General features: G+C 49.9%; 1 protein-coding gene across 1 annotated transcript; it reads right to left on the reverse strand.

Moving 5' to 3' along the window:
* Positions 1 to 15445: 15445 nt before the first annotated feature.
* LOC128729145 (segmentation protein paired-like) lies at positions 15446 to 53858 on the reverse strand. Its single transcript, XM_053822801.1, has 7 exons — positions 53758 to 53858; positions 52475 to 52835; positions 36813 to 37043; positions 27922 to 28062; positions 16910 to 17200; positions 16643 to 16827; positions 15446 to 16378 (listed from the first exon to the last, which is right to left on the reverse strand). The coding sequence occupies exons 2-7, from the start codon at positions 52605 to 52607 to the stop codon at positions 15446 to 15448; spliced, it is 1914 nt and encodes a 637-aa protein (XP_053678776.1). The 5' UTR covers positions 52608 to 52835; positions 53758 to 53858.
* Between the last annotated feature and the right edge of the window lie 18231 nt (positions 53859 to 72089).

The following is a 72089-nucleotide window of genomic DNA, read 5'->3' on the forward strand; positions in this document are numbered from 1 at the left end:
CATTGCGCCATCTCTCATCTCGCGCCCTAACGGAGGGCTTGAACAGAGGCTGGACGGGGATCGTTTGTTTGAGTTATTGTTGCCGTTCTTCCAACCATTCACACCGGGTCCTCCAGGGTTTAGGTGTGAAGTGGATGGTGTTTGCAACAAGTTGGCACCTTTTCGCGGTGCCCGCTGATCTAGCCCTTAGTGCCTTGCGGCCTGCTGGGGTGCGATCTATTAAGGGTTAATTTATTTCGCCACGTACGGACACGGCTTTCATGCCCGGCGTGTCACACCCGAGTGCATATAGCTCGGATAGCTCTGTACGCAGCAACGGTTCCGATCCGACAACCGACAACTATCTGACTGGCGATAAAATCCAATTAATTATCCTTCTTGATGGGTACGTAATGAGTTCGCCCTGTCATCGGGTGGAAACCGCGCGGCATGGGAACCGCCTGCGAGCGATCCGATCACGAGCCTGATCGGTGGCCTGATTCGATGCCTGAGTCAGCCTCTCGGGCGTTGTTATCTGCGTTCAGCGCATCTCGTTTGGTTTGATGTTTGTTGTTATTAGTTTTCGATTTATTCGGTCCCATCCCCGCCGGGGCACCAGGGATATCACTCTCACAAAGGGGGCGCGATTGATCGGTGAAAAATAACAACCGACCGTTCGGGGGGGAAGCTCGCTCGAGTGAGAATAGAACTACACCCCATTAATGGCTCGTCAACCGGTGGTAAATTGCTACCAGGCTCGTGGGTGATGGGCCCATTCGAACGTCCCGGCTCCGGGGACCGTTGGCTCGAAGGTGTCCGAATTCAATTCTGTAAACTCATCGTGCTCGTTCATCTGATTTTCAGCAATTTTCGTGCATCGGAAACAAGACGCAACGAATCGGTATCGTCTCTCACTCGCACCGAAGGCCTGAACTGGAGGGTGGATTCGTCTCGAATGATCCGCTCACTCGAAACGCCTGCCCCGACCCAGGCTGGAGGTTCGTTGCTTAATCACGCATTGAAATCTATTGTTTCTTTCCGTATCGCGCTTTCTCCGTTCGCTTTTGCCCCGTTCGTCGGGGGCGTTCCCTCATCATCATTCATTCTGTTAAATAGGTAATTTTTCTAAATAAAAATTTCACACTATTTAGAACGTAAATTGGGTGCCGTTGTTCTGTTTTGTTTCACGGTTCTTGCTGCTATCGATTTAGGGCTTTTTTTTCTCGTCTATTGCCTTCCCTTGTGTGGTTCAGCAGTAGTGAAACGTGTCGATCGAAAGGCGTTCGTCATCGTTCGCACCGTTAATCGTGTCATCGCCAGCTGTATTCGCTGGTGGTGCTTCACGGCGTGGCCGGTGTGAGTTAATCCATTAACCGCCCAGTACTTACCCTCAGGCGCATGCGATTCGATTGCAACGCAATTGCAGGCTTGGGTTTTGTATTTAATTGGCTTATTCGTTTGCTTCCCGGTGCATACAATGTCGCGCTCGGTTACTCAGTGCAAGAAAATTTAAACTTCATCGGCAGATTGTCTCCACCGTTCCGCGTGGCTTGAACGCCCATCATCCGGGCGGTAATAATCAACGGCCGTCGCACGGACGTCGTCGGTGCATAAACAGGAAAAATAAAGATGTCGATGATTGGCGCAATCGCGAACGGTGGCTGGAGATGGTTCGCCTTTGATATCGATACTCTCGGATCCCTGTTCGCTACCAGCTCTGTTGCACCTGTGCACGAGCCCTGTGGCCGAGCCCCCAAAGGAGTCCCAGCCTCCTCCCGTGAGCAAGAAGGGCCGGCAAATCCAATGAGCATTGAATTAAGTGGATGGCTTTAATCGTACAATTTACGCCGCGGAAGTGTCGGTGACGGCGCGATGACGTTTTACGCACCGGTTAGCACTAATTGGCGACAGATTGGTCGTGAACTCGCACACTTTACGGCACACGGCAACCGGGAGGTGAGAAATAGAGTGTGCTTGGTGCCATAATTTTCGCTTATTAGCTTCCTTCGGCTCGTTGCAGGGTGCCAGCGAGCCGGTTAATGTGGCGTGTTAATACACGGTTTCTCGTCATCAAACCGGGCGTTTCGCAAAGCCCGCAATAGGATTTTTTTTATCGTCTTCACTACGAGCTGGCTGCGGTTCAAGGACGAGAAGTTTGGTGATTACGATTGTGCCAAGCCAGGGCAACTTTCAAATCAACCCGCTCTAATGTACCGCTATCAAGATGGGGCTGATCGTTCGACATCACACGTTTGGCTTGTTTGCGGTGCGTATCGATCGGTTGACGAGGATGAAGCGGATGGAGGGCGATCGGAGGGATAACACGGACCCTACGGAGGCCCTAACATTCACACACACACACACACACGCGCACTCACACCGCGCTGATCAATGCGATACGATATTTATCGATTTACACCGATGAATTATGATTAATCAATGATTCGGCAGCTTTCTTCGGTTAGCGGTGCGAGCTTTCCCGACGGCATTGGTTCGGTTCGTAAAATGGGAGGGGGGTCTCGTGGAGACGGTGGGAGGCGGTGCCGTGAGGTAGCAGCAATATTTCATGATATTATTGTTACCGATTCGCTACCAAAGCGCAAGCCCGGGCGCAGACCGCCAGCTTTTGGGAGTGGGAGATGAACCGCAATATCGAGACTCATGGTCCATGGTCTGTGGGCCAAGAGAAGTGGCACGCTGGGTGAGGCAGACTGGATGGATTTTGATAATTCCCAACTCCGGGCTCGAACATTTCTGCTCGATCATCGCCCGGCCCACTCGTTCGCGTGTATGTATTTATGCTGTGAAACGATTATAAGCATTCATTTGTTAAATGCTCTGGCTCGAGCGGCCTGATCGGGGTGTTTGAGGGGGCTTGAAGTCGTGAAAGGGGGAGTAGATGAGTGCGGGTGATGATTCGGTGCTGACAGTAGGCCGGCCCCGGGCCCTTGGGCCTCTGGCCGTGGCAACAAAACGATTATTAAGGAAGTCGATTAACTCTCCGAAACGCGCCAACGGTTGTGTATCATCGCGCAAAAGTAACTTGGACCATTGTCGGAGGATTGCTGGGGGGGTGAGGGATGGCAGGAAGAGTGCGAAAACAATCGGGATTCCTACGGCTGGCCGTGGGGATGACAATGAAGGTGATGATGGTCGGCGATCGTACGCGACCGATAAGCTAATGACGGCCTGCGTGCATGGGATGTGAAATCGATCGGCTTTTGGAATGATTCAATTTCAACCCCCAAAGTACCCTCCAGGACCTTTGTGCCTGGGAGGAGGGCTCTATTCCACGATACAGCGCACTCCTCCCGCGAGGTTGCATTGCAATAAAATTCAACAAAATAAAAACGACAGTTAAATAGCCGCCATCCAAGGTTCTCCAGCGGAGAAAGTAACGTTTCTAAATTTTGCGCTAAAATCATGCACTCGGTTCATCCGACGGTGGCTGTGTGGAAAAGGTGGGTGAATAAAAAAAACCGCACACCACTCGCGTTTCCCGGTGGAAAACGCAGCCCAACCGAAGCGGGAGAAACCAACCGGGTTCGGGAGGAACGTGATTAATTTTGGACCCTGTAGCTGCCACTTTACGACGATCGCCGGGCCATTTACGAGCGGCTTTTATAACTTAATATGGCCAAATTATAATGTTGCTGGTTTCGAGTGTTTGATAATCATCGTCGTATAAAGTTTAATTTGTTTACTCTACGTCCGTACGTGTGCGCTTTGCGTGTTGGTGTGTGCCGTTGCCGGGCGACATTTTTCAGGCTGTGGGATGAACTCGTCGGGCGATTTGGGCGCGTCTCGGATCCGGAGAGGTGTAGAACGGCCGCACGGACTCCGATCGACATGGCCGTTGTTGGCTGAATGGTTTTTATGGTGCAAGTGTCGTAAAAGTGAGGCAACATGAGCGGGCCAATGTAACCGGATCGGTCGTTCGATGCAGGCGATCAAAATTTGGACGATTTCGTCTGCTCGCGACCGGTGAAGGCGAACTGGACTGGAAGGCGTTTCTGTTTGGGTTTCAATTTCAGGGGTTTATCGAGCTGCGGGCGAACGGCGGTGCATTTTAACAGCGTCGCAAGCATGTTGATTAACTTGTTGGCTGAAGTGCATTTGCAAATTAAGCAATTTATAGGCCAATTTTAAAGCGATTCGTCGCCCGTTTGACATGAGGGATGAGTTTGTGAGATAAATACGCATTTTTAAAATCGCACCAATGAAACTGTATTTCATGAATATAAAGCGTTATTTTAACGTCTATAATATTCTCTTAAAGCGTTAGAAAATGTAATATCTATCATATACTTTTAGATTATGCTCAGATTCTCTAAGCCTCAAAAGTTACGCATTCGAAAAGGGATAAATATCCTTCATTGAAATGTCATCCTTTTTTACTTTCAACTCGTTTACTGGGAATTTATTATCTTGCACATCGAATAAAATCCGATCACCCCGGGAGAATGCACCTTTACCCCATTTGCCGGAGGCGCAAATGCAATCGCGCCTGGAAGCTACCAAAAATCAGTGACCCAAACCTTTCGGGGAATAAAATACCTCCTCACCAGCCAGGGACAGTAATATGGTGCAATCGGCGGTCACCGAAAGCCCGCCCCCGGACCAAACCGAGAGTGAGTTGGTTTTTCGGGGGGAGATTTTTATTTCTTCTCACCCAACGCGAGACACGCACGGGCCTGGAAAGGCTGCCCGAAGAAAGAGGCAAAAGAAACCGAGTGAGTGGTGAAAAAATGATGAGAAAAATCAAAACAAAGCAGAGAAAAAATGATTTCTCCAAACCCCCAAACGCTGGATGTGTGTAAACGATTGTCATACACATTACGGCCACTCGCAGAGCGATTATTAAAGGAGAATAAAACACTAATGGATTAATTTGTTTTACTTTGTCCGGCTCGCTGGTGGCGTGAAGGGCAGCGCAACGTTAACACAAGCGCTGGAGGCTGCAGGCGCTAGTGGCACTGAAAGTGACAAAAATGTGTGAGTCGGGACGAGAGCGTCAGAGAAAGACATCAACGATGGTGAACGCGAGGAACCCAGTTTTAGTTATGCTTTTTTCGGTTCAACTTCAACTCGTTTTTTCTTTTTCTCTCTCGTCTTGTGAGCTCACTAAACTCGCGTAAAGATGGTCCCTGATGGGATTTTATACGCATTTTTTTAACGGTGACAGATTTTTTTTTGGGTCTTTGCTGGCCCTCTCGTTTCAAGAGCCGCACGTGGACTTAATGCTTGTAGTGTACCGCGACCGGAGGGATGAAATGACCATCGTTGGGCAAGCTGAGCGTTGATGTCTTAATTTGGGTGCCCTAAAACGATGCGTTCTTCGCGTTGCATGGATGGTTTGGTTTCTTTTTTCGTTCTCCTTCAAATCTAGCCACCAGTAGGATGATTTACGCCCTCCTACGCTCAGTCGAACGAACGTCCATTACGTGCACTTCCATTGCTGACCCACATATGTGCGTGTGCGCAGGGATTCCCTCTTCGGTGCGGCTTCCATGTCGGTTCACTCGGCTTAATCTCTGCTCGCCAATCGCCAGCAATCCTTCACGCCATGAGGACCTTTTTCAAGCACCCGCAGCAATCGCAGCGCGAAAGGACGTACCGTGGTGCCGCGGATAATCGAATTAACACCTCCAAGAGGTCGGGTTCGTCGCCTACTGCGTTGCTCGCCTCGTTGTTCGATCGCAGCTTGGGACGAAGGAAAAATTGTTTAACATTTTAATAAGATTGTTCGACAGCGAATAAATTTGAATAAGTTGCGATTCTTCTGCTTCGCCTTCCCGCGCATTCCAGCGTCATTCACTCCGTCTCGCTTTCTCGCCCGTGCACGCGTGAAGGTGACGAAAGCGCTGCATGCAATGTTGCAATCTTTTACCCGCACACCGATTAGTAGCCGTCGCCCGCTGGCTTTGGCTTGGCGAACCTCCTTTAACCGATGACGTTACGGCTCCGGTATGTCCGAGGCGATCGGTTTTCCATTCGCAGCACCCGCACGGTTCCCGAAAGCCCGTTTATTCTCGCTCTCGATTTTATCACTCCCCGCCCAAAAAAAAAACAGAGCCCCGCGAGACGGTGAGGCTCACGCTGTTTGCGCGATCACGCCGCTTATCTTGTTCGCTGGCAGCCAGAACTAATAAGAGCCGTACCGCTTCGAGCTGTCACCGCAGAAGCCTAATAGCCTTCACCCCAAACGGTGCATTAGCTTCTGGTCAGGGTTTTCGCCCGTTGGGGCTGCTTTTTTGTCGCACCTTTTCCACTCAAAAAAAAACACAAAACAACCGCTTCGCCTGCACCGATTGGATTCGTGGGTAATTGGTTTGATTTTTATATTTCACCTCGCTGCGCTGCGGTACCAACGCGTCTGGCACTGGAATGCCGTTTTCGGCGAGCAAATGGGATACTCCGTTTGGTGTATTTGGTGAGCGTGTTTCTGTTCCTTTTTTTCACCTCCCAATCGTCCCAGTATTCGGTGGTAGTTTTTAACAGCTTGAGAAAGAGCAAAGCAAACGAAACATTGCCTCATGCCGCTGGTCGGCGACACATTCGCCGAACGCTGGATCCGGTCGAGATCCTCTCCTCGTGCGCTCCTTGATGGGAATAAAATCAGAAATTAATTCAACGCGTCCATCGATCGTACGCCAGCGGTTCCTATCGCCGAAGTAGTTAAATGCTGTTTTAATTTTCCATTTTCGTATCACCGTGAGCGGGGAAACATGATTGGAAATGTTACAACCGAGCGATGGTGCTGATGTGAAGCGGGACTTTTGTTTTGTTTGAAAATTGGATTTATTTTATGTTCAGTGTTTTTTGTGTGTTTGTCACTAAAAGTCCTGACCACAAGAAAAAATCCATTTCGAATACTCAAAAAGCTCCCGACCGATCATAAACCGTGAACCGTGAGTGGCTTATTTATCCGAGCGAAAATTCTAAAACATCGCTTCGGAGCCATCAAGCGTGCGGAGAGAGAGAGAGAGAGAGTGACAAGAAGGAAAAAGGCACCTATGTCGCTAGACAATTTTTGTGTTTTATGGCCGAACATAAACAAAAGCTTAATCAAATAATCAACAAGCACGGCTCAGCGCAGCCAGGATGGGCCCTGGGACGACCCATCCGTTAATATGTCACGAGCGGGAAGAATGTTTTCTGCCATAAATTACCAGGTCCCCTTTCGACGTCGCTCGTCCTCGCGCGGCTTGAGCAGGTTGGAAAATGCCGTCGGAACGTTTTTGGTGGCGCGACCCATTAGAGCGTCCCGGGTCTACCTGGCCCGATCACCTTAATAGATTCCGCGGCGAGAAGCTAGAAGCCACCGGCCACCGATGCCCTTGCGATCGTGAAGGCTTGGCCACTTTGCCGCTTTCTTCGGGACTCCGCGCACGTGATGTTGTTCCCGGGGCATAAGCATAAGCATAAAATCGCTGCTCTGATTGAGAGATTTATCCACCCCGCTCCGGTGTCGCTGGCCCAAAAACGGAACCGAGCCCCGATCCGGCGGATTTTACAGCACCACACTAAAAGGAAACCGCGATCGCATTCCCTCCGCTCGGAGTCCCCTTTTTTCGGGACGCTATTTAATTCAAAATTTATTAACAAATTAGGTGCCCTCGGACGGGGCACCGCCACCTTCTCTTCTTTCCTCCCCACTAAGCCTCATGCGTCTTATCGGTCGCTCTAACAACATAATCGAGCTGGTTCGTTTTTATCACCCCGTAAGATGTCTTTTTGGGTGTTTGTTTTTTCTCGATCTCTCTCTCGCTCTCTCTCTTCCCGCTTCTCCCCCATTGCCATGCCGCTATTTGGGTTATGCTGGCTTTCGGGAAGCCGCCATCCGATCGGCATCGCAGGCTATCGCATTCCAAAACGATCGCGAACGATCGATAATGCACCCATCCCCGGCACGCCCGTGCCACTTCGCGGGTGCTCCCGAAGCGCACGATGGAGACATTACCAGCAGCCTGGGCCAGAAACGGGTGGACCGGGTGGGAGGTGAAATTTAAATAAATTAGAATAATCGACCGGGCAGATATCGACCGGTCGCGAGGGTTCGTCGCTTGCCGCGATCGCCATTTTACGACGCGTTCTGCACCGCTAATAACCGCACCGTGTCGATGGCCGCCCGTTTGTTTCTGCTCGTTCGCATATCGCTCGCATTCTCGGGAGGATGCGTGTTTGGTTGAAATTCTACATTCATGTATTTTTACGATCCGCTCGAGCTGATAAGCCCGATCTCAGGCTCGGATGCAGCGACGCGGAAGCCGCACCGGGTGGGGAGGAATTGATTTTAATTTTTAGTACGACCAAATGCGATCCTTTTATGGGCTGGAAAAGTGGAGCTTATGGGGCAGTAAAAATGTGAAATGCGAAACGATGGTCACAAACTGTCCAAATCACCCAGCACGGGATGGTCTCGCGAGCGGGGTTTAAATGGGCGAATCAAACGCCGAGTTGAAATGAAATAAAGGAAGCAACAAAAAAAAACACGCGAGAAGTCACTTTACGGAGCTCGGGTTGAGGCATCACTCATGCCACGGACGGTCGACCCCGGGTCGAATCGATTTCCTCTCGATCGGGAGTAGCGCTGCTTAGCTGCTTGCAATTACACGTGCCTTCGTCGGTGGGTCCGTCGATTCCACCTTTCGCCGATTCGACGCACCCTTTTGCCGCGGGTGCACGTAAATTGAATTCTTTCTCCCCAATTTTCAACCCACCATCAAAACCACACCGTTCGTGAGAAATTCGTTCGATCGGACACCCACCGAAGCCGCGAAGCCGAACGTGGTTTGTCCGCGTTTTTATATTTTATTGCTCGTTTTTTTTCTTTCTCACTGTACCGGCCAGAATCTCCCAACGCTCGGCTAGCTAATCCGAGCCGGGGCGTGCTAATTAAAATTGAAAGAACGGCACGAAATTGATTTGCACACGATTGTGGTGCTTGGGTGGAGCTTGATTTCACGCCCAACCAGCCACCCCATCGGTCACAGCTCTCCTGCAGCGGGTGTCGCGAGTGTCACTGATGCCACCCGGTTTGTGGAAGCACGAGACGATCCACGAACCCTTTCGGGCTAGATGGCAGGGCGTAAAAAACGGCCCATTTCGTCCGGTGCCGTCCGGTGCTGGCATGCGGGCCCTTATGGGTTCGCCCGGTTGATGGGTCGATCAATATTAATTAGCCGCTAGTTCAACCGGCTGTCTTGAGCGGCGCATTATCACCCGCTGCTAAACGGTGCGACGAATGGCGCAATTTTTCAGCCCTAATCAAGCGTGATTCTGTTGAACGATAAGCTGGCTCGAGATGGCCCCCACTCCCGTGGGGCTGGTGATTGATTCGGGATGAAAATTGCATTTATTGCGGTTAACTATTCGTGTGGCTGGAACTATAGCATCGGGTAGGATTTGGGAGCTTCGTTGATTCCTTTCTGGTTTTTTTATTCGAGTTCAACAACGCTAGATGCATGGTGTAACTGTTGTTTTTTGGGAAGGAAATCGACCGATGTGTTTGTGTAGGAGAAAGCCTCACCAAATGTAAGAAAAACCTGTCACAAATGACACCCATTTCGAAGGGATGCTGGGTGTTGACACAATATCGTTAACCGGTGTGCATTGGTTGGAGAAATCGATGAGAAATTTGTCTAACGAGTGCATTATGCAACTCTGCGCTTGTCCTTTGGTTGTAATTTTTTTTACTTTTTGATGATGTTGTATTTATTTTGCTGTGGAAAACAGCCTTATTTAGGCTCATTCCTTTTTGAATAAATTTACACAACGTACATATCTTTTTAAATGAGCATCCCAAAGATGACGAATTAATGCTCTTTGCAATCAAGTTAAGTATATAAAACCAACAAAATAAACAAATCATCACAAAAATCAGCAATCTCCGAATATCTAATCTAATCATACACTTGCACTCAAGCACGCTTTATTATGCTCAACAGTAGAAGAAAGCTCGCGAATCAACGTTGGCAAGAACAAGTTGCACAAATTGGCCACTCGACGGGGTTGCGAACACATAAAGAAGCACCACTCGATTCGCGATTGCTTTCTAGACCTCGATTGTAAAATTACCCTTCAACAGGCTCGTTCAGCATTGTCTTAACCGGCTGTTCGCCGAATCTAGCCACCAATTGCACGAGCCACAAGTTCCCGCTATGATTACCCGAATGAGGCAATCGAGGACGAACCCGCCACGGGGTGGTTATTTTCGATGGAATAATGAACCCTCGCGAGTTCTCCGCCCCAAAACGGGTGTCCGATTTCGATGCCTTTCGACGGGCGTTGTCGAGTTGATCGATTTCGGCTTACCGGCTTGCGCGTCCTCGAAGGCCATCGACCGAAGTCGTTCGATCGATTGGGCGGCCACCGCCAACAAAATGAACCGATAATCGCCCACTTCGGCCCATCGAGGTGTCAGCTTTATTGGGCAGCAGCGAACGGTGCGCGAACTGTGCCGCAACTGAACCGATTTAGCACCATCACTTACCCACCGGCCACTCATTTGTTTGTTTTTATTTTAGCGGCACTAAAACGGGCTGCCGAAAATTGTTTGCTCAACAGCAAGTTCCACACGCTCCCGGCCAGGGAGGGCCTTTTTCGGTAGGCTTAACAGAAGTCCACTCCGAGGGCGTTGTTTGTCGTCCAAATTAGGCCCGGCAGCGTCACCTGAGCCGCTTGCATTTTGCGCCACTTTGCCACTAAATAACACCGGGGAGAGCTACGAATGAAAGCAACAAAAAAAACCACCCCGAGTGCGCTACAGGCGTAATCCTAATTTAATTACGAGAAGGTGGAAAAATACATCGTAAATTATCCGGTTTCACATCCCGCGAGCTCCTGCCTCGGCGCATTCCGTCACGCGTTTTGTTATCCTTCGAGCCGTTTTTTTTGTTGTTGTAGCTGCAGTCAACCATTTCGGAACCACTCAGGTCCGCTTGCTTCCTTCTCGGCCTTCCCAGCCCGAGGAGCCAGGATAGATGCGCGCACATTAATTTTGCATTCTCTACATGAGCTCACAAAGGCATTATGGGTTTGTTCGCGCCTTAAGCGCGCAGTTTCGGACGGTTGCAATGTCCCGTCCGTCGCCTGGACGGCATGCTCGAGCATGCGAGGGAAACAATCGAAAGTGAAGCCAAATTTACAACCGAGCAAACCCGCTGGCAAACTTCCGACCAGCGGCTCGGCCAGCGAAAGTCTGGCCCCGTGGGCCCGGCTTGGTGCTGTCAGATTTTGGCCTAATTTATGGTTATTTTATTCTTTTCTGGGGCGATTTTCGGGTGCCTCTCATACATACGTCCTGGTGTGTGCGTCTCGGTCGCGCCTCGAGCCCCCGATGGCGCGATGGCTCAAATTGTATTTATGGCATATTTTGTTATCAGGCTCGTTGCCCGATCCGGTCTGGCTGGTCGGCAGGTTGCATGGAAGCATCCGAATGGGTTAAATTTGTGAGCGCGAGCGAGCATGAGCCGGTTGACGGTTCGCTATCGAAGCGATATTGGATTCGGCCGGTTGTTTTTTTTTGTCTTCTCGCCATCAGCTCTCGTTTGCTTAGCTTCAAGCAGTTCGCTGTCTAATGCTTGCCTAAATGATCGACCAAGCAGCGCACGGCGTCGATCAAGGATGGGCTTGTAGAAAACATGGGACAAAAAAATGAGCTAAAGAACCGACCGATGACATTATGATCACGGGCCGAATGATTATGACGATGTTTATGTGTGACCGCAGCGATTCGAGCCTTCGAAGCGACTCACCTGTCGGTTTTTCTGGCAGCTTTCGATCGAGTTTACGAAGACCTTGTTCGAGGGGTTGCTGCCTGTTTTTTTATCTGTTCCCGCTTCGTTCATCAACTCATCACATGCGGAGCATTTACAAGGAATAAAGGAACAGTAAACGTTTCGAACCGCACAGCTGAATGTAGAGGGATATTGATTTTTAATAACGCGTCAGCAAAACTGCCACCAAGACAGCAGCTGAACCGAGACACATGGGAGTACATTTTTTCGCGGACAAACGCTGGGCGAATAAAATATTGTTTCGCTTTCTTTATAGCTCGATACTCAGCTGCTCCTTGTCCAGCGGCTTATCGGTTTAGATCGAGTCCTCCGTCCCTTCGGCTGGCTATTGCGGGAGCCAAGATTCTCGAGCACGATCTCTAAGCGGAATGGCCTCCGGCAATCGTGAGCATTAGCATAATCTGCACGAGTTTAGCTCGCGGCATACGAGAGGGCTGTTCGATTGATCGGAAGGCTCGATTTTGGCTCGAGCGCGGGTTAGTTTGCTCGAACGGGAATGTTCTGCCTCGAGCGACGATGTAATCGTAAAGTGTAATGGTTGAACGATCGAGACGATCATCATTAGGGTTCATTACTTTTTGAACGGAGGCTTAGATAGGACGTGGTCGTGGTGTTTTACCAGGCTTTTTGTTCCTTATTACCTTAGAAACAGGTGCGTCCATATTGATAGAGGAAACATTATTTGAGATAGGTTTTACATGTTTTAAAGATAATCTTCAATAAAATTTAAATCATAGCTCCTTCTTATTTTTAGACCATAATAATGCTCAACAGAAATTTTATGTTTCTTAGTATATTTAAGCAAAAAATTAATTGAAGAAAAATACGTTTTTTACTGACGTAATATAAATTTCTTTTCCAAATATTCCCATCACGATCAACGGTGGATTGGAACATTTTAATTACTACTCGCTAATCCAATTAATAAAATCGAAATCTTTATTCCAAATCTGCGCCCATTGACACCAGCAAAGCCTAGAAGGCGCCGACCGCCCGTTTGATCCATTAATTAATGGCACCATTTCTCAGACTTTGCTCCTTGAACGGTCGACCAGGGTTTTGTTTCGGTGTGGAAATAATTTTCGCAGCTTTCAATTTTCCAAAAGGCTCGGCGGATGTCACATTTTTCTTTATGTCCCCCTTACTTTGTCTTCTCCTTTCTGTTGACCGGGACTGTGTACCGAAGATCAAAAGGGATTTTGATTTGATGATTTTTTCACACTTTTGTGCACGGTCACTTAGCACTTCCTGTCGCTCCTCGAGACCTGCAGACCAGCGTTAGCGTCCGCTACCGTGTGTGCGAGCAGCGAAACAAACACAAAATAAAAAAAGCAACAGAACAAAAACGAAGAAGAACAGAGCAGTCGCCGAAAAAGCAACGATCTCGTTCGGGAGCAATTTCCTCGGATTTAGTCCGGCGTTTGTCACCTCGTTTCGGACACCGTCTAATTGATGTCATAAATTGGCTGAAATTACGAGCACTTAACCACAGCGGGGTGAGGATAAATGCCCACCGAAAAAAAAAACACTTCCACACACGCACGCAATAATCATCTATTAACAACCCCAAGCCGGCTCTGGAGGGTTTGCAAAAAAATAATTCGAAAAAAGCTGACGACTTCATGAGTGCGGGCAATAAAATGTGCTTCGTCAGGGGATCGGATTTTATTTTTATCCCAGCCGTGGTTGAAGATTCCATAAGGCCATTTTCCGATACGGCACCGAGCTGTAAGTGCTTCTTTTGTCCACCCGGCGAGGTGTTGATAGGTGACATGATCGTTAGTTCGCCTTTCGGCGATGCTGGAAGCGGTGAAAATTGTCCGCCCGAACGCCCGAAGTGAAATGCAACTAAAAGAAACGAAAAACGAGCCCCCGATCAGCCGCAATCGATTCCCCAGAGCCCGGTAATGCAATCATGCGAATATTATGCAAATTTTCGAACGAAAGCGCACCAAAATTCCGCACCGAGAAGGCTTTGGTGCTGCTTGGGAGCCCCGCTTGTGCTGGCTGCCGGATTTTTGCACAGCTCACAGGAACACATTTGATACGTTCGACAGCCAAAAAACGGTGGCCCATTTAAGTAGGCTCGGCCCCGTTTTCATTTCAGTTTGTTGCAAATTTTTGCCACCGGTCAAACTAGTTCCCTGCGTGTCCCGTTCCTTCTCGAGCCGGCCCAAATTTGAGCTCATTTGTTACGGCGTTTTATTGTACGGTTGATCGTTGCGATTACCATCGGTGTGATGACCAGCGGCGATTCGGCGATGTTCTGAGCACGTCTAACCAGCGCTTTTCAACCGATTTTGACCTAATATATTCCTCGGAAAGCAACCTTCCGAAATTATTTTTTCTGCCCAAATAAAGCCACATTATAATCTCTCCCGTTATGTTCCACAATCTGTTCGATCTGTCATCATTACTTCATAAATCTAGTAGCCATTGGTTTTCATAGTTTTCGATACAGTTTTCCAATGTATTTCATTCAAAATAAATTGCCGTTCCTGGGAACACATTTGCTAGCGTTTAGTTTAAACTATAGTCATAAATTAGCACGTGCCTTAAAATCGCTATCATTGCTCGCTGCAATTCTGCTTCTGCATCGCGATCCTACACCTAAAACACGTGGCCCTCGGAAGCGCCCACGTGTGCACTGGGGATTGGAATTACATTTACACAAGGACTGCACTGGTGCAGGGAGAGCTAGAATTGATTTATATGCCGTAGTTGACGGCTTGCGCCATCTGCAAATCTACTTAAATTCACCCACACACTATTTCACTCTCGAATCACATGTACAACAGGTAGCTTATCTTTCGTGTCGTGCATGCACTTGCCTAGCCTTAAAACGCGCGTGTGTATGTGTGTATGAACGTGTGCTAAAGCTCTCCTGGCGCCTTTTGTCGGGATAATTTACAAGTCTCTCGCGCTGCTTGTTGGTGCTTTCACGTTTCCTACTTGTTTTTCCACTAGTTAGCATTATCGAATATCGAGCTGGTTCGAGTGAATCGAATCGTAATACGTGCAAAAGTGAGAAAGGAATTGCCTTAGCCTATCTGATAATTCCGCTAGCCGCCCGAGCTCGGGTTCTGTTCACTGTGCTCCCCATTTTTTTTCTGCCACGCGATCGTAAACCCTCCCGAAAAGGGTGGCGCACCCTCTCCCGCTTACGCAACAAGCGTGCGTGGATTTAATGCAACAACACCCCCATCGGAGGGACACGCGGGGAGAGAAATTGATTATCGTCTTACGCTTTGTGTCGCACTGTCATTCGCCATTCGTCAGGTCAAACCCATCGGATCCATCGATTAATTTGCATTCGCGCAAGCGAGACGACGACCGGTGGCCGATGGCGCGTTAATGGCTGCCGCAGGCGACCACCTCGCACCCTTACCACAAGGGTGGCTCGGGTTTCGACCGCACGTACGCACGTGTTGGTGCGCTCTCTTTCACTCGCCGGAATTACGCGCCCCCGGGGGTGTTTACGTGGGGCTTCCTGAAGGCCGCCCGGATCCCTCGTTTAGCGCCATTTTCCTTGCGCATACAGCCACACCCCGGGGCGAAAGGGAGGCTGCCTTGGGTGGTTGGCGAAATGGCCGCCTGTTGGGTGGTAGTTGGGTGCGCGCGTGTGTGTGTGTGTGTGTGTATGTGCCATCATGGCCGCCTCGCTACTAAGCCGCTCGTTCGTGTTTCGTCAGTTGTAGCGGACTTGTAGGGCCGTTGGGTGAGCTGGAACGAAGACGCCGTCGTCGGCGACCGTTTCCGTTAGGAGGGCGACTAAGGGCCGCCTCCGAAGGCTCGTCCCCAGAGTCATCCTCGTGTACGTTGATCTCCTCGTCGGAATCGTCACTGGGCACAGGACTGGCCGAATCCGGGTTCGAAGACCCAGTGGTGGCGGCGTAGGAGCGTGAAAGCCCAGCGAAAAGGGCGGCCGCCGAGGAGGGCACAAGCGACCGGAAGGCGCTATGCTCACCGCCCATTAATAATGGAGTTGATGCTGTGACTAATGATGCCGCTTGGGCCGCCGCCACCGCCGCCGCCGCCTGGGCTCCCAGGGCGGCCGCCGCTGCCGCTTGAGCTGCCGGTGACGTGGACGGATTGGGGTGCAGATGGCCCGGATGCGCATGCGGATGCGGGTGATGGTGGTGGTGGGAGTGGTGCGGCAGGGTGCCGGAGGATGCCCCCGGTGGGGGAGCCGCCGGTTGGTGAAAGTGGTGCGCATGTAACGCCGGATGGTGCAGATGCTGGTGATGGTGCAGATGGTGGTGGTGCGCCGCTGACGCGTGATGGTGGGGAAGATGGGGGTGACCAGAGGGGAGAGGAGGGCCGACCGGTGGGGCCACCCCCGGGGGGGAACCCGCGGAGGAAGGCGGCTGGGAAGGGCCCAGGGCCAGGGACGCCGGCGGCTGCGATCCGGTTGGCGGCGGCGGCTGCGGCTGCTGCAGCGGCGGCGGCGGCGGGGAGCCAGGGGTGAAAGCGGAACTTGCCGTTCCCGCCGCCCCCGCTACCGCCGCCGCTGCCCGCGTGCTCGGCGAGCTGGACCTTTTTAAGAGATTCATTCTTTGATGACGTCGCCATTTCGCCCGTCTGTTGGAAAACCAAACCTAGTAGTTCAAGTTATAAGTATATTAGCTCAAACACTTATAGCTAAGCGCGAAAAATTTCCTCCCCATCCCGCTCGCGGAAAAACCCTACCCCCTCCCCCCGCCCAAACGCTGGGGTGGGCTTACTGTTTTGGTCGATTTGAGGTTAGCATAGGACAAGGTCTTCGTTTTTTTCTTCTTTTTCTTCTTCTTTTTCGATGGGGGCCAACTCGCCCGCCCGGGACGTTCGAAGGAAATTTTTCCACCCCATCGCACGATAGTTACCTGGACGCGGGCTTCGCTGAGGGCGGTACGGGACGCGAGCCGTTCGCGCGTGCTAACGCAGGGATAATGCGACTTGTCGAACTCCTTCTCGAGCTCCTCGAGCTGTTCCGGGCTGAAGGTGGTCCGGTTGCGTCTAAACTTTGGTTGATCGCCATCCAAGCTGTTCGAGTCCTCACCCTCAATGTCTGGTTGAAGATTGGGGATGGAAAGTGTAAGCGTTGCCTTAAGGACGTTATTGTCAGGTGTTGTTGGTGTTATTCTACCTACCTATCAGCCGATTTCCGTCCGGAGATCCGAGCGTTTCGTGTGATCCTGAACCGGGCGATCCTATCGTGCCAGGAGTAGTACTTCCTCCGGGTTGTGACATGTTAGGTAGACCCTGACCAGGTGACCATAAGTGGGTGGGAGTCGGCCAGGGAAAGCCTCCGTATGGTGGTGGTGGGTATAATCCATATCCAGCCGCCCGAGCAAACTCAGCCGCTGCCCGTTCGGCGGCTCGATTACGCAGGATTCGGTTGATGGAGGACACGGATGGCGCGGTCGCATTTGTACAGACACCTGTGAGTGAGCGAGAGGGAGAGAGAAAGAGAGAGAAACAAAACCACAACGGGTTAGAGATTAGACGCGCTCGTACATTGACGTCTTCATTATGATAGGCTTGTCTCTAATCCCGCGCGAGGACCTTCTCGACGGAAGTCAAAACCACTTGTCAAAGTCCTCTGGGAGACGGTTTTATTTTTTATTTTTTTTTCCCGGGAGCGAACTGTCAGAGCGTGTCCGCGTTTCGATGGAAAACGTCATCTCGCGGTCACGGTTTGCCAGTGCGTTAACATTCCTGGCCTGGCGTTGGTTGGCTGGAATTTTCGGTACATCCTCCAAACGCTCAGGGAACGCGCCTGTCAAGTGGTCGTTGAGATTTCAATTTCAAACCCGCGAGTTACCGAGAAATGGAGCTTAAGAATTTATCTCCCGCCGAGCTGGCCGCGGTCGACGATCGATTTCACAGCCTGCCAGCCGTTTTTTTTTTCGTGCTCTTTTCTTTTCTTCAGCCCCAATTCGGCAACCGTCCTCACGGTGAGGACTTCATCCCGAAGCCAGTGACAGTTCCGTATCATAACGAACGGGATGCGTGCCTGCACCGGCGGTATCCAATTGGTGGTCCCGTTGGACCCGCAGCCTGACGGCGATTATCGAAACGGACAGGCAGGAAAAACGAAATCCGCCCAGCTGTGCACGGCCAGGGTGGTATGACGAGCGCGCCGGTCCCGCTGAAGACAGCTTCCCGGGCTACTGCACCGCGGGAAGCCGTGTCGATGCTTGACTCACCAGGAACCGCCCGGGAGGATCAGCTTAAATGCCCCTTTCGATCAAAAAACCGTCAACAATTTAACCGTGCGTGGCCGCGTTTGCGAGCAAACTTCTGGCGAGAAAGAACTCCGAACGAAGCCGCTCGAAGTGGAAGAAGGGAATGAAAATGCCCGGAATCGGACGATCGCGCGTTCGAGTCGACGACGGCATTCGAGTCGAGTATATCCGAATGTAAACAAGAAATTTTACACACCAAATTAGGGATTCCGGGGGCGTCCGATCGAGCATCTTCGGTGCGAGGTTTCGTAGAAATCTCGTGTCCGCGTGTCGATCGGACGTCGAGAAGCGCGTTTTCGAAATTCGGGCAAAAAAGGGGTCAGATCCGCGCCGTACCTGATGCAACGGGACGATCCTTTTTGTGCGATCGAACGGACAAAGATATAACCCAGAAGCCTGGACAGGCCGATACGCGCCGTCATGAGGTTCGTAACGTGGCACGCTGGCATGAAAGATATTTTTCTAAGTATTATCCGAACCACTGGGCACGTGATTATAATATGACACTTTTAACACATTCTTTTCGGTTTTGCTTTTTGGGTTGCGCATTTTCGCTACGCGAGGGGTTTTATCTTAACGTAGTGAACGTGATAGTTTCGTAACTTAACGAGCCTGACCGACCTTGACTGAAGCAGAGAATTGAGACATTTTTTTAGTTACAAAAACTCCTCGAATCATTACAGTTATTTGCAGCTTTCAACAGTAGAATTGAGTTAATTAGCGAATGAATTTGCACCACATTAAAAGAACTGTATAATTGTGTCTGTGTGTAATACAACAGATTTTTTTTTTAATTTTGCACTAAACAACTCGTTTTGAGACCACTGTAAGGACTCTAGAGGTCTGTTTACCGGCTTCACGAGTGGTGAAATTCGGTAGATCTCCCTATCTCACAGTTTCACTCACGTCAGGCCTACTTGGAGGATCATTACGGCCCTCCAGTCCGGCCGCTCGATGGCACGATGATCGCTTTTATCAGCCCATTTTCATCGTCCAATTAATACCCGGGATCGTGCACGGTACCCGCTAGGCATCCGGGCGTGCCTAGCCGCGGATCGCTTACGCCGCAACCTGGGAGATGATTTGCGATTGTTGCTAAGCATATCTCTACACCGTTTAGCCCGCTGATCCACAACATGCAACCCACCGAAGGTTCCAAGTGTTGCTGCTGTTGCTGCTGCTGAGTCACGGTAGGCCCTTCACGCGCGAGGATCGAACGAAACGAGGCGAAGAGAATAGGTAGCAAGCGCACGCAGCAGCCTCCGACCGATCGGGGTGAGCAATTGACGCCTTCCATGGGTGCCGGCGATGTTCGATGAATTTTCGGGAACACCAACACCCGGGAAACCCGCCATCCTTCAGCCCCCCGGCTGGGGGCATTTCAACCATCAATCATTGCTCGTGCTCGAGCCGCGAGCCAACTCGGCCGGACGCGCCGTAATAATAGTTTATCGCACCGAAGTGGAAGTATTATCATCAAAATATTGTTATTGCTGTGTTATTGATTAAGTTTTCTCCGCTCCTTGGCCTCCCGGCTCCATCGGAGTCGGTTGCACACACACACGCACAGCAAAAGGGCACCCGGTGGGCACGAACCCGTTTTGATTCTACGTCCTTTATGGGATGCTTGACGTTTCGGCTTTTTTTTTACCCCTTTTTTCATGAAGAGAACTCTCCGTTTTTCATTCCATTGTAACCGTTTGAGAACGGGGCCTGCCGAAAAGAGTGGGCCCATTTTTGTTCCTCTCTATTTGAACCTTTTTTTCCCCGCAAGTCGGTACATAATTCGTCCTCGCGATTTGGGCTCGCGCGCGCACGCAGCGCTTACCGGCGTCGGAAATGTGTAATTAATCCATTTCGGGAAGAATCCCATAAAGGCGCTCGGGATGAGGGTTCAAAATCATGAAAATTCTCTCGCGGCGGCGCGATCGAAGGGTTGAATCGTAACTGACAGCTAAACTTCACCGACTTTGCCGATCGGCAGGACAGCGATCGTGTTGGGTGCTTTTTTTTTCATTGTCCGGTGGCTCTTGCCAGCTCCTGCAGGAAGTGGATAATTATGCGTCATGAGCAGGAAAAATAACGCGGTGGCAATGACGACGCGCATTATACGCTGCTTTGTGCGTATGTATGTGCATGAGTTTATCCTCTTTGCCCCCAAAGAATCAAATTAGGATGCATTCATACGGGAGCGTTATTTAAATTGAAACTCTTTCTCCACTCGAATGCAATCGGATTCTGTAAGCAATTTATTGCCACCTTTTCGAGGCGTATTTGGAAACAAACACGCTTCTCTTGCACGCGCAAGTGCACGCTACTCATGTCCAATCGTCGTTATAAAGCCGTACGTTAGAGAGTTTATTCGCTGCACCGTGCTCGGATTATTTACAGCAACACGCTGCAGAAAAAAGTGTGCAAAACGTCCCATCCCGTGCGATGGCCCTCTGGCGGTGAAGTGTTAATCAATTTTCCGGTTGCTCCGTGCCCGGTTCTCAGGTTGGAGCCGATGGCCGGACTTCCTCGGTCGGGCGCCTTTTCTGGGTACCCTTCAACTGGCGTGCTCCATCGAGCCTCTCGAGCCGTAATTAATTCAGTGCTTTATTAGAGATTTTATGGAGCGAGTGGTCGTAAAAATTGAAACTTTTACGATCGGACCGCGATCGATTTTGGCTCGGCGGGCATTCCGATCCTGGACGGACCGGTCGACCGGATTGGCCTTGGCGAAACATCGCAGCTGTTTTGGGATCACTTTGGAGTCTCAGCGTGGTTAGAGCAAGTGGAGCACTAAAGAGAGATGTTTGGGGAACGAATTTGCGGTCGGCTAGATGATCAAAGTGGAACTCTAAAGGTACAGATGGGATTAGGAAACCCACCTTTAACGGCGGCATTTTAACAGAAATTTGTTTAGGAAACTATATTTGAATCCTAAAAAAAAAGTGGAATCGGAACGAGTTTTTAATGCTCTAGCACCGTTTTGGAAGAACAACACGATTTCATAACATTCTTCTAGCTCGTACGCGATCATGTTCCCAAATTTAATCAAATCTCGACCTGCTGCCTGCTCTCAGGGTCCGGTAAACACCGAATATTTTTACGACCCATATAGGCCCGTGCGAAGGCTTTCCCGCCTTTAAGCGGACAGTTGCTTACCGTCGTTCGATTTCTAACACGCGCATTTTTACGACCACTAAATCCCATCATTCGGGCAATGATTCTATGAAATAGTTTCGGGACTGCAGACATGATGTCTTTTTTTATCTTACGATTTCTAAATTCGACCTCTCCAACATTGTTGCTGGCGCTTTTCCTTCGATTTACCCACGAAGCCGTGTGTCGTTCTCATCGTGCGGAAAGTATCGCACAATTGCAATCTCGTTCTCTAGAGGCTTTCGTCTGGCCGCTAGCGTAACCTTCTGGAACCGATCGAAGGCTTCCCGTCGAGGACACGCTGAAGCAATAAATCTTGGTCAGGTTCCAACCGATAGCCATCTCGCTAGGTCCCGCCAAACGACGCTAGACTGGGCTTGTGTTTTTCATTTCGTGCGGATTTTTTTTTGCCTGCTGCACATTTCACTCGAACGTCTCTATCGATCGGTGAAACTCTAAATCGATAAACCGGCCAAACGACCGGTCGGTTCCCGGGGCGGATAATGAGTTTCCTGGACTGGCCCGCTCCTCGGTCCACTAATTAGAGAGCCGATTCGACCTGCCGCCTTTCCTTATGAATATTGTCACCTCACCGGTGACGTGGGAGCGCGTCCTCGACCGTGTGGTTCCGGGATTGATAGGGGCTTGGGTTGAGATTTTAATGACTCGATCACTCGCCAAGAGCTATCGCGCATGAGCCACCATTCGGTGCGGCTCCTTCAGCAGCAGGCAGGCGAGTTAATTTGATGATCAATTTGGGATTGATCGATCGATCGCCGCGAGCTTTCCCGGTTTAGGGACCCGCTTGAGGGTGAAAACAAAATGCAAAATTAGACCGCTAGTTCCCGGCGCGGATCGCAGAATTAATGGCCGCGATAGCGTCGGGTTTTGATGGGGATGGAAATAAGCAAATGAGCCGCCTTAGAAATTGACGCTCGCGTGGAGCTGTTTGATGGGAAAATTTTCAACCCGCCTCTGTCTCGAGCTGGCGGCTTTTTTTGCCCAAATTTGGCATCCGTCACGTTTGTAGTCGCTTTGGAAGTTGGATAACACAGCGCCCTCGACATGCACTCCTTCTGAGCATGCACTCCGGCAAGCACGCGGACCCAAAGGGCAGTTTCCACTGAACAAAGAGCTTCAGCCCCCGTCGTGGCTTTGATTTACGCACGTACACCTAGCGCTATCTCAATTACAGCCGCGCACATCGGCCTACGCGCACTCCGGGGGCACCATTTGTGATTTTCTTTAATTGATATTGCCTGTCGCCTGGCGCTCATTAATGTCGGAGTGTCATTGCCGGTCCGATGGCGGTTGAATTTGAAATTTAAATCCGCTACCCCCACTCGCACGATGCAATGGCGGTTTGCGGTGGCCATATTTTTAAAACACCATATGTCGGTCTGATGGAACCACTTCGAGCCACCGGTTTCGGTAGCCGGTTCGAGCCTGCCACCTTTCACAGCCGGGCGCCGAGTGTCGACGGGTCTCGACTGGTGCCCCCGGTGGTGGTTTTGAATTCACATAGATAATCTTTGTATTTTTTGCCCTTCCCGGAACCCTCACAGCAAGTTGTCGATTAAATCATGCGCAATTACGTCCAGCGGCTCCGTTACGGAGAGTGCTGTTTTTCACCTTTGGAAGGTGCTCGACATTAGAGTTAATTCATTAGAAAAGATACAGGGAAAAAAGTCCCTAACACCCAGCCGAAGGTTGGAAAAATCGATCAAAGTGCTTAAACCAATTCATGCCTCGCGTAATTGGAGCTCGGTCTCAAATTGGGCCGCCCCACGTGGCCATCGGGCGACTAGACTAGACTGCGCAGGCCCCCGTTGGGCCGCACGGGTTTACGGGTAATGAAATTAAAACCCCACAGGACCAGCGGGTGCCCTTTGTCGGTAGGCACACTTCCGAGTGGGCTCTCTGGGATTTCTTTTTTTCAATTACACCCAAGCAACGCCAAAGAACCGCAAAGACAGCAGGCGAACAGCATTTCAATTACCACATTTTCCACCCATGGTGGGCAATGAACAAAATGGCGCGTTGAGTAATGATCCTTTCCCGGTCGGGGCACGGGTTCAAAGGGTCAGTTCGGCGGTTTGGTTGCTTTACAGGACGCAGCTTTAAAGGCAGACCCGCTGTCGATCTTGTGACGATGATTGATATGGACTCGTTGAACGCAAACGAATGCGGTTTGCGTTCGATCTGGTGGAAACGAACGGGTTTTAACCGATTTCTTTCACACCTCTGGCCACGAGAAATGACACCGTTGGAGTTGAAAGGTTTTCCTCAACCACCCAAACAGGCGCTCATGGGTTTAAAAGCCAGTTCCCCGAAAAAGGTTGCCGCTTCCCGAGCATTCAGAGCGATGTAACAAATCACGCAGCGTGCAAATGAGCGTGCTTTTGGAGTTTGGTGTTTTTTGGCAGCGCAATAAAGAAGAGCAAAAGCGAGCTCATCACTCATACCGACGCGTCATAATTTATCCAGCTCCATCGCGTACAAAAGCCGCCGCGGCAGCGGGAGCCCAAATTAAGTCCCATCATGTGCCAACCGTGCGCCTAAGGAGTTCCGGTCGACCATAAATCACACCGATTTGCGATATATTGATGGATCGGCAACTGTAGCTACCTATGCCCACCGGCGGTGAATTGCTCCGATCTGATTGATCCACCGTTTCATCCCGACAAAGCATGGAAAGCCCGGAAAGCACCGTGCTGGTGGCAATTTCCCCATAATCGATGCTCGATAAACGGCCGCCGCGTAAAAACCACTCGAGGGGCTTGAAATGAAGCAGCGGAAGGTACAAATACGAAAAAAAAACAAAATCGGTACGCCTAAATCCACCCCACCCTGGGAACGAAGATGGTGTTTTGCGAATTTATGTCTCGCGCGCTGTCGCCCCCAGCGAGTCGACGGTGGCAACTTCGAGCGATGGCTGACGCGAGATTAGGGCGTGCAACGTTCGGAAAAAATCCCTTATATGTTCGTGGGATTGCGATGAAGATTTTTCCCATCAACCTGCGGGAAGGAACCGCCATGGCTCGTACGTGAGTGTGTGTTGCGCTAATACATGTAAAGTTGTGACAAATGTGAGAATTAAATCTCATTATAATAAACGGCCCGTCGGCGCTGGCAGCAAATGTGGCGTGCGTGGATGGCGGCGTCAACGTGACGTGCCGTGTAGGTAAACCACGGTGGATCGTAGGACGTAGATGTGGCTGGCAGATTAACGAAGCACCAGGGCTAATCTCGTAGGGATGGCGTGAGCTTCAACACGGTGTGGAGATTGATGCGGTGGACGTGAACTCGTTTCCATGGTGAAACACGGTTTATTTCAGCCCTAGTCCTAAGATTTTCCACAACCGAGCCCTTCGATAATTCAATGTCCCGGCAATGTCCGTCTCATCGGGCTTGTGTCTATGCGCCACTAGCCTGACCGATGACCGATGAAGCTAAAGCATCGAAGAGGTGTTTAATTTTCCTCCCACCGATCGGTTGGTTTTCGCCGCCATTTGCAGATTCTCGGCAAATGTTCGGTCACGATATCGAGGCTCCGTTTCCGATCGCCACGCATGTGATTTGTCGCATGTTTCCACGGCGTGAGAGGGGCTTAAGATAGCGCGAACGACATGTTCTGCCAGCCCATTTAGAAACGAGTTGGCACGACTTCGGCTGCTCCACTCAACGCGTTTCGTTCCGTGTGCTGTAAATTGACATTTCCAGTTTTGTGGCGAACCTGCGCTGAGTGGCGCTTCGATGGAGCCTGGGGAATGAGTATTGGGTGAGCTGAAGCTAATCGATAAGCTGTCGAGTTTGGCGTAGAGAAAAGACGTTCAACTCAGTTGACTAGCCAGGTCGGATAGCAAGTTGCAGCTGATTGGTCAGACCGATAGTTTTAACTGTTTATTTGACAAAAAAAGAGATATGCGATAAGAACGCGTACAGTTTGAACAGCCTAGTATGTTAGACGCTCAATCACACGTCAGTTATTCTTCAACTTTTATCGAAATTCATTTAAGGCAGGGTTTTTCAAATTTATCTCATTATTTTTCAAAGTTTTATGTATTATTTGACAGTATTATATATAACCTTCGTTGCTTCAATAGAAGATTTAAAAAAAATGTAAAATTATCTTCACCACACCTCGATTGATACGTATATAAATGTTCATAGTAGGGCTAAATCTCTTACCCAATGGAGCGCCCATACCTCCGTCAAAATCAGAAGCCGAAAGGCCCGTGCGCCCTTCAGTTCCTAATTACAAACCACGGTACTTCAACGTACCGGGAAGGCATTCGTTTACTCAACACCGTGGCGCTGAAACCACCTCCAAAAGCGTGTCTTCATGAAAGCCAAGAAAAAAACGACACCAGTCCTAACTCTACCTACCGTTTTGCGTGCGTTACGTTTACGGTTGGTTAGGAAGTTTGAAGTAGCCCGAATTGACGTGGACCTCTCAGGCGAGTCGTGCCAAGACACCCATCCGTTTCGTGTACCTCCAACGGCAGCATATTTTCGGAAGGCAAACAATAATCGATCAGCGGACGCGATGGAAATGATGATCGGTTTCAAGATCGTCTGTTTTCGACGATACGTCGATGGGGAGGAGGAAATTTCGGGTTGTCTGGTAGGGTGGGAGGGTGTGAAAATATTCGTAATTATTTTGCCCGTCTGTGCGGGGGTTCTCAACTCTTTTGCTGGATCCTGTCATATCCCCCTAGCCTCGAATGGAAGGAGTATATTAAAGCAAACACTCACGCAAGCAATTGTAATAGCAATCGCGTAATGCGAGCCACCAAACCGAGACTCGGTCCGTCCGGTGGAATGGTGCTGAATTGTTTCCCTTCGCCTACGGTGCTTGTTGTTTTAGCAGCCAAAAGGGAAGTCAGCCTCGATCGAGCCTCATCGAGCACTCGAGCATCACGCCGCAGGAATGGCCCATCGATCGCTACTTGCCCGCGACCCGGACCGGAGAGGATCCACTCGACTCGACTGCGATCGGGTCAATTGCGCGCCCCTTAAGGAGGTGTTGATTTAACTACGAGCCTCCTGCGAGCAGCATCACTAAACTGGACCCCTTCAAGCCCACAAAATAGATCACTCACGCTGCGTTTCGACGCAACGCGCAGGTGAGTGCGCGTCTTTTCTCGATGGGTGTTAAAAACCACACACACACACGCATACACGTGTCACGGGCGAGTTGGGTCGAGGTGAGGGAATAAATTAATGTCCCACCGACGGCGCCATTCCCGGGGCCGATGCTGGACATGGTTCCGCCGGATAAGATTGCCCCTTTTTCGAGCTCCAGTCGCGGTTAATCAACCGCGATCATCCCTGTTTTGGTCACCTTCAACCCCTTCTCGTGTGCCGTTCCATGTTCGTTTGTTTCGTGTCTTTTTTATTTTCGTTTTTTTTTTATTTACTACCCCCATCCTGGACAACACTTCCACGAGGGGCGAGCGTGCGAATAAAATTTATGATTCACACCGTAATCAGTCCGATCCATGCATCATCAGCGTCCACATCGGCCCACGGTCGCATTAATTCAACTGCCTAACCGACCACCACATTGTGCGCTATGGAACTGACGTATAATTCATCGCTTCGTGCGTGTGTTTTGCGCGACGATTGTGTCTGATTGCGGCTAGACGACGGCAGGTGCACATTAGTTTAGAGTGTGCTTTTTGTGTGTAAAGAACCACCCGATGCATTGCTTCCCTAGCCAGGAAGGCGAACGCCTTCGGGTGGTTCTTTACCATATAAAAATGCACGCGTCCGTGAAGTGCAACATCGCGAAAGCTCATGTTCATTGCGCGATAGTTAATCATCACTCACTCCAATTTCCCGCAGGGGATGTTTTTGCGTAGTGCATGCTTTTTTTTCGATATCGGGATGGGCGGGTTCTCTTATTGATCCACACCTCACGGTGCAGGAAAACAAATTGCCCGCACGTAGAAAGCGCGCATCAACAGGTATTGGAGCACCCGGTGGCCTACCCTGGCGAGTAATTACCCTGACCGCACCTGAGCCCAAGAAAAGAGGGCCTGACCTGTGCGGGTTTATCTCTGGTCGGCCATCGCGCACGCGGGAGGCCAACTAATCGCACCGCCGCGGTAAACGGAAAAAGGACCAGAATCGGGGCGGTGAGCTTGGGCGAATGTGTTAAATCAAACCCGTACCCATTCAATAAATCAATCGTTTATCATTTCACCCCGATCGGGGTTGAGCTTGGAGTTCCCGTGGTGGAGCGGGAGTGCGTTTGTTGCGAATCCAACCCAGAGCCGCCTGATTGTAATCGGGCTTCCTGGGCCGTTGTAATGCGCGAGAAGACTGCAATTCCGACCAGTCTGGAGGCAAACGAAAAAAGAGAGAAAAAATCGAACCACTTGAAACGCTTCCGAACGCATCATTAACCGTCTACTGGGCTCTGGCGTCCGGAGGATCTCGTTGCGCTTGTGGCCGATTTGCATATCATGCCGGGCCCTTCATCGTCCTTCCCAGGACGGCCAGAAGCGGCCGTTTCTGCGAGACGTCGATGTGGCGAGTCAGTTCGTTCAGTTGATTGAAGCATGATTAAGCCCGCGCGAAGGGGGTTTGCATATTTATTGTCTCATTTTCGACCCTCTCGATTGATTGAGCTCGATTAGCCGGTTTGGATAGTGGATCGGATGCGCCCACTCCGGAAGTCGCGACACAATGTACGAGCTCGCGGTCGCCGCCTGCCCGACCACACGCAAAACATCCGTGAGGACCTGCCCGGGACTTACCTTCCGAGATGAGACGCTCTCGAATTTCCCACGCGAAGATGGTCGGGTTTTCTCGCTTGTACTGCTCGATCTTTGAGACGACGGCTGGCGTGGCCACCTTCGGCTTGGAGCCCCCGATTAGGCCCGGTGGTCGCAGGGTACCTGGAGAGCGGGTGGTTAAAGAAAAAAAAAGCAAAAAAAAAAACGAAGGGTTAAGTTTATGGTTATGATTTAACGAAACGCGGCTTTCGATGGGTTTACGATGCACGTAATTAGCATGTGGAGTACCTCGATGGGGGATAAGTGTATTTGTATGTGTGTGTGTGTTTGGGCGAGAAAAAGAACTCAAGATCGGCCCTTTAGGGCTTTGGGTCCTTCCGGACTCAAGCACACACTTTCGACCTTCGAGGATCACAGCTCAAGTGATCCAGATCAGGCGTGGCGTGTGGGATTTTCCTTTTTCTCTACGTTCGCTTGGATCCAAAACACGCCGAAAAGAAGAAAAAAACCGATGCGATTTTGCCCCGGAAAACCCTCCGGCTAGTACGCACCGGCCCTTTCCAAATCAGCACCCTCGCGGGGCGATGAATTACGACGGCTAAGAGCAATTTCCTTCGCTCGACTGCCGCTCGTAATTAATTACGATCTGCGATTTCAGTGCCCACCGGGCCCTGTTTTCGATGCATCCTGTGCGTCCTTAAAAAAGCGCCCCGTCCACAGCGAAAATGGCAATAAAAATTAAAACCGAGGGCGGTGACGATCGCTTCCGATGACATATAATTTCACCACGCTGCCCCTGCTCGGACCCCATAAAAAGGGCTCGCGGGTGGCCAGATGTGATGATGGGTTTCGCTAAACCGAAGTGTTCCGCTCGCGGGTGGTCAGCGTGTCGAGTGCGACTCTTTATCACCGTCCTGCGATCGCATCCCAGCGCATTGAGGACGAAAAAATTACTACCGAACGCGTCGCGGATGCGAAGGCTCCTTTTGGGTGGGTTTGCCTAGACGCCAGCGGAAAGGTAGTTGTGGTTCGGGCTCAAATATATGCCTTCCGGCTTCCTGTATTTATTCTGAAGCCCACCAGGACCATCGGTTGGTTCGTGGGATCGCACAAAAACAAAAAGACGCACTCGCGAACTCTTCGGCCTGCAACCATAGACGATCAGTCGATCGTCGATCGTTAGATAACGCGCCACTGCCGCCGGGGACGATCGAATCCAGCGCACAGCAGCGACTAGGGACTTTCAGACTCGATCAGGCCTTTTTTCGCGACCGGCCATCCCCACCAACGTGTGTTGTCGCTTCCTTTTTCGCGGTGACTGCACCGGCTGGCATGGTTGCATGGTCGTTCCCATCGGTGCAGAGCATGTGCTTACATATTTATAAGCCGCCTTCCTTCAGCTCGATCGGCTGGATGGGCTCGAGCTCGCATTGCTGTTCGCCTTGGCTGGTGCGGCGTTCTGCAGCTCAGGCCTGATGGTTAATCTAATTAATTGACCGCGTGGCTGCCCGCCGTTGGACTGCCGCCGGAGCATAAACGTGGCATAAAACGATGATTTATAGCATTTTAATGTCTCGGAGGAGTTTGTCAGTGTCGGGTTTGGGGCCGGTTGGTTTCTTGGTTGGTTTTCTACCTCGTCTGCCATTCATTGAGCAACGGGTGCTGCGGCAGTAGATCTAGCCTCCACGGGGAGCATCCGTATTGGGGCGTCGAATTGCGGCCAAAGCAGAAGGAACCAGAAATAAACGATCCCCTGGGATGGGAGGGCGGAATAAATGGGGCATTTTTAATTTTAACACTCGCCCTCTTCCTTCCAAGACCACCGGCATTGCGGTGCGAATCCGGAACGAATCGTGGCACCCGATTTCAGCTCCGAAACGCACCAGGGCGCAAATCAACGAGCATTCGGGTAAATCGATCGAAAAAAAAAACCGCGAGCTTCCCAGTGCGAGCACGCGCGTTCCGTTTTTAGGCCAGGTGTTAGCCCAGTGGGTGGTGCGCTACCGGGGGGTGTACTGGGCCTTCGTTTATCGCCCTTCCGGGGGGTGGATTTTGTCGATCCAGTTCCGGGCCACCTTGGGGTGGCTGATCGACGGCACCGGAAGTGCCAAAACATCGAATCAAACCGCGCAAAGCAACCCGGGCCGTGCCGAATGCAATCGGATGTCTTTTGAAGTCGACTGCCACCCCGATGGGGGTAAAATGGGAACTACTAAAAGGAACTTTGCCGCCCCGCCGAGGGTGGTCGAGGACTTGCAGAAGCAAAACGACGGCCCGCCGAGGTTGGTGGCAAATAATTGACGCTAGAAAACGACGTAGACGTCAATTGGATGGACGGCTTTGATCGCGGTTTCAGAACGCCTCTGGCACTTCCCAATTCCAGGGCGACCGAAATAACGACGGTGGCGGCAAAACCGTTTGATTGTGGCAACAATCGAACGCCATAATTTTCCCGCTTCCCTAGAAGCGGGTTAATGAAACCCTCACACAGCTTCTATTAATTGCGGAAGAGCTCTGACTCATCCACCTTTGAATTGGGGTGTATTTTTCTCTCTCTCTCTCTCTTTTCCCTTTCGACAAGGCAAAAAGGAAACGTTCCTAGCACGCAAATCGCGTGTCGCGCGCGATGCTCGCAACGGTAGCCAACCGTGGGCATTAATTTCGTCGTCGGAATGCGGTTGAGAGCACACCGAAAAAAAAACCCCAGAGCACGCCATTTAATCGTCGGTTCGTTTGTTTGGTGTACGTTTTTTTGTCTCCTATCCCGGGTTAGGGGGAATTTTCGATCGTTTCCGATTGATCCGGCCCTGAGGCTGGATACCATTTTACCTGACGGCCGGATGTAACGTTGCGGTATTCTATCGCTGGTGAAGGGCCAGTGGTTTAGTTTTCAGTTGTATTCTTCCATTCCTACACAGCATTTCCATCGCTCATCATAATAAGGTAGTCCGGTTTCGATTGTTTTATTAGTATGTTTCATCCCGCATCCCGGGAATGCGCTCAATTACTAGCCACGGGTGCGGTTTGTCAGCCGAAACCGCACATTAGCATCTCGTTGGGATTTTCCACCTGATACAAAATGATAGATGGTCAAGCGGACCACCCGGCCGGTTGGAGTGACGTCCGAATTACATATCGGTTATCACCCAAGTGGTCTATGAATATGCATTAGTCGGCCCGGACCCGGTGTCACCCGCGTTCCGGGTTGATTTACGGTTTCGAATCAATCACCGCTGCCGGTTCAGGGATCGCGATGGATCGCCGGTGGACTGGTGTTGCATTACGACAGCTCTCACCCGCGAGCGGATGATGACCGATCGGCCTATTTGCATACAATGTGCACTGGCCCGAAGCCGAAACAGTCGGTTGGGGGTTGGATTTTTTTTTTTTGTAATGTTATTTAGCATGCTCGTGCTACCAACGAGCAGCCGTTTTGATGGACAGATGCGTTGACAACGCTCATTTGAGCGCTACCGGCTCGCAGGCGGAGGTTGCTAATGAAGATGTCACAGCAAACCGTGGGCTCGATTCCGGTCGATGTCACTGGCAGATATAATAATCGGGCCGGTGCCGGTTTCGTTCGCTTCCGCGCAATTGTCATCCGGAAGATCGCATGCCTAACGAGCCTTCCCTAACCGGCGGTTTGCCAATTAGCCGTGCGATCTCCCGGATCCCGGAACGGTGCCATCTGTTCCGGATCGGCCGCTCTAGTGGGCCCCCGAGCAGGTGATGACAAAAACGACATCTGTGTGTTACGGTCGCTTTCCTGTCTTTTTTCTCTCGCTGGGGTCGAAAATCATTCCACGAACGGCGTGTCGAACGATCCAGGCTGGGTGATAATAACGCAATGTATAATTCAATTAAAATTCTCCTTACATTTTCGTACAAATTGTTTTCCTCCCTGCATCCTGCGTCAGATCGCACCTGATATCCTTGCTCGGGTGAAGAAAAAGCTGCCCCTGCGGAAACGTCATCGAAACGCGTCGCGGAAACCGCAAAACGCCGAAACCCGAAAAGGAGGAAATGTAGCAACAAATGTAACCCCAACGGGGCGGGCGAAACAAAAAACACAACTAAATGGTAGGAAGGTGTGAATAAATTACCATCAACAATCGGTACTTGCGGGCATTATTCTCACATTGCCTCACCCAATCGGCGGTGGTCGAGGTCTCGCTGCGTCAGGTGCATGCGTGCGTGGCTTCGGATTTTGGCCATACAGCAGAGGAATGCTTTGCGAGAACCGAAAACGACCCGAAAAGGGGATCGATTGCTATCTAATTAATTGTGTTATAATTTTTCAATTGAACTGTGCAATTACGCCGTCTAACGTCGTGGCACGGTGGGCTCCCTCAGGCTGGGCTGAACTGCAACGCCTTTTAAGGGCTGACCCCAAAAAGCGAACCGAGTGTCCTCCTCCCAGAGGACCTCCTTTTGCCAGACAATACGCCCCATAAACGATGCTAATGAGTGAGGCAAAAGTGACAGTTTTTTTGTTCGCTTTCGTCTGCTTTTATTTTGGCTTTTGAGCGACAAAGTAGCCGTAAATAAACAGGTTTATTTATCGACCATCCTGACCCGTTTTGTGGGACTTTTTGGTGGGAGGAATGCGGGCAGTGGCAGCAGTTCGCGAACCAGGCGAGCAATGGGGCGGACTGGAAGCAAATTATGACGAAATCGTTTCGGAAGAGCCCGATCATGCACCGATAGGAAGGGCAGCTGCTCAAAAATACGGTTCGTCGCTTGTTGCCACCGCAAGTCTATCGTACATCTGGCCATGCCTAGGATATTAAGCATCGTGTGTCCTGTTGGTGGTTTGATACGAAACAAACACACGCAAAACGCTTCGAAAAACACTTCGATATGCTAATTAGCTGGCTCTTTTCTCCCGTCAAACACCGTGTTAACCGATAAAACAAACAAAAAACTGTCGAAAGCTGCCCTCCTACCGTAGCGAACTGGGCGAAGAAATTTGTTGTACTAGCGTCCGATTCGCGTTCGAAAGAAAAGGCAGATCTGCTCCTCCTTCTGTATCAAACGCTTAATTATCCGCAGACGTGGAGGCCCTCCGGATTCGGCGCGTTCGTTTGATGGCGAAACAAAACCAACTCTGGCCACGATTAGGGCCCCTGCGGGCCGCGACGCACGTCCGTATCGATTTCCAATCGCCCCGGTCAGAGATCGCGATCGCGAGATGCAAATTAGCCGACGACGGGTCGCGAAAAAAAAAAGCTCAAAGCCCTCGGGGCAACGCGATCGAAACCCGTGGATCCCGCTTGTGGAAATGGGACGGTTCATTTTTCGGCCAACCATGCTCGCTCTACGCTCGATGGTTATAATTTCGTGCTGCCGGCCAAAAATTGCACCCCCGGGGCATCTGGCAGTGGGTGCGCGCGCGTTGCTGGTACGCAAGGAGGAGTGTGCCTTTTTTTTCGAATCGTTTGCCGTACGTCCAAATATTTACAGCGTGCCATTAGCTAGGTGCAGCGTGCCCGCTAATGATAGTGATATAAGGTTGAAGTTTTCGGTTGGTTTGTTTGTTTGCCATCGCGAGCGGTATGATTGAGATAAACGGCGGTTTTAACGGTCGTAAAGAAATATCTACCCATTCGTATCGGCGCAATAAATCGGCTGCACATGTGTCGAAGGAGACCGAGCTGCAGATCAACCGGACGGGGATGGATAGAAGCGAACAAAAAATGGTTACAAATGCCAGCACCTTGTATCAGCCCACAGCGAGAAGTTAAACATAACTCTAACCAGATTTTACCCTCGATTAGCACGTGTCGTTGTTTTTTATATGGTTTTTATTTCCCTCCCTATTTCTGGCGCTTGTGAAACCACAAATTCTGCCACCCTTGCCCGTATCGTGGCGTTTCGATCGAATGTGGCACCTTGCGCGAGATGCAAAAGGCCTTAAACGCGCCGCATCGTCAACCTCGGGCACAACAATTGCAGCAATTTAAATATCGATTACGATCGGCGGACATTCGCTCGCGCCGCCCAGTCGCGGACGGGATCAAACACGTGCGAAATGCCCCCGTTTCCCTGGAGTGTGGAAAACAATTAACAAAACCACCCTTCCTGCAGTCGTGGGTGGCAATGCGCTTTACCGGTGTGAATCGTTTGCATAAAATTAAAGATATCATCGCAATGGCTCCCGGGGTCGGCCGCCCAGGTGACCTTTGTTAGTGAACCGGTTTATGCAAAAGTTCGTGCTTGTGAGGCCGCGTGCGACGAAATTTGTGCTCCGGTGCTGGCTTTTTTGACAAATTATAACAAATACAGTCGACGATCTGTTGCATCATGATTTTGTATGAAAAGGTGCCTTCTCACCTTGGAAAGTGCGACCCATTAGCACCTGGAAAATGTCACGCTTTTCCGTGGCCATTTCCACCCCACCGGCAAGTGCCACGTACCGGAGGTCAACGCGGGATGGTCAGTGATTTAGCAGCGCGAGTGCGAAACCGCTACAAAACGGCTGTTGCGGAATAATTTCCCGTCGTTCATGCATAAAACATGAAACCATTCCGCACGCCCCGGCGGCGAAAATCGAAGCACACCCATGCTCAATTGCTGCAGTTGCAGTTGGCCACGGGGGTTTTGCGAGTTCGTTCCGGGGCGAGCATGAGCCGTCATGCTACCGGTCGACGACAACGGCGATGGCGATGGGAACCATCGCGGTTCATTCATCGGATGCCGGCGTCGTATTCCTTCCCGTATGGTCGCCTGTGCAGTGCAATTGAATCCACGACGGCACGGTGACGGCAGCAAGGCACATGAAGAAGTGCATGTTTACCGGTTGTCTACAAATCGACAGAACAAAACGGTTCCCTTTCCGTCCCCGCGCCACGTTTCTCCCTACACGAAACCGGAACGTCGCAGGGGTAGCGCGTGTGCAACGTCCGAACAAAGGGTTCCTGCCTGGTGCACCCGTTGAAGTCGTTCGTTTCCGTGCGCGCTCTCGCTGAACGATCTCACCCGGCGTATGCTCGTGGGGAGCTTCACAGCGCAGAACCTGGACCTGGTCTTGCTACACGCGCACGTGTGTGTGTGTGTGTGTATGTTAAAATTAGAGAATTAATGTTGCACGTAAATATTTACTTATGCATAAATTTCACCACCGGTTGGCGAACGAAAGTGAAGGCAGCAGCGCCCGTGGCGTGTTTAATTATGGTAAGCCGTATGATGGCTGGGTAATGACGTTTCCTGACGAGGTGCAACAGTGTCCATCCCCGGTTGAAGTGTCCGGAAAGATCGTGCCAGAAAGATTAGATTTTATTGTCCATGATAAGGCGCCCGCAGTGTGGTTTCTGGTGGGTATTGAAATGCTTCACAAAAAAATGAGACATCATTTCCGGTTGGGGTGCACAGAAGATTATGGTGTATTGTGATTGGTTTAATATTTCATTATAAAAAATAGAGCTTCTTCAGAACCGCTGTACCTTTAAGAATGAATGTTATTACATAAAAAAAAACACCCATCTCTCAGTGGCTATTAATTAAAGTTTTAATTATAAACATTCGGGCTAAAACTCACACCATTCGAATTAGCATAAACATCGGTTTTGGAGACGATTTATGGGATCATCCCTTGCTGCAAGCAAACAAAGAACCACAGCGCTGGCCTTGCAGCAGTTGCATTTGTTATTCAAATGCTACGCCGACTGAGCATCGACTAGAGCCAGGGAGCACATAAATCCAAGCACCTAATAAAATTAGTGAACATGTAGTAGACAGTGGGAAAGTTCGGTAACTCAGCCAGGGAAGGAAGCTGCCACTGAGCTTCAGGGAAAAAAACCAGCCACGAGGGGTCGAAATTTGCCGAAAATATGTAAATCGTATGCCAGCTCATATAAACTTTCCCTCTTTTGCGAGTTTTTCCCCAACAAACGCGCTCTTTGGAGTATTTGCGGGCCAAAAATTTGGTCAAAACAGCCAAAAAAAGGCTAGTTACACCGGTTTTTCGGTGGGTGCTTGGTTTCTCTCAAACCCCCTGGCAAATTACATTATTACGGTAATAAATTAATAACCGCCCCCTTCGCGGAAGCCGCCAGTCAGCAATCGCACAAACCATCCATACATCAGACTGCTTGTCGGGGCGAAAGGAAACCCAAAAAAAAAAGACCACTAAAAAACTGACGAAACAAAAATCAATAGACGGAAAGCGAGTCATAAACGTAGCGCTCCCGAATGTCCCGCCCGACGGAAAAGCTCCCGGGTGCGGGTTTCCGATCCTGGGGCTGGGTCAGCCACGTAATGACGGGTTTTATTCGGTCGCCGAGGCTCTTTCGATTTGGAGTCTTCGTTCCACCCAACCCGGGCCACCCTTTCGGAAGGGCGAATAGGATAATGTTTATTATTTGGTGGTACAACCGAACGAAAGGGCCGTTTGATGTTGTTTTCGGCTCCGGTATGAAGGCGTCGACTGACAACAGCGATCGAAGAAAGTTTTTTCCCCTTGCAACCCCAAACACCAGGGAGAGATAAAGAAGGGTAAAAAGATGCTCGATCAAGAAGAGCCCACGACCGGGTGGTTGCAGGGGCGTAACGACGAGAAGCATCATTTGAAATGGAGCGTTCACTTTAAACACTATAATTTTCGGCGTGGTTGCATTGGCCGGCCGTTTTCACAGCGGCGAATGACTTATGACGATAATGAAGTGTTATTATCGTGCGTTCTCGAACGCATAAAAGGTGTGTGGGAGGAAGAGAGAGAGAGAGAAAACGCAGGCTCAAAATGCAAACACGCCGCTCCGTGACATTCACGGCCAGCTGCCGGTCGGCATTGAATGTGTCAATTGTGGCTTTATCGGGGAGGTTTTTTTTCGTGCTTTTTCCACTCATTTTTCTTTTTTGGTTCGATCCACTTTCCGCACTCGAAGATCAACCGCTTTTTTGATGAAGACACTTACCTAAAAGCTTCGATACGGCTCCCTGCTGGGTGAGCATATGCTGCGCCAGGTCGTAACCGCGCAGCCCGAACCGGGAAAGCTCCAGGAGCCGATGCTGCGACACCAGGCCGGCCAGGGCGTGTGCGTTGGCTGTGCCAGCCGCTCCGGCCGCCGCCGCAGCCGCTGCTGCCCCAAACAGATTCGTCGAGGGCTGCACCGCGCCGGGTGAAGGAAGGTTGGGCGATAGGCCAACTGGAATGGTACGAAAAGAAAATGAAATCATTCGATTAGTTATCTGTTGGAAAAACGGTTTGATTATGTGTTGAACTACGAAAAATACGCCAATCGATTCTCGAAGTTCTTTCCTACGAAGCGATCGAAACATCATCATCTTTTGAGCAATATCGAAAGCTCATTGTAAGCAAATAGAGAGCCATTTCTCAGAACGCCAGAAAAAAAAGCTTAAACGACATGGCACAACAGCAATCTTTCGTGACATAATTTATCTCATCACGTGTTCTGTGAATTGATACATTCGTCCCATTGTCCGGCTGATGAAGCTAGACTTGATGAGCCCGATCAATCACCGATCAACGGAGCGTTAGATACGAAACCCCCGCTCGAATAAAGTTCCCATTTCATTCGAGAGGGTTATTTTTTTTGCCCTGTCCCAAACAAGCAATAACTTAACGCTCCAGCCGACTATCCGTCGAGCGTTTTAAGCGAACAGGGGCAACATTGGATAGCAAAAAACAAAAAAAGCAGCGTGTAAACGTATCGCTCCCTCCCCGGCACGTACAGTAGCGCATAAAATGCATTTTTCTTCATCAAATTACGGCTCCCGGGTACCGGCGGCAGAACATGCATGTCGGCACGAAATCGAACACCTTTCAAAGTGTTACCGTATGGCGCCGCCCCGAGGAGCAGACGGAAACAGAAGCGAGCGCGCCTCCCGGGAAAACAATAGAATCGTATATCCTTGCGCTCAAGGGGCACCGATTTTTTGTTTGTTTGTTTTGCCTTATGAATCGCACCGGTGGTGGAGGACCGGACAACGCGCTGCATCGTTTGAATTTTATAAACTCGAACCAACTCCGGGACGGAAAATGCGCGTGTCCGCCGGGCGAGTTCGCTTGTCGCTTTGTCAACTGAAGCGCGACAGGCTTCGTGGCGTAAGTCGAAGCTCGCGTAAAGGTTGGCGTGGCAGAAAGCGGAAAAGTCACCGCCTGCTGTATGCAATGTCAATAATTTATTATAACCCTGCCAGTGAACGCGCCAGTCGCGGCTTTAGGAAGCTTTTTTATGCTAGCAATGCCGCTCTCGTTCGCATTTGTCGGAGGGATTTTTTCATACTGCTGCTACTGTTGCCTTCTGCTTCGAGCATACCCTCAAACAGAGACATTTCGAGGCAGGCTTCAATGAACCCCGCCGGCTGCCAGTTGCCGGTGGGAGCTGCTTCAACGCCGCGAGCTTCCCAAAACGGAACCGTACAGAATTTATGCTTCCTTTCGGGTGCTCCCGTTCATGGCTAGCGCAGGATTTCCTGCGGTTTCCCGTTCGCTGTCTCATTCTAACCCGCTCGGCTAGGGCCAATAAAATACGCAATCCTATCAATGCGCAATACATAATCGTGGCAAAACGGGAATCGATCCACCGGCTTGCCGACGAAAGAATGGCCCGCAAAATGCGGACGCGAACGGAACAAGCCGGATGCGGGCTCGGATTCCCACCGCGGCCGACGTCGACGACGATTGATCGAGTACAATTGTTTTAATATTTATATTTGTGTAATATTTTTATTAAATTTATTGACAACTGAATGAACAATCATGGCTCTCGAGCGCGAAGTAGCGGGCGCGCGGTTCCCAGCCCTTCTAAAGCACTCGGACTCGGGGAAGATTATTTATATTTATTAGACGGGCCGTCGATAAAGCAGCTGGCAAAGGAAGAAGGAAGCTTTTTTCCCGCGCACTCGGATGCAGTTGGATCAAAGAGAGACAAAAACGCTTGCAACTTCTGCAAGCGCACTGTCAAACCTTAGGCCGCTCCTCGCGAAGGGTGAAACCGATCGGCGACATCTTCATTACGAAATTGCGGAAACCGTTTTGGGCAATTGGGTGAACAGGAAGCACTCCCCGCGCGCCTAACGAGACGGGGCGTCGTTTTGAATTGTAAATCATACTCCCGGAGTCGGCTGCGCTCGGTTCGGGCGAGATCAAACGAGATAATGCACTCCTGTTTTGACTCTTTCGCTGCATCTCTTAGCCGCCCAGGGTAGGTACACGCCGTCGGTTTGCTAACGCATCGCAGCATAATTGATCAATGACCGGGTCGAGTGCAACACAACCTGGTAGGGGCATTTGCATCCGGTTGTGCCATCGCCGGCAGGAAGTTCTAAGTTTGTCGTATTATTAAAGCGAGAGTGAAAATAATGAGAGCCAACGGCTTGTTAGTGGTTCAAGTCGATCATGTGCCGATCAATCATGGCGTGGAGTTATGACGAATGTGTCTCCTCGGGTAGGTTTGTTTCTGTACAATTACGCCAAGTACGTGCGTAGATTCGTTAAGGTATTTAACGACGGCTGCAATCGACATCAACTGAGATGTCAAAACAGATTAAACCGTTTCAGATAGTGCTCTGGTATTGTGTCGCAATTATGAAACGAATTAAGTCAAAAAACTGTTTATCTATTTTTTCATACCTCAAGCGATTTATACAGCATGATTCAACGAATACTTCTCATATCTAGGTCATGACGCACCGTTTTCCCCCCAAAATTCATACTCCACACAACTAAAGCACACACAGCACATTTCGCACACATATTGTGCCCCCAAAAGCGAACGAGACAACCCGGTCAGGTGCCGAGACTCATTTCCGAGAAACATCCTTACAACTGTTACACCCTTTTCAACCGACACATACACACAGCTACGCACCCGGCGAGGAGCTTCTCGCATGTGGTTTGTGCGGTTGGGCGTTCGCTTGGCGTGGCGTTTCGGTTTTCTTGCTCACGTTTCGGGAAAGCAGAAAAGCGAACGGCCAAGAAGAGGCTCGATGGGGCTCGGGAGCAGTTTCGGGTGCAACCCAATACGGCTGCCCAAGGTGTTCCCTGAAGTGTGAAGCGATGGTTAGCAGAAACGTGAAGGAAAAGCATAGAAGAAGGCATGGTAGCGAGTGGTGCGCTAGCGAAAACGGCGCTCGAAACATCAAATTAAGTTAAATCGCTCACTCTCCAGTCGGAGCCAAATCGGAGCGACGGCGGGCCGTGATTGATAACTCATTTATACGGCCATTTTGCGCGAGACCGGTAATCCAAGCTTCCGAACGCGCCGATCGATATGTTTATTATGGGCTGCATTCTTTCGGTTCATATTCACCCCCAACGAAACCGCACCCTTTTCAAGCCTCTTCCGGGGCCGTTTCTTTCGAACTCGGAGCGCTTTGGCGTTTATCGATTAAACGATTTTCACACCTCGAACCGACCGAGTCGAAGGAAAACGCTTGGCTTCAGCGTAACGGGTAAAATGTAGCGCACTGTTGGGATTTCCCGACGCCGGACCGGCCACTTTCTCTGCGTGGTGTAGCAGAAAAGGTGTTGCTAGTACTGCCTGTTGGCCTTCGCTATGTGTTTTTGATTGCGCGATTAGATTTAGATTTGGCCAGCCCTTGGCGAGGAAGCCGCCATTGCAAAGCATGATTGATGGCGTTCGTGATGGGTCTTTAATTTCATCCGCCTAATCGCAGCCTTGGCCGGTTCAATGTCGGCGTGCAATATGGGAACGCTTCGAAATTACACATCAAACATTTATGGCACCCTTATGCACCGTGGAAAATGGGCGCCTAATCAGTGGTCATTTTTGCATCGAGATTTGCATTATTGATACGAAAATTGGCTACCCCACGTGGATGTGCGATCTGTATGTTTAACGTTATTTGATATTTTTCCCCACCGACAACGTGGGTATTCGCGCAAACTAACTAGATTTCCTTGCCAGGCCTGCTTTGCCTAATGGTCGAAGGCTCGCGCCACGTTCTCGGAACATACCCCCTTGAGGAGGCTTAGAAGAGGCTCACCGCACGTCGTGGTTTGCGTCCTGCCGAAGAACCATCGGCCCTTTGGCGCTCGTTTTCCTTGAACTTCAAATAGGATTACAACGTACACCGAATGGGCATAGCTAGTTTAATTTAAAGCTTAAACTCATTTAGCACTCGGCGCGGTTATTCCTGATACCTTCATTTTGTCGTTCGTGGAAGACATACGCTGCTCAATTGTATGACGCATTTGCGAACTAGCGTGTCACTAGAATGGGGTGTGAAGAAAACGAGGACTTTGTAACAAAAAAACAGCCATGAAGAGCCACTTGAATTAAGCATTCCACTGTGGACGCGCCATCGACGCTTTTGTTAAACAAACATGTCTTACAATGTTACAATAAAATTAACAGCCCGTAAAAACATCCGCTCGATCGTTTCTCACACTCGCTTCTCGCCATCCCAACCCCGGGGGGCAATTTCCGCGAGCTTCAAACCCAACGGCGGCCACCGATAATCAAACACCATCCGTATCGGATTCTCGCGTTCTCGCGCCAGAGCAACAAGCCCTTTTGCGGGCATTTAATTCAACCGAAACATCATGCGGCACGCGGATAAGCGCTCGTCTTTTCGTTCCCAGTGCAGCGCCGGTAACGTGATCGCGCGCACGATCATGTAACGAGTGCCGTTCGGTTCGTCGGTTCGGTTGTGATTGATCCCATTTTCTGGCCCGCCAACGGACGGGGCAGTCTGAAAGGTGGACCCTACCGAAGGGATGCACTGACGTATCCGATCGTTTGCGAATTACCGTGCGCAAACGTTAGGTTAATCGCATTTTAATTTATTTATAATAATTATGATGACTGCCCTCGACGCAACAACAATCAAAAGGAGGGGGAGGAGGATATGGTAAGAGTGAATATGTGAGGGGGAGTGAGTTGAAATGTAGGGGTGCGTTTGGGTGGGTGCATGGTGCATGAGCCCGAGAGTGCATAATTTGTGCCCACATTTCTGGCTCGCCGGTTGAATTGGCCCGCCGGATTGGTGGGGGGGGGGGGGGCGCGAACGAGGGAGGGAGGCGGGAGGAGTGAGTTTTATCCACCACGAGAAAGAGAACGGACTTGAACGGGTGGAAAACAACGGCTCCACTCACACAGCCAACGGGGGCCACATGGATGGGAAGAAGCAGGCGACGAAGAAAATGCACAAATGCACACGTCGCGCGGTGGAGGGCGGCAAAGCGCGGGTGAAAGGACAAGGGGGTTGAGAAAGGGGCAACCAGAGAGGGGTTGTCGCGTAGGCATATGCATTTTTTTTTCTTCTTTTCATTAATGCCTTTGCAATGCAACTCAACGCGAAGGGCACCAGGGAGAATGTTGCATCACGTTTAATGACGGTGGACGCGGATTGTTGCTGATGAATTTGCGATCGTTTCCGTGCGTAAGAGAGCGAGAGAGTGAAAGGGAGATAGGTGGAAGGAGAAAGAGGGGTATTAGAGCCACATTTACACACACACACACACGGGCACAAACACGCTTGGTCAGATCAAACCAAGGAGAGCAATTGAAAGCGCGCCTACGGTTTGCAGTGGACAATGATTAACTTCATATTAAGCGCGACTGGTGTGCAGATCGAGTGCACCTTCGGTTAAAATTAGCCCTTCTCGTGAACACCACCCTCAACCACCGAGCCCACTAATAACATGCATCTCACCCACCCCACCCCATGGGAACTCTCGCACCCGAGCGACTTCTACGGCGTAATCTACCCATTATGGAGCGTTCCAGGAATTTTGTGCCGAAACCGGAGAACCCGGCCTCGAAAACCGGACGCCAAACCGGAGCCAGGCGCTCGAAAGTCGTACCGTTCCCTTCCGTGCGATCAAACCTCGAACCGGGGTGGAAAAACCATCCCGGAGAGCCTTCCGTCGGGGTGCCCGAGGGCCCCATTTGCACTATTTGGCGAAATGTATCCGCGCGCTGGAGCGATCGAGCGAGGCAGACCCGATCGGGAATAATTTATGTTGCGCACGCAACAGAAATCGTTGCTCATGAGCAGGCGGGCAAGTGCGAAGCCTTCGGATGCGAAGCCATCGATGTGGCCGGTGGGCATCGTTCAGGAATGAGTCTCGGGGGAGTTTCGGCGTGGTGTGGTCCAACGAGCGCGCGTTTGACGCGAAGGAAATGTTGGGCGTTTTTTTTTATCTCACTCTCTCTCTCTCTCTCTCTCTCTCTCTCTCTCTCAGTTTTCTGCGTGTTTGCGGTGGTCAGGGATGCCGCAGGAAAAGACATTCCGGGAATAGACATTAATTGCTCTGTTACGAAGCGAAACGGTGTACGGTGTTGTAAACTGAAATGAGGCCTAAATTGCCACACACGTCTTACTAAACCTTTTGAATGTTTTTCTCCATCTATTTTTTCTATAAATAACGTGTAATATTTTTTGGATTTTCTTTACATTAATTTTATATAATTTAAACATTTGTTTTCAATTCAGGTCGATAAATTATTAATTCTCTATTTTTATGTTTCAGCTTCATCAGCTTCGTTCGAGGTAAGTGTATGCTAATGAGTTTTCCAATTCAAACCACAATATTCCCACATGCTACATCATGAAATTAAGTCATTAAGGAATTATTAACAGTTTTGTCCACAATCGTGTTCGTTATGCGAGGTGAAACTTCCAGCGAATCTTTATTTTCCCATACCCTTTCATCACACATTGTGTAGTGAAAGAATGATTCAACTAAGCATCCTATCGACACATTCCAACAACCCCTGGGAAAGCCGATAAAAATGCAAAAAAAAAAACGATTAAGCCGGCACCGATCAGGCGCGATCCTCGCGCGTTCCACCACATTAACCCTGATTAGCAAAACATTTCCCCGGGGGCAGATTGATTTCCGCGCCGGTACGCCTCGGCATATTTCAGAAAAGGCGCACACAAAAAAGCCCGACAATCGGCAGAACATGAGCAACCGGTGTCCACCGCCTGGCGGGTCCGGCAATCAGTGACACCGGCATAATCCTCCCGGCAGGCTCGGTGGGAGTGAGGCCATAATTTCCACTGTTTACAGCCGCTAGATAAACGGCTCCGTCCCCGACCACGGGCGCCGCAGGTGTCGATTGGTTAATTTTCGGTGAACATTCTCGGTGACGGCTCGATAACGCAAGGCACGCCGATCGATCGAAGAAGGCTGGCAGCGCGCGTCGACACTTATCATCACTTCATTCTTGTGCGCCTTTTTATCACGGTTCGAAAAAATTAAATTATTTCTCTCTGGCCGCCCCCTGGTCGCTGTATCGTGCCGCGATGCGTCATTTAGACGCCCGCGGTGTCACTGATTGGGTGTCCCGCCGGGCGATAATTAGTCATAATTTTATTCGGGACTCTCGCGCGCTGTCACCGCACCGTTTCTGCCTGATAACGCGCCTAATCGATGCGATCGAGCCCGCGCGCGATGTAAATTATGCCATCCCGCGCGGCGCTCTCTCGGGCTTTATTTCAAGCATCCTGTTGCGCTCTGTCCCGCTTACACGCTCTGTTTGAGCTCGCGGAGGAACCGAAATAAAGATAAAATGGATAACGACGATCGCAGGCAAAGCCCGCACAGTAACCCTCGTGAAGGCGAGCGACCGAAAACGAGAGACTTCGAGCGCTGGTGGCGACGAACCCCAGCCGCTCGCCAAAGTGTACGGTTTCAAGATCGTCCGATTATCATCTCATTTTTTTGTCCTTCTTTCCTTTGGCTGCCCTCCACCTGCCACCGGGCAGCTTTGCTCGCCGATCGGCGCTAACCGATCCGTCCCCGGTTTCATCGATGGTTCTGCTCATGTTTATTTAAGCAACGGCCAAAAATCTACAAAACCCGTCCGACCCTCGCCGTGGTCGCCGTTTTCGCTTACGAAACGAAACGAACCCGCTGACAGCAGGATGGCGGAGCCCGTCGGGCTGCGTGGCACTTGCGCCACGGTAATGTGACTAATTTGCCGTAAATTACATCATAAAGATCGCTATCGCAAAGTGCGGAATAATTTATGATAATAAATGCCGCTCGCAAGTGCGCCTGCGAACGCGTCATTTGCATCGCCTTAAGGGAAGCGTGGCGAGCACACAATGCGTACGCGAGTGTCCCCGTTGGGGCGTTCTCTAAGCCCCAGGACGGCCAGATTGGAGGAATTCCACTCGACACCGAGCGGCCAAATCCGGGGGGAGCGTCTGACTTTATGGTGCTGCTTAATTACCTCCAAATAACAAGCCAAACTCGGCCAACGCCGGGAGTGATCGTTGGTTCGCCTCGTCCCGACCCGTAAATGTCCTTTTTGGGGACGGAGCGCTGCTTGTGTGACAGTGATTGCGACTCCAGCAACGATTGTCCATCGAACAGATGTCTCTCTCTCGGCAGACTGGGCCAAAGAAGGTGATGCGAGGAGAAAAACGAAGTTCTCCTGCTTGTTGGGACCCTTTTTGTCAGCCAAACTCGAAGCTCGTTCGAAAGTGTAAGGACAACTGGGAAAATTTATGTCGATTGCCAGTCTCGCGCACTGTTGCACAGTTGCAGTCCCGTCCGGGACTGGGCCCTTCCGCAGGGACCAGAGGCCGAAGAGCATCATTAATTTGTTAGATTTCCTCCGAAACCCGTTCCACGGAGGTCGTCACCGTAGGAAGCGCATTTGACGAGCGACTAAACCGAGCGGCTATCGCGCATCAAAATCAATCGCCCCACGGATGGGGCCCAGGCGCAGACGACCGGAATGTCTCGGTGGCCAAAAAGGCTACGCGCCGCAATGCCATTCCGAGTGCATCCGCCTGCGAGGGCTGGTGCAAGAACGATGCGGAATCACCGGAATCCGATCCGAATGTTCAGCGAATCGATTCCGCGGTGCGCTTGAATGTTGCAAAACTCAACGCAGAACAGAAGGCAAGAATAAACGCTCGCCTTTTCCGATTCGCCGGTGGTCGCCACCGGTGGCGTTCGCTTTGCTTGAAATGAGAGCCTGCGAGTCGTCCGCGCCACGTACCTGCGTGTGTGCGTGTGTGTGGTCGACGCGTTATCAACTTCCTCGCATCAACAGCAATCATGTCGCGTCATTATATCAATCAGGGCGCATATGCGATGGCGTTCCGTTCCGCGGTTTCGTTCTTGCCCTTCTACTATACTTCGGAGCTATTCATTTTTTGTTGCGACGATCGTTGTTGTTGCCCTTCCCATCCGTCGGACCGATCCGATTTCGCATGTCCGAGCCACCGCCTGACCCTCCCGATCGGTTGGCTCCCACGCCAGCGCGGGTTCGTCGCTCGACCGCTCGTTGATGTCTTTCGTGTCGTTTCACCGCACTCGGTGCACGATCGTCGCAGGATATGCTGCAAATTGCATGAAGCGCCCTTCTCCGCCTTTCTCCGGCCATCTTTTTCCTCCCATCCGACGGGGATCCTTTTACGGTGCGTAATCGCAAGAAAGTGCGCACCAGCGGGCTATCGGCGCTAGCGATCGAGCAAAATCAATCTTCAGCGCCGGCGGTAATGAACCGGCTGGCATTTGGCGGTGTGTTTACTTTTTGCATTTCGCCAGCCCATTCCGCGCCCTTTTATCCCCCGAAAACGGTGGCACGTCCCGCCATCGCGCTGGCGGTTATGATGGCTCACTCTTCAATTATGGAATTCCATATTTCAATTTCCAGTCTCCGGTGGCCATTGTTTTTCCTTTCGTTTTTTTTTCTCTGGCTTGCTATCGGATGCGTTGCGATGACGACGCCGTTTCGTGCTCGCCGACCGTGGCCCGGCTAATAAGCCACTGGAACGTGTGAACATGCGCATGAAATGTAACACGATGCGCGACAAAGTGGGCTACGATCGTGAATGCTTCCAGCGCGGCGATGCGGTTGCTTGCGATGACTCGAGCGCGTTTTCTGTGGTTACCATGGGCATCAGCTCGAGAAGGGTTGAACAATTCTCTTTCGAGGGTGGTAAACTGACGGTAAAAAATTAGATCGAGTACGACAAAGCAACCTTTAACTTTAAGATCCAATGAAACTACACTAGAATTGTATTTTCAAAAATGCTGATAAGCGTTAGTTAATGTTAAAGTATTTTCAAGCAACCTATTTTACTTTTACACATCCATTTACTAGCAAAATTGATTTAGAGGGTCGAGGAATGTTATTAAAGCTACATTATTCTCATGTAACATAATTTTATAAACACTTTAAATGAAGAGAAATTCCGCTAACCTGAAATCAGATGACGAGAATTGCCTCACTCAACTCTGTCGATATGAAAGGAAAACTTTAATAAGAGAAACCCTTAAAATCATTCTGTTTTTGGCTCGTAATTTCTCCCCAATTGATTATTTTTCGTTCATCCATTCTCTCCATTGAAAATCTGGGTCAGATTTAGATGTTCCATTCGATTAAAGTCCAAGCAACAGGACCCCGACAAACGAGTGCCGCCAAAATGGCCACTTTGCGTGTTTCTGATCGTCCGTTTCATATTGGATTAAAGGACCCAATAATTAGCACCTTCCGTCGGGTGAGTCGTTCCCGGTTATTGCCAAAACTAGGACGAGCATAGTGCATGAGAGGAAATCGGAAGAGGAGGATGGAAGAGGGGTCTGTAATTGAATACCAGCCGAAAGGCGCTCATGAGCCACCTTCACGAGCTTGTCTGCGTGTGCGCGCTAATCGCACAAGTCAAGCCCCGATTTTTCTGGAAAATCCCGAATAAAATCCACTTCACACCTTCCGTCTACTGGTACGCCACTCTACGCCTCCGCTTTTGGCGGATAATCAGCTTAAGGCGGCTCAATCGGATGCGACGAAAGCGAGACCCACGGGTTGGCCAAAAGCGGACGATGTAATTGATCACAGCTTTCGCACCACACCAACGTCAATGGGACGAATGGGGGAAAATCCCTCGCCGTAATATCGTTAACCATGTGTGTTAGAATAAAAGTTAGATTATCGACAAAAAAATCTCACTCAAATCAACGCAAACCAGCCAGGTTGGCCCAAGGAAGCGTGAGTGTGGGGTGATAGAAGGCTATCGCATTACCGACAGCACCTAGACCACAATTACCATTTGAGTTCGGCTTGTGCACCTCTGTGTTTCCGCTGAATCATGAATGTGCGAAAAAAGAATATAGTCACACATACAAGCGAAGGAAATAAAGAACGGCACGACACATTCGCATTCGTCTGAGGGCTGGGACGTGGTTTTCCATGAGTTAAACCTCGAAGCAAAGCGGCTTCCGTTGAGGCCCTCACGAGTCCGCAATCAGTCATGCTCCACTTTTCACAGGTGCAAAATCGATAACGTCGAGATGATGGAAAAATCCGAGCCCCCGGTCGTGAGGGTAAACAAGCGAAAAGCAACCCCCGAGTGATTGTAACCTCACAAATCACCCTATCTGGACGTTTCCCTGGACTGTTCCACGACCAGTTTTCGAGCGAGTGAGGCTTAGTTTAAGGGTTCGTGGACGTGAAAAAGGGACAAACAAAACCTCCTCGTGCACGCGCTCGCGTGTGTGTATGTGAGTATTTTCCAACATTCCACCCCACCGCTTATCTATTTCACGACCCAACACTGTCGCCTGCGGGTCGAAAGCATGCGAGAGCCGAATGAAATAGACGATTCATAATTGCGCGCGGAAGCATGGCGATGAGCGCCATTTTGTACCGCCATCCGATGATGGTATCTACACACGCTCTTGGACTCCCTTCGGTTCGAAGGTAATTTAGCGCGCCGCGAGGGTGAAATTACCCCAACCATCGAGCCCCACGCACGACTACTGGCCGCTTTCCCACCCGACCGACAGAGAAAATTGGGAAAATTACGTGCCGCGGGAACGGAACTGTAATTAATTTGTCAGCCCATACGGCACACCCCCTCAACAGAGAATCAATCATCAGCGCCACCCCCGCAAAGGGGTGGCATTCCTGGGGTGCAGGCATTTCCACGTAGGTCGGTTGGAAGGCATTTCCACAAATCCGGAAGCCGGAATCGAAGGCTCTCCCGGGGCGGTTTCGGTTTGATTACCAACCACCACTCAAGACGGTGTATTGACGTTGTGTGTTAGCACCCTTGACCGATGGAAGCTCGGGTGGATTGCCAAAGCCGGTATTAATAAACGACATGGGAACACCATCACTTGGTGCCGCCATATCGATGGTGCGTTCCAGTTGTTGGAAGGTGCGAAAATGATGCCCTTCACAAAAGCTCCGAATGCATGATGATAATGTATTGACATTTGCGTGCTGTCTGTTGTGATTGATCGATAAGGACAAGTAAAATAAACTTTCTGTAGATGTCTTTAGATGGGCTTAGTTGCAGTTCATGTATTTAAACCACATTGCCCATTTTTGGGGGTGGCATGAGTATATGGATCGCCGAAAACGCTGCCCTCGGAGAGAGAAAAAGAAGGAACTCCCAGCGCATATTTTCATCGAGCACCCTTTTCTGTTCTGGCCACGCCAAATTTGTACGAGCTGTCATAAATCATGACCCGTCCGAGAGCTCGATCAAACTCGCGCCAGTTGCCTCAACCAAACTCGTAATGCTCAGTGGACGCGCATTCCAGAGCCAGCTGCTTCTGTCGCGAACACCAAGAACCTATCCCCTTGGTTGGGCTTTTGGGGTGAAGAATTTTCTGGTGCTGCTTTTCACTCGAATCGAAACAGGTCCTGCTGTTCGTTTGACGGTCGGTTGCTCCAGAAATCCCATCCCGTTTGACCTCAACCCCGGAGCCAGCCGTCGGGTGGCACAGTAAATTCATTAACTCACTCCCTGGTTCGGTTCGACTCGGGTCGCCAATTTTCTCACTCGCTGCGCGACATAATTCCCTCCCCGTGTGGAATGCGGGAAAATTAAAATTAATTTGAAATTAAAATTTTTCACAACTTACCACAGGGCGCAGCCTGAATCGGGGCGTCCTGGTGTGCTCTGGGATGCATTCAGCGGGCGCATAAGTGACGTGAAATTCAATTATACGACTCGAGAGCGAGGCTCGAGCTGGCCAGGACATTAACACTTGGCCCCAGGCCGAACGGCAGTTATGAGCGATGCTGTGAATTTTAAAATTGCTTCCTCTCAGACAAAAAAAAACAATCCTTCTTCTGGTGGCGCGAAGTGGCGACGAAAGCAGTCAACAGTTGTTGCAAAAATGACACTTTTTCGTCGCTGGTTTTCATTTTCGGGCACAAAGCGCACGAATGAAGCACTGGAGAGCATTCAAAAAAAAAGGGGAGCACACCGTCGATGGGACTTCGCAACTCGGAGCGATTTTGTCGGATGGTTTTGAATGCATTCCTGCCACGCGAACCGAACTGGAAGTGCATCATTCATCACCGACTTCAGCTTTTATTTAGATGTTTTAAGGACAAAACGCCATCGGCAGTCCGGTCTGAGAAGGCTGACGAACGCGAACGCATGCATTCGAGGCAGGCAAGTGCAACCATTGCACTTCCAAGCGAACAATTAACCCGAAACGCCCGAAACGGATCCAGTCCAGCGGCCAACTGGTGGGCTGGCTTGCTCGTCCATGTTCGTCTTCGAACGCTACTGGACGAATAAATAAATATTAATTAATTAAAAGAAATTTCGCGACGCTGCGACGGTTCGCATGGGCGCAGCGGAATTTGCAGCTAAACATGTCGCTGTCGCAGGCTGGCCCCGAGCATCGTATGATGCACCGGAGACAATTTCACATCGAATTAAAACTTACACTCGCCTTGGCGGTTGATGGGAAAGCAGGGCGGAAAAAAAACACGCCAACCAATAGGTGGACGAGCTTTCCCGAAAATGTATTCCCCCTTGACGAGGGTCCCCGGGAGCCGGAGCAATCGATGGATAAAAATGATAATAATAAAAACGCTACTGGGAAACAGCGACAGATCGGGGCAAAATGTGCGAAAGAAAGTGGAAAACCTGCGTGAAAAGCGTACACACACTGCGTGGTGGTGCAATATTTATGATCAATTTGTCGTTCACACATTAATGCTACGAAATGGACGATGAAGAAGAAAATCGAGAAAAAAAAACGCTCACCACGCCCCACAAGGTGGGGTGCATGATTTGCGTTTTATTTCATTTTTTTGTTTATTATTTATTTTCCTCCCTCACTCTTGTATGTGTTACACGCCGGGGAAGGACCTTTCCTTCCGTGCTTCATGGCCCTACGGGATTGGAAGCATAATTCGTCGGCCACCTTCGGGACCTGGTCCAGCTCCCGCCGGCTTAACAAGTTGTTCCCGCGAGCTGACACAATCGATTGACTTTTTCGGGGCGACAGTGTTGACGCGGGGAGAAAAACTTGTACTCACGCTACCATGTGTCGTTTTTTTTTCGTTTTACGCGTCCATATCCGCCGTAAAGGGACGCCCTCCCGCTGGGATGCCAGCCGTCAACGGCTCCGGTGGTCGCGGTCATCTCCGGGAGAAGATTCGCGCGACCTCCCGTTCGCCCAAGCGGCCCCCGGAAATCAATTTCGTGCTGAATTTTAATCGATCTTGCGAGGAGGTGAGCGTGCGTGCTTGGCTTCTTCGTTCTTCTCGCCTTTCCATGGCCTGCTTTGGTCCCGGTTGCGTTGGGAATGCTCGAGGTAAATGATTGATATCCTCTCAACGGAGCTGTGAAACTTGATTTTGTATTGTTGAAGAGGGTTGGCTTTTTTTACGCTGCTACTCTCTATCTCCCGAGAATTGCTGCTGCAAGTTGTCAGAAGGATGCACCAGCCAGCTTCTCTGCTGCGTGGAATTTAATATCAAGCGACAGTTTCTTCACTCTTGACGATGCGTTCGCAAAACTGACGGCTGATGCTTCTTCCATTTATGAAGCGAATAACTAATGAGCTTTTTTATTATTATTATTTTATCATCAAAATGTAATTGTGCGTGATCCATTTTAGATCATTATCGCCGAGCTCAGTTAATTTATAACCTGTTAATGGTCCCACAATCTACTGTACGCTAGGTATGAGCAATTCAAAAATTTTATTGCAGAACTAAACGTTCCCGATAAAGTCCCAGCCACAAAAACGTGCTAATTTCATGTCCATTCAGCTTTCCCCTGCGATTACGAACATGATGGTTTCTTTTTTTGAGGACCCTTCGCAACACACTACCGAACGATGAAAACAACGAGAAGCGTTCAATTGAGTACAATTGAGCATCTCGTTCCACGAAGAAAAAGGGCACAACATAAAAAAGGAAGCATGTTGCACCTCATCCCACCGATCCTACTTCTCGGCTCGCGAACAACGGACTCGCTTCATCATTCCACTGGCGTGCTCCTGACGAACGATCGGCTAATTTTTCTGCGCTTTCGAAGCATTTTCTGCTCCGAATCATTCAGTCAGTCCACGATCAGGTCCAACTATTTGCACTGCATGTTTCGCCAGTTCGACTGGGCGTACATTCAGTGGGGATTTCGTTCACTTCCGATCGAATTTTTGGAAGTCGTTTTGCAGGCATAACAAAAAAGTGCTTCATCACGAGTTTGTGAGCAGTCCCAACACGACTTACATCCCCGAGGACGCGTTCTAATTTTGCTCCCCTGACGAAAACAGCGCGCCCCTAATTTGCTCCCATTTTGCCGACGGCAAATTGCGATGGGGCGTTTTTGGTTTTCTTTTTGATTTTTGCATTTGACTTACCGGTTGGCGAGAGCTGCAGCGTCGGTGGCGGAAGTGATCCCTGGCCGGGCAGCGGAGCCCTGGGAGGTTCCATGCTCCACGGGGCACTCGGTAGTTGGGCAAACTCGCTACCGATCGCAGATCCAATCAACATTATACTTAGGCGAAGGCACTTGGTGGCACCGCCGACGACGAGTGCAACGAATTGCAATTGTTAACCGTTTTCTTCACGGCTTTTGACCTACTGCACCGTCACACGATGTTCGAATTTGTGTTGTTTTCTGTTTTTTGGTTTCGCTTAGTTTGCTATCGTTTTTCTTCTTTTTCTTTTCTTTATTCACACTTCATTATTCTGCGCACATTCAGCTCCATTGCACGGGATCTAGGGAGGAAAAGACAAATTCATCAGGGGATGGGTTGAAAATAAGAGCTTCTAATCTCATTATTTTACACTATCACACACACGCACGCTCACACGTATCCCCTCACTAAAGTCCCGCTTCGTTCACGCCGAAATAGAAACCCTCAAGTGTCATTTCTATTCCGCTTCTCGCTGTTCGTAATTGGTTAACAAACGACAATTGCGTTTTGCTCTCTCGAGACCGATCAGGGAAAAGGTGCCACCGAGTCAAGGGTGTCACGATTGTTCCCCGGGAAGAGATAGTTAATTAATTAATTAGACTTTCGCGTTGGCTCGCGGCGATCCGGTTGTGCACGATCCAAATGGGACGTCCTGGATCAACATATCGCGGCAACATAACCCCACTCCACGCCTGTCTGTTGGGTCTGACGGACGGTACTGGTTTTTGACGTGTGGACACTTCACTCAAGCTCCTGTATTTTTCGCTCGTGAAGCTTCTTGCTGCGCCTCCACCTCCAGTCTCAAACACGTCCCCAACCGTCAAGTGGGTTAATGATGGGGGCTGGGGGTTTTGCGCCCCTAAACGGCCGTACCAACCGGTGATGGTGGCACTTGGCCAACACCTTCACGCGACAGCTACATGCACCCGGACTCGTTTGCCAGTTAGCCCCCAGCCTTGCAGCGAGAGCACCCGTTTTTTTTCTTACAATTTAAACGCACACTTTCCCGCTTGCTTTCACGCGAACGTCCTTGGGCGGCGGATGGTTCTGCTGTTTTTTTAGCGCACACTGTACCTATCCCGTACGTCACGTCCGTTCTAATCAGTTCACCTCGCCCACGCTGCAACGGATGCAATGGCAAGAATGGCAAGCACACTAACAGTCACCTTGCACACATACCCATTCCCACACACACACGCACGCACGCACTCCCATGCACTCACACTCGACACGGCTCGATCATGGTGCGAGCGTAGACGCACACGCAACGACGTCGAAACGGCGAACGAACGCAGCCAGTGGATGCCGATGCAACCGGCGCAGGTATCGAGAAATGACTGACAAATGAAGCTGGGCAGGGAACGGGCCGCACCGACGGTGGCGAGCAAACTCAGGCACTCGCTGAGCCTGACCAGCGATGGGCGCGCGCGCGTTCGCGTTGTGTATGTGTGCGCGCGTGTAGGAAAGCCGCAGGAAAATGGAGGATGGTGGATGAGCGAGAGCGCACTTAAGGGCTCAGGCGTGAATGCAGTGGGTGTGAGTGAGCCAACAGGCTCGATTCAAGCCCGTGGGAAATCGCGCGTGCAACCGTGGAGCGCTTGTGATTGGAGCAGCGTGTAGGGTGGCTTTTGTGCGAGCGAGATGGTCTGTTTGCGCGAGCGAGACCGCTCCAGGACTTGGTGGTAAATCGTTGGTCGCACCCACTGGGTTTACGTGCTCTTTAAGCGGCGTTTCACCCCTCCACTCAGGGGTGAGAGTGTGTGCAGGATAAAGAGAGAAAGAGAGAGAGAGAGCGAGAGCGAAAGAGAAAATTGACGCGTGAGGGTGAGGATGATTTTCCCGGGCGCGCCCCCGAGTACGCGTTTTTGTCGCGTTCGAACGGAGCGAGCGCTGTTTGCCGTCGGAAAGGGTGGAAAAAACGGCCAGGAAGCTTTTTACACATTGTCGCCGCATTTATACAATGAGAATATGTTATATTTCTTATTGAAATGTGCTTTTTTAGCGCGAACTTTGACAGCTCTCCGTTTTGCTGAGGATGTCGTGAGGGTTTTTTGGAGCAGCAGGCCGTGAGTAGTCAACTCAACATTGAAGATATGAAATCTTGCGCGATGTTTTTAAAAATACACTCTAAAATAGGCCTTTTTTGCTCATTTATCGTTAAAACGTAAATGGCCAGGTCTGGTGGATACACCAGTCGATTGTAAGGTCGCTTTTAATGCTTCTAGGAGCAACCTTCGGAAACACCCATCATCTCAAAACAGACATAAATTTCGCTTGCGTTTTGTTTCTTTTTTACCACTTTACACGAACCGTTCGCTGCACGTTCCTTTTTATTGTTCTCCACGTAATTCTAGTCTTCATCCCTTGTACATCGTCAAACACCGCATAACTCACGGCAAACTGATGCCTCGCCCTGTACGTGGCGTCCGAACGTGAGCCCCTCACGGATTCTCCGACGGATGGAGAAGCTGCCATCGATTAATATATAACGCTCGCTCATTTATTGCTACTTACACTTATATTATGAATTATTATGCTTCATTCTGCGGCCCCCGCTCGGCACCATTTGCGTTGGATGGGGTGTCGCTTTATTCGCTGTCGTTCGATTTCCTGCCTCCCACTAAGCCCTCGGTGCCCTTCACCACCCTATCAGGCCGTCCTACCCACCGCCAACGGGAGCAAACCGGAGTTGCGAGCTGCGTGTGGTTGCTTCCTCTTTGTCTTCACTCGGGAGCAACCGACCTCGACCGTGACTGCGGCCGCTCGTTTTCGCTTCCTTTGGGCTCCTGGGTTGCTATCTCATTCGCTCACACGTGGGGTGGCTCAGTGCACAGGATGGGGCGGTTGCGCGGTTGCTCCCTATCAACACTATCATCTTCGGGGCAGAAAATCACACCGCCATGCAAAGACCGCAAACCAGCAGGAGCAGATGTGCCTCGAGGGTGACCCCAAAAGTGCTCCACATTTGCTTAGGAGCTCTTGCTTCAATAATGGGAATACAAGGGATCTTTCAAAAGCATTTGAATGGTGGATAAACCTTCCTATTAGGCAAATGCATCTGGATATAATGACATTTTTAATTAAGCAAATATCAAAAGCCTTATTTTGAACATCCAATGAAAAGTTCGCTCTTCTAAATATCCTTCATAAATATTGAAGAACCGGCTCAAAAAAAGGCATACAACTCCATCGGGATGGATGTTAATTCGTTGTATGGAACTCATTCGTTACACCTAAGACACTTTGCAACCGACCTACTGCATCATCACACTTAATGGATCACTTAAAAAAAGCTCCCGCTAGCTGCGCTGAAGCCGTTGTGGTTGATCCGATAGAAGACGATATAAATGTCTTGTAGAGCATCTGCTTCCCTTGCCACCTTCTCCGTCCTTTCGTGGCAGATTAAACCCACCTACACGAGTGGGATCGACGTTGCGCCTGTATGCGTACGATCGCGTACGAGTTCTTCGGGGGCGCATTCACTCCGTGGCCAACCAAAGGTGGAGCTTTCTCAAAATGTGCTACCACTCCACCCTCGTCCTTTTTGTGGAGCATTTTTCAGCCCTCCCCCGGGAGCCGTTGATATCTTCCCGGGGAAAAAAAGGAGGTTTGGGGCTCTGTTTGAGATGTGCGCTCGTTTTTTTTTGTTGCTCTCACCCTTCGCTACCTCCTTCACAAAGCTTCAGCCATCGAAATGGTAGTCGGCTTTGTTCGATCGGTTCGTTTCGGTGAGGCAAAAAAAGACGAAAAATGGGCGACCAACCGGACGGCGCAGCGGTTTCAAATACGGCAGCCCGCGGCGGCCGCTAATGTGAAGCTAGAATGGAAGTTGGTGCAAAGTAAATAAGCGATATGGAACGGTGCTTAGGATAAATGCTGACAAAAATGACGCTTTTTAGGTGCGCTCTTAAGGACCATGGCTCGGGGCATGGTGGCGCAGGCAGAAGAAGCACTTCTTCACCTAACCACCCCCAGGCTTGGTCTCTAAACAAACGACACCACGCTCTCTTTCTCTCGCTTTATCTTTCGAAAACCGATCCTTTTTGAGAGCGCTCGAATTTTCGGTCGTTTGTGTGAGAATGATTGATTTATTCGTCGGCAGGTTTTGTCATCCCCCTGTTGGGGAAAATGGACCACTGAAACCAACCCAGCCCGGTGGGTAATTTGTTATAATTTCGTCCATTCGAAGCGTGCTGTTTGTTCTAGCTAGGGCGACGGGTATGAGGTTTCTTTGTGGGGTCATACATGTACATTTTTTTTTCTTCTTGCGAGCTGAATTCTATAAACCAAGCCCGGCATGACGAATCCAACGAACGAATGACACATTGCCCGATTATGACACGCACTGCTACCATTTTGTCTAAGACATTTGTACGGATGGAGGTGTGAAAGTATAACTTCGACCGTGTTGCGGCTTTTGCTTTGGTGATAAAATAATACGTCTCGCTCAGAAACAGCCCCTTTTCTTGGACCTTATGGAGCTGGATTTGTTATGAAGCTGATGTAAAAATGCGTTTCAGAAGGAAATACATTTTTGTTGCGTCTTTTGCAACCACCGTCATCGATCGTTCGTTTTGCCTAGGGTAATGAGGGTACTAACGTTGGCGCTCTTAGCAAACTACGAAACATTACGGTGTCACCGCGAATCTCAGCTGCGAGTCCGGTCGGCAATTAAATTCATTAACCGAACAATTACTGGCTCATTAAACGCGTGCTGCCACGGGGAGCGCCTGCACCGGAAAGCGAGCCATGTTTAACCCTCGCGGCCCACATCCGGAATCGGTGGATTCCTCTCTCGTGCCGCTAATCATGATCATAGGTTTCAGCGGTTCTCATTACCATGCCCGCCTGAGGGAGAGTTCTGATGGCGCAGATAATCCTTCACTCCTTTTAAAGTTGAAGATGGAGTCAGAGTAGGGATTCAGTTTAATTGCTTTTTTCAACATTTACTATTGCCGAGTTTAGCCCGTTCAAATAGATCTATAGCCAGTCTATCCGCTCGGTTTGGTGACTTTGTATGTAACAAAATGGCTGCGATATGGCGTTACGGGTTGGTTTTAAATTTTTATTACAACATTTGCCAAAGCCGCAGATATTGGCGTAAAATTACTACCCGTCTCGTCGGCAATGGAGGCGTGTAATTAAAGCGTGAAACATTTATGCCGGTGTCGCCTGGACGAAACCAACGTCTGCAAACCGATATTGATCGTGCGACACCTTCACCGGTAGGACCGGGATGTCCTGATGAACTCGTCGCCAATAATCGCGCCTGACACCGTAACCGGTCGGCCACTCTCCGCCATTAGCCAACAATTATGCGTACGAGGAAGTGGGAATAACTTAGCGTACGGTGGAGTTGCCAACAGGGAAACTATTTCAAAAGTAGCAAACCGCAACCGTTGGGACGCTCTCGAGCGGCAGTTCGAGGGCAAATGCGCCTTCCGGGTGATTCGTCCAAGGCCCATCGGGGCGGTGAAAAGGTACAAAATAATAATAATCATAAAGAAGCGAACGTGTGCGTGCGTAGGGCCCTCGCAGGAAGTGGCCAAACAGATGTTGCAACTTGGCAATTATGCTCGCAGGGAGACGCTTGGATGCGTTCGAGATCGCGCGAGTGTGTGTTCGCTTCACAGGCCGTAAAGTCCTTCCAAAAGCATGCTGGTTGTGTGACCAATGGAATAAATAAAAGGAAGGGGTCAAAAATCTATAGCCCGTTAGGACAGAGGTGTGAAAAAAGGCGTCGAGCAAAATGGGCTCTCCGGTGCGATTGGCTCATATTTACGAGCCACACTTAGGACCATTTTTACTTTGCATGATATCGCAACCGAACATGGCCAATTACCGATAATTAATTGCCGCTCGATCCACCCGCGTTTCCCGAGGGACAATTACTGCACCAAACCATCTTGCGCTATTGGACGACGCACTCGCGGGGTTGATTTTACGACCCCCACGGTGTACAGTGGCGAACGAAAAAAATTATACTACATCAAGAAAGCACCAGTAATGGAGAGCCGCTAATGCAGTGTCCTTGACTGTGCAGAGGGGATATCCTCATTTGCATAATTCATCGATTGAAATCATCATCAGCCACACCTTCACAATCGAAACGCAAGGCAGGGCTTAATCGTGGGTCAAGCTGGCAAGGCTTGGAGTCACACTTAAGAAACACTCACTTACATCCTCCGGAACCCGTAGGTTCTTTTATCTGCGTCCTCTGCGCGGGGAAGAAATGGATATTGTTATTACACTAATTAATTGTGCCGTGTGGTGACAGCGGCTGTCGCCTTTTCGGTTCGAGCACTTTTCATAACGCGACGCCGAGAACCTTTTACGATTGCTTTGAGCAGAGAAATTTCAAAGATATATTTTTTTCAAATTAAATATTCTTTTAACAATACGCCACATTCCAGCATTAATTTTTAAGCAGCAAATAATGAAAAGGGCCTATTTCAAACGTATTTGAGTCACTCAAAGAATGAGTGAATTAATTAAATCTATCTAAAATTTAAATAAAACGGCAACAAAGGCCTATAATCGTACATTCCAGGATTAATGCCCATCGCTAATGTCTCGCTTCACTGTTGCTTCCCAAACATCTCACTTTGGCGCGTCCTTACCGCCTCGAAGGTGGAACTCTAGCCGTCCTAAGTTATGTTTATTTTTATTATCAAAACTGCAACCACCTCGACACCACGGTTGTCACGCGGTCTGAGCAATCGAACAATCGGCACCGAGAAACCGCCCTAAGGCCGGGCCAATTCCAGCCTCTTGAGTTCGATTTTACCGCGCGCACTCAATAGCTTTACTTAACCCGTGCGACACTTGGCCAGAGCCCGCGGTGGGAACGGTCGGTTCGCATTATCGTGCGCTGAATTGTGTCGATTTCGCCCGGACACCTCATACGGGCCGCCGCTTCCCAGGAGGGAATTGAGTTTAATAATGCAATAATGTTCAACCGCTTGTCCGCTCGTTCCGTTTCATTCCGTGCGACAGTAATCGTTAAGCCGATGGCCACCGTCGCCATAAAGATCCGCGCAGCAACGCCCACGACCGTGAGATCGACGTCCCTTTGCCTCTCTCGCTCTCTTGCGCTCTGTCCGCCAAGAACCACCCTGTCTTCGAGGAGGGTGTGAATGCAATTTTATTTCCATTCCAATCGACTCACGCGGCTGCAGATCGTGTTTCGTTAGGTTGAGGGTGCCATTTTATCCCTTTGCGAGAACTTTCGTGAGCTTTTGCGGTGAATGCAATTACTTTTTGAGGAGTGCAAATATTTAAGTTCACTTGAACATGCAGTTTTCTAGCATAATTCTTCGATTTTGTTTAAATGTTTTGCCTCAAAGAAAGCTTACAGAGAAACTCAAAATCCGGAAGGTGTCCTGAGCCGTTCCGTGCTTATAATCTTGCAGACAGATTACGCGAGGCAATTAATTATAGCTGACGAGCAGCTCACTAGAAGAAAGATGGCTCGTTTTATCCGCACAAAATTCCCAATCCACATCCACACCCGCCTGCCATCCTCAGTACCTTGCAGCGGCAAAAAAGTTTAAATTTAAACCCCGAACGGCAGCGCAACTCGGCGCAATAAAAGCTAAACAGCAACGATCAATAATTTCAACCCTTATCGCCACTTGCAGGCACACACACACCAGTCGAATGTCGATGTCATGTCAGTCCCATTTGCGGCCGACTGAAAATGTAAATGTACCAACATGCGGCGCAAACATGCAGCGATCGAACGAATCCGGATTCGGCTGTGCGGCGCTGCAGCAGAAAATTAATCTTCCCTTCGGACTGTCCTGTGTGTTTGCCCCGAGATGGTGTGTTTTTATTTTTGCTTCCTCGCTGGGATGCGAAGTGCGTCGTCGTCGGGACGACACTTTTCTTTTCTTCCTGCCATTTGTGTTTTCTCGCGCAACAAATCCGGAGGCCCGCTGGCCTAATGGTGGCGTTCGGAGGCAACTCCCGATCGGGTTTCGTGCGGAAAATGGGCAATGATTGGGGAGGGAAAATCGACTGAACACACGGACGGGCAGGCCGAGGCGAAGGCGACAAACAAAGCAAACCAACAAGCAAACAAACAGCAACAACAACAAAAACATGCAATAAATATTTACCCGCGACGCAATCGGTCGCGTCTTCCGCTTTAATGAGGCGAGCATGGTACAATTTTCTCACCATTAAGCGATAGCATCGGACCCGGGCCTGCTACCAGGTTAACCTTTACGCACCGTGTTAGCTCGAATCACACAAAATAAAGCGAACTTGCAAATGAAACGAACGCGGCGTTGAAGAAAACAATCACGCTTGCACAAATGCATCGTTGCACCGGTCCCGAATTGCAGCTCTCGAAGGATCGAACGCAGACACATAATTCACTCCTAAGCCGACGCGCGCCGGCAGGATTAGGTTCGTAGCGCACATAATGAATCGATAGTACCGCGTCATCAAGGACACGTCCTCGTTGGGGTGGGGTAGAATGACGGAAAGACTCCTTGTTTTAGCGAGACCAGCTAGCGCAGGGAGCAATCGATGCAAGATTAATGGCACAACTCCCCGCGCCGTGTTGTTTTTCCGACTGTCTCCTGCGACCCATCCCCTTCCGAGGGTCCGTCAGAAGAAATCCTGCCCTCAGTAGGCCGGGCTACCTGTTGCGAATGCATGAAGGAACAAAAAAAAAGCAACCTGCATCAAAGTAACCCGGGGATGGTGCTCCCTATGCGCCTTCCTACGGTCACCACGAACCGAGAAACGTCCGCTTTGATGTCCGCTGCATGGGAAGTGCATTAAAAATATAAATTAAATATCAACCGCGCTTTTTAATTCGATCATACCGGGTGACCGGAATCATAAAACCTGTTTCGAGGGTTCTGCTTTTTGATGTTTTTCCACCTCTTGAGCCTGTTGGTTTAGTATTAGCGTGGAGACGAGTTGCAGATAGAGAGTGAGACGGAATGTGGGAGCAGTAAAAAAGAGGCGATGGTCTGATGGTGTCCGTTCCGGCAGTTAACACCAGCCAAGGATCATCGATGGATGCCGATGCCGGGTTAATGGCCATAAATTATTTGTTATCCTTCTTTTATTTAGCAGGTTTTTTTATTTGAATTGGGCTCCATAAATACCGTTCATAAACATGCCCGCTGGTGCGGTCCTAGGTGTTGGTATCGATTTTTCAGCACACGCCTGTGATTCCCACGGACGTGAAAGGACACATTTGACCCCACCAGGTCGCCACTAGACCTCAAGGACTACGCAGTGACCGTTGCTCACAGGATGCGCAGCAATCCTTCCACCGTCGCACCCACTTGGTCTAATTTCCATGCGGCAGGACATTCGAGCGCTTGGCTTTGTAATTTGCGGCCACCATTCCGGTGAATTCCCCGGCGGGCCGCAAATAATAGCGGGCGAAGAATAAAATCCACAAAAACAGTGCGCTCTAAGGTGTGCCCGTATTCTTTTTCAAGCCAGGCGCTCGTTACATCACAAGGAGTGGAAAATCGACCCGTTGAAGAATGCGACCCGGGCGGAAAATGTTCGCCCTGATGTGAAATGCAACATCAGGCTCACCCTGTCATTGGGTAAGGTGCACAATCACCGTTTAAATTTAACCTCCCCGGTTGGGTCGGGCACGAGTTTCTCTGCCCTTACAGTGATTTGGTTTTTTTGTTTGCAAAGGGCACGATTACGACACCGAGCAGCTATGCAAAAGGACTGCAAGGAGCAGGTCAGAGAAGGAGGAATGCGAGCAAACATGCAGTCGAATGTACTTCAAAGAGAATTTTCTATTAGTCGCCTGCATAGTCCTAGCGTACGGCTGCGATTGGAAAAAATGATAGAACCATTTCTTTTTTTAGTGGTAGGCAAAAAAGTACTTTAAATTCCGTTCAAGCGACTACATCATTTTGCATTTTGCTTGCAAATAAAGACTAAATGAAAATTGTGTTCATTTTTACACTGTATTAACATACTTTTCAACCGACAAATATCATCTTCATATTCTTAAAAGAGATTTATTAGATTTTTTTAATTTATCATTAGCATCTTCCTTGCACAAAGTTGCCGAAAAACAGTGCGATTTTGTGCAACATTAAACATTGAACTGACCAAATTGAACTGCCAAATTAGTCCTACAGAAATGAATTAAATTCATTTCGGAATGAACGTGCCTCCCGAAGTGCCCTTCACTCACACTTACGGAGCGTACATAACCACGCCCATTCCTTCGGCTTGTACGCTAGGAATGAACATTGTTGAGTCGGATATGTTTTTTATGCTGATCCAAGAATTGAAGCTATGCATATGATGTAAATGCAATTGTTGTAAACGTAGAATGTTGCTCAGCATACAACAGTTCGATAAATGAATAAATGAAGCACAAAATAAGAATAGTTTTTTAGTTTAAAATTATCAAATATATAACATCAAACTTTTAGTAATTGTAGCGTTTGTTTACTTTTGTATATTCAGTATATTTTTCTCGATATGCATTGAAATCACGCATCAATTCTCCTCATCGACAATTTTCCTCTGACAAAGAAGTCCCATTTGTCGCTTCCAGATCACTTCCGTGCGCGTGAAGCTCGCCACCGGACTCGCACGGGAAGCCCACTAATAAACTGCTCCCGGAGAGGCAAAACAAAAGGGGAAATCCACAGAAATGAGCCTGCCAGCGCCTTTTTCGGATGCCTGTGACAAATTGTGGCCGCCGGTCTGCCATTGGGTATGCGTTTCAAAATGGTTAACCAACACCTACACGCTTCCGGTGTTGCGTGGTTCGAAGGCGAACGAGCGCCTTCATTAGACAAGCTGGTGGCAGTGAAGGATAAAAGAAAAGGAAAGAAACGAATGTCCTGTTGCGTGGGACGCATAAATAATGGATTCCGGATGCGTGTGTTTTGGTTCACACCAGCGCAATGCCACACCACGGCTATTAAGGAGCCACTGGGGAGGGCACAGGGGCCCAATGGAGTCCGATATATCCCTGCTCCTGGCTAGGTTAGTATGAGAAATCGATGTTCACCTTACGCCATGCCACTCCTTTTTAGCCCACCTCCGTTTATCGTGTTAATTTAGATAATTTAACGCCTTACAATCCTCCTCCCTGCCGTGACCTTCCCAGTTGGACCTTTTTTCTTGAGGTAAACGATCATAAACGATCGTTTTGCTGAAGCCAACCTCCCATCTGACACGCTCACCGCACGCAACCGAGCAGCGTATCAGCTGCGATTCGGTTTTTGACAACCTTTCCGATCACAAAAGTGCGTGTATTTAAACAATACATTCGCCATCGACCATGCGGTTGGCTCGCGTTTAAGCCTCAACCCTTTTTTGTGAAGGAAAGGCACACGTAAAATCACAGCCCATGCGGACGCGTTGCATCTGTTTGCGGTTCCACCTGCAGATGGCCTTTCGAATACAGGGGTTCTCAAACCAGCTGACCTAGAACCGAAGAAAGCAAACGAAAGTGACTCTGTACGGTATTACGATTCGAAATATGGGCATTCTTGGCCGATCCAAGGGAATCGTTTATCGTACTTTTAAGAACATGTGACGATAATTTAGGTAGGAAAATTGCTCTATTTTATAGAGTTTAGGGCGGCTTTAGTTCAACAATGAATACATCCATCCAAAATGGATCCTAAAAATGTAGATAATCTTCATTCTCTTTAGCGCTGCCGGGTGACAAATGCTCTAGCAGTTTGCTACCCCCAGCGGCTCAAATTGGACAGCCGTTTAAAGTATGCAGTCTCAACAGGTACGCGAGTGGATGAAATATGTGACATTTCTTCAAATACTGAACAAAACCGAACCATGTCCATAAGAAGCACGATCGCGACGGGGAAGGTAACGGTGCGAGAGAATATTGTTTTATTCATCGGTCAGCTTGGCGAGCTGCCGATTGGCTGGCGGTAGACCGCCTGCGTCCTTGTAAAACTATATTCTAAGTTCAAACACCTAGCACCGGCGTAAAGGTTCCGGCGAAAAAGAAGCGAGAAAAACACACACTCCCGCAGACGGACAGGTGTAGCGTGGAATAATAAATTATCGAATCGTTAGCCGAAAAAAAGAGTCAGAATGGAAACGCGGTCCCGGTGATTGATGCCGTCTCGCGGTGAGACGTGCTTTTCGGTTTCGAGTCGCCCTTCCGTCTAAGATCGCCAGCGAAGATGACATCGACACCGCGAGGACCAAACGAAGATGCGATCGAAATGTAAATGGCAAGCGAGCTCTCTCTCGAGGACGAGGAGGGCCAGGATTAGGGACATTTGTAATTACACGCACCGCTTGGATCCTCGCTCCTGGGTATGAACTCACCCTTGAAGACCACCCCGGGTGTGGCTTTCCATTGTAGCCAACGGGTTGATGTGTTATCACTCAACCATCAAATACCGAGATGGTGATGGCAGGGTCCTTCCTTTGAGGTTCTAGCGCTTACTCGAGATCATAACCGTGAGGGAAGAAATCGATCGTACCGCCCGCGGAAGGCCAACTGAACGAGAGAGAGAGAAACGACAAAGAGGCAGAAAGAAAAAGTCCACCCCTCAAAGAAAGCGGCATGTTCCCGGGAAACAATGGCGAGGTGCCGTCATGTTGGGCTGGCGCAAACGCAACGCCCTCGACCGTAAATTATGCATATTAATTATGCTGATAATTATGCATAGGTGTGTGTATGTGTCGGGTTGAATGTTAGACCTAGCGGTAAAGTGAGCGAGGTGGTGTGTGAATCTAACTTTTCCTGCGGCCATTTTGCTGGTTCGGGGTGAGGCTTGTTACCGCGCGCGTGGAAATGGAGCCGCACGTGTAACAAAAACGGTACGCAACTGAAAAGTTTAGCAATGGTGCGATGAAAAAATAACGCTTGCATCAGGTGAGAATGAGGCTCATGGGCGGCACACGGAAGTGAAATGTGGTGTTATTTTAAATGCTCCTTTTTTGCCTAACCATTGATGGGAATGGAAAATCGCCATACTGTTCGCGAGCGCCGTACAATGAAGCGGGGAAGAGATATTGATCTGCAAAGTGAGATTTGCTTCACGATTTCTGCCAACTGGTTGGGCCTGGTTTCTAAACAAAGCATCGGAGATGATAAACATAGCTTACCTAATTTAATTATACCCATTCGAGATGGTAGACTTCCTAGAAACAACTAACCGTTGAAGGAAAATTGAGCTTCAATAAATTGTAAAATTGGCTTTTGATGAATGTTCTGTAACTATTGAACAATAAAATCATGATTACATTTTCCAACATCATTTTCTAGTGTACTTTCACATGCACTACATTTCCCCAGAAAAAAGATCACATGAAGCGTGAATATATTATAATAGTGGTCCCGAAATTAAGACATAAACCATTAAACGGTAATGCCGCCCAACAGATAGTTATTAACACGCTTTCTCCGCATGATACCGATTGCATTGTTCCACTAGCTCATGTATGCAAATAAAAGAGCTCTCGAGAGACCGATCTACACCAGTTAAAAACCATCAAACGCTACCCCACAATTGCTCAAATTTCAGTGTTAGAAACTCTCCTTTGGGTGGAAAACCAAGTTTTAACACCCACATTTTCCACCCCGTGAGAATTCGTGGCTGGGAAAAGTCTCCACCGATGCACCATTTTGAGTCGCTTATCTGTGCGACTCGATCAAGGAGCAGTTTTCCCAGCAACAGCGACGGCCAGGCGATCGTCGGCCATTAATTTTTCTTCTCGCTGGGAAGCGAGCCCCGAGTGGGCTCCGTGGTGTTGATCGCACGGTCGGATTAGAGGCCGGACAAATGCGTCCCTCTTGCCACGGAAAACGGGATGACGGTGACTTTTCCTTTCTCACCTAGCGCACCTTTCTCGGGGAGTTTTCCTTCTCCTGCTGGCCGTCCGTACGACGACATCAATTTACCCGGGCGCCTTGAAACAATGCACACTCATCCATCATAACGGTGCCCAGAGCCCATTACACATTCAAATCGTTTCGACAAAATTGGGCGCAGGAATAGAAGGCAAAAAAAATCCACCAACCTACCGGGCGAAAGAGGTGGCCTTAGGCCGGATCGTTAGGCGGAATCGAGCAAATCGGCCCTCGCCCTTCGCTGGGTGCTCCATTTATTTGTCAGGCTTTGACACGGTGGCGCAAGCGAGCAGGCGCCTTGCGGAACCGAATGCCCGGGCCGAGAGCGAATGTTGTGAATAAATCAGCCTCATAATTACGGTTATTATATGCAAATTAATTGTTAATCATATTTTTTCGCTTCTCGCCGGCTGGGTGACGGCTTGGGGGTGGAAGGAACGGATCGTGTCCCTGTTGCCTGCTCCACAACTCGGGAAAAGCGTCAGCGAAAACACGCGCCCCGGTGCGCCGGTGAGTGGAGTCGATTTCTCGGATTTTTAATTGTCGTTTAATTAATGTTGCCCTATCGGGCGGCGCGTTTTGCAGCACTGCACTGCACCAGCGACCATTGTGTAACGGCCAGTGGCTACGAGGGGTGGCGGCCGATGGGGGACTGTGTATCGAATAATCACCGGGCCCCGGTTCGCGACCGGTACGTGTATCAAGATGTTGTAAATAAATTATTCACCGTGCGCCACCTGCAGCGCGTGGCGTGTGGAAAACGGCACCCGCAGTGACGCGGTCGGTCGCGTGGAGAAACCTCCGGGATTGGTGGGTGGGTGGAGGCACACGAAGGAAACATGGTGGAAAGAGGCACGCAAAGCACCTGAAATCGGGGCAAGTGCTTGCAATGCCTAAAGAACAATGGACGGGATTATCTGATTACTGAGAGAAATGAATGAAATTGCCACTAAATAAATTTGTGGTTGGACTATCTTGAAAATGTATAAACTTATCGACTTTGCTAGTAAATATCATCGTTTCCATCGATATATATGAGATAATCTTCTGCTATACGTGTTGTTGGAGGGTTAAATAATTTGAATTTGGTTACTTATAGTTTGATGTTTTACGTTTTTATAACCCCAAGGCAGCTCATTCAATTTCTAATGCCTTGAATGGTATTCTTATGCTACAAGCTGCTATACATTTCTCAAGAATGAATAATGAACTAGATAGTTTTCGTTTGCTTTACTTCCCCAATCAATACCAACAATATTCAAACATCGTTGAAATATATATGTAAGAGGTCTCATTTCGAAGGCGCTTCCCTTAGCTCAAGTGCCATCTTGTCCAAAACTTCCAACCGCTTCCAAAATGGCTCGCCCACCCGAGCAGCCATTTTTGTTCCCGCCGGGGTTGGCATTCGGTCCGTTTTCTTCGAAACTTCAATTTCCCCCTACCGAGCAGCGAAGACCTCCGGGGCAGTTCCTGTCGCGCATCCTAGGGCTCAGCCGTCCCGGTATCGAATTTCCACCCTCAACCCCTAAAACCCCTAAGCTCGGTAACGCGCGAAGCTAACGTTTTCCGTTGGTTCGATGATTTCCCACTCCCGCGTGGGCCGAAAACACTTCGAAATTGGAACCCGCTCAAGCAAACAAGCTCGCCCCCTTTTCGTAGAACGTCCGCCCTACCCGGGGGGGTTCCGTTTGATTTAATTTCGTTTCGAGACGCGTACCAGCTCGAATGCGGTGCGCGAATGTTCGTTGGCTCGTTCAGGCGCAGCGCCGCATTTCGTGACACGCTCGTGGCTTAACAAATTAACGCACACCGGCCGCTATGGGCAGGGTGACACATTTTCGGGGGGAGACATATTCTCGTGGCGGTTCTTTAGCGTTTCTTCGGTCGGGCGTTCACGGTGGCAGCCCCCGTCATTACAGCTGCCTTTTGGTGCTTACCCTACCAAGCATTAGACGACGTGAAAAACCGCCGACGAACGAAACGCAACCCACAATTATCGGCAGTTATCATTAGAGGTCCCCGAGGGAGTGTTTTGGTGCTTGTTTTTTTTGGGAAAGCGATACCGACCGAAGCCATAGATTGATGGGAATTTGTTTAAACGCCGTCGATTGCCAGCAGTTGAGGCTTCTACACCGAACACACCCGCAATGTGGCTCGCAAGAAACCGTTTTAGGCTCGAAGAAACTCGTACTTACGTGACTCTGTCGCGCATGTCTAAACACTCGATCGTCAAACCAGAAAAAAAATACACCCACAAATGTTCGCCTAAGCAGAAGTGCAACGAAGAAAAAAAACACACACACACATACCCCTAAAAACAATGACCATCCTCACGCGAGTGCTCCCACGATCGAAGACACTAGAAACCTAGGCCCTCGCTGACAACGGTGCCATTTATCGGGCATGGCGTGTTTGTTCCGCAGCTCCACACTCTAACGTTTACTCAGCCACGCCGTGCACTTCTGGTTTTACTGGGAAAACCTCGGGCTCGAACATGGCGCAAATTCGGTGCGCGTGCGCTTCGGTTGGCGTCAGCGCCGTCGAGCACCGAACCAGTTTCGGCAAACAGCTCGCACCAGCTCACATTTTGATCAAAATATGTACCCTTTCCCGGTTGAGTCGCAGCTGTGTACATCGCACCGGTGACGAACTGCTTGTTACGCCGAAAACCGAGAACAAAACACCATCCCAAATCCGCCCGGTACGATGTGTAACGCGGTGGAAAGCTGTGGAAAAGTCGCCTCAAATTCTGGACAAACATTCTAAGCCGCAATGCGATCCGCTTCGAATCGCACAACACCAGATCCAGTTGACGATCCAGAAAGGCGATAGCGATGGTTCAATTTCAGCTGCGCATTTATTTGTCGCACCCTCGTTGGGGAGCTGTTTGAACATCTTTTCATTTTTTTTTGTTTCATTAAACCCACGTCAGAGCGTGTATCTGCGCAGCACCATTTGCGTCATACGCCCCGTGGATTTTTTTTAGATGGGTCGTGTTCAGATGGCTGCTCGAGCACAAATTGTTTCGTTTACGAATCTGCTGTTCCTCACAATCATTTCATTTATAATCGAATTCAAAGCCTTTAAATGCAACCGGTTCATTTCCGGAAAGGCATTTTGTTGTGTTTACTTTATGAGTGGGTGTTTTTGGTTGCAAAAAGCATCAAATTCATCCTTTGAAAACCTAAAATACAGTTAGACATTGATACATTGATAATTAGTGCACTAATTCTGTTTATCTTCTTTGTCATTCAAAATTAATATTGATAAACTACTGTACTGCTTTATCAAGAATACCGCTGGCTCATTTCAATGCATAATCGTGACATTCATCTTCCGTTCAGCTCATTTCCTGTCATCGTACAAGTGTAAGCCATCGGTAAAACTACGGCTACTTTATGTCACTCCACACAAAGCCGCACACAAATACTTGATCACCCCGTAGCGATCATCGATCATGGCACCCGATCGTTCGCTCGGTAAAAGCTTTGAGCCGGGAATTATGATAGATCGAGCGATGCCGATAAGATCGCATCGCGCTTCGTATGTCACCAAGTTGGCGCACAACCACCACCAGCCCGAGAAGAACACATGTTTCCGTTGTAGTTAGTTGTCGCTTCTCCTTTGTTGTGCCCCGTTTTTTTTGCTCCCCCTTTCCGGCGATCGATCGATACCGCCATCAAAACCCACCGTATGTCCTGCACTCGCAGATGCAGGTGCTTTTGGTTTGGCCATCTGTACTGCGGGCATGTTTTTCCATCCCCATTTTTACCACCAGAACCGATGGCTGGCGATTTCTGGTGGTCTAAAACGGGCCGATTACCTCACCACGTGGTTTTTTCTTTCTCCTGAGGCTTGATTCCCCCGGGGCGGACGAGCGCGCGCGCGCGCGATCGATCTCTCGTCCTTGCCAGCACGCAACAGAGCGCAACCCACCCGGGTGCCCGGATCACCTGGATAGCCGTATAATAGGGCGCACTGCATACGGCATTTTTCCAGGGCAGCAATTTCCATTTTCCCGCCCATTGTTTGACCACCGATGGCGCGGCATTGTGCAGCGCTGCTCGAACATGCAACTCGAGCCGGGCAGTCAATCAGGAGCCGGCCAGGACCTCAGGGTCGTTGGTGGTGGCAGTTGGTGCTGGATTAACGATTTTTAAATTGGTGTAATGCTGAATGTTACTTCCCAGCCAGCCGGGCGTCCGGTGCGGTGTTTTGCGATCGCAATCGCGAACTCGCCACCAAACCACCGACCAAACGGCATAATTTACCGGCGAACCGCACTTCCCGGCAGCCCCAAAATGGAGAGCCTCATGTGAAACCGGCCGTCCGGCACCATTTTGTGGGACCACGGTAATACCAACCCGGGTTCGAGGTATCTTGGCGAATGAATTATGGTTACTCGAACCGGCGGAAACGCGAGCAAAACGGGCTTGCAAATGCCGGCCGCTGCAAAGGGTGCGCACACCCTTCCGTAGCTCTCGCGCGTCCCCTCATCTTCCCCGGGGGCGCCATTTTGTGCAGCCAACGGTCGCGCAACACCAGGGTAACCGCTCGGTGGACATTAAGTTTTCTTTATTCGGACCAGAAATTTCTTATAAAACCCCCCGGAAGCAGATAAGCGGCGGTCGAACCGGACGGACGGACGGACGGGCGTATTGTTTGCTGATTTAGATAAGGCCCAGTCCGGGAGGAGTTTTGTTCCGCATCACCCAACTTGGCCGGCTGCGTGCGTGTGCGAAGGGTTGCAAAAAAAAATGGGGGCGAACACACGCTGCCAAGGGTCAGTGAAATTTATGGCAAGTTGCGTCCGCATGAGGTTTTTGTGAAATTAGTGATTATGGCCGAGGGGGTCAGTTTATTTTTCCTCGCCTAGTTCGCGTAACGAGCGACAGATTGCTGCCCCGATTGGATGACGGGAGATAACGCACTAAGTGGGCTGATGGTGCTGATGGTGGTCAAAAATTCGCTTCAAAAACCGGGGGCCTGGTTAACATGCAACCATTATTGCTAAGCTCATTGTGCTGAACGTAAATGGTTGGCATTTTTGACCGATTGAGCATCCTGTAGCATCCCTCGCAGCCCACTGTGCAGCTACAAAGCCTACTTGGTTCACGAACCGTGACGCAAACATGTCGACTATTCTGTGCAGATTTTGGTTCAACCCTGCCTAATCTGCATATGCATACAGCGGTGTCGAAGGCCTGTATCACGCTCGGCCTGCAACCAGAGTGCCGGGTTTTGCACGGGACACTGCACCTTTTAGAACCACACTGGAGCCCAGAGAAGGGGGCAAAGTGCAGCGACCAACCGGGTTCCCGACCGTGGCCAGCCGTGCTTAGCGTCGGTTCGCTGGGCTCGTTGCATTTCCGGCCCAATAATTCATGCACGAACAATTGGACAAGAACAAACGGGGTTGCTTTTTATTTTCCAGCAGGCCCCGTAAAGTGTACCGAAAGGCAACGCGCTCGCCCAATGCACCGGTCGGCCAATGGTGAGCAGCCTGCAAAGCGGCGCAAAAATCAGAAGAAAAAAAACGGGGCTAATTCGTTTTTGCCCCTGCCCGGTAGTGAGTGTGCGGATTTCGTTTTTATGTTGGATTCCCTGGCGGTGGCCATTTTGCTGCATCGCGGCGTGATGTACGTACAATGGATGATCTAATTTTGCGAATGGGCTCGAATGGTCGCTTTTACCGGTGTGCAAAGT

This window comes from Anopheles nili, chromosome 2, assembly GCF_943737925.1.
Source record: "Anopheles nili chromosome 2, idAnoNiliSN_F5_01, whole genome shotgun sequence".
In the NCBI taxonomy this organism is placed as follows: domain Eukaryota; kingdom Metazoa; phylum Arthropoda; class Insecta; order Diptera; family Culicidae; genus Anopheles; species Anopheles nili.

Coding starts and splice junctions, on each gene's coding strand:
- LOC128729145 (XM_053822801.1), bottom strand. CDS start 52,607: ATGTTGATTGGATCTGCGATCGGTAGCGAGTTTGCCCAACTACCGAGT. Junction 37,044..52,474: donor GCTGCAGCTCTCGCCAACCG/GTAAGTCAAATG, acceptor GTACCATTCCAG/TTGGCCTATCGCCCAACCTT. Junction 17,201..27,921: donor AGAGCGTCTCATCTCGGAAG/GTAAGTCCCGGG, acceptor GCTCACTCACAG/GTGTCTGTACAAATGCGACC.